General features: G+C 39.3%; 4 protein-coding genes across 7 annotated transcripts; 2 read left to right on the top strand and 2 right to left on the bottom strand.

Annotated features, from left to right (window-relative positions):
• Positions 1–403: 403 nt before the first annotated feature.
• clec11a (C-type lectin domain containing 11A) lies at positions 404–4786 on the top strand. The gene is made up of 5 exons (XM_039781510.1): positions 404–817; positions 1283–1397; positions 1650–1757; positions 2456–2539; positions 4079–4786. The coding sequence occupies exons 1-5, from the start codon at positions 725–727 to the stop codon at positions 4489–4491; spliced, it is 813 nt and encodes a 270-aa protein (XP_039637444.1). The 5' UTR covers positions 404–724; the 3' UTR covers positions 4492–4786.
• Positions 4787–7653: 2867 nt separating this feature from the next.
• selenol (selenoprotein L) lies at positions 7654–14510 on the bottom strand. 3 transcript variants are annotated; one of them, XM_039781506.1, is made up of 7 exons: positions 14266–14510; positions 14071–14124; positions 13185–13230; positions 12813–12940; positions 11661–11775; positions 9449–9622; positions 7654–8214 (listed from the first exon to the last, which is right to left on the bottom strand). In XM_039781506.1, the coding sequence occupies exons 1-7, from the start codon at positions 14397–14399 to the stop codon at positions 8086–8088; spliced, it is 780 nt and encodes a 259-aa protein (XP_039637440.1). In that variant the 5' UTR covers positions 14400–14510; the 3' UTR covers positions 7654–8085. The 3 variants fall into 3 exon arrangements, with proteins under 3 accessions (XP_039637440.1, XP_039637441.1, XP_039637442.1); XM_039781507.1 differs by having other exon boundaries at positions 9467–9622; XM_039781508.1 differs by having other exon boundaries at positions 9485–9622.
• Positions 14511–17499: 2989 nt separating this feature from the next.
• Positions 17500–42131, bottom strand: ttc13 (tetratricopeptide repeat domain 13). 2 transcript variants are annotated; one of them, XM_039781504.1, is made up of 23 exons: positions 41918–42131; positions 40105–40199; positions 38647–38722; positions 38468–38538; positions 38241–38306; positions 36393–36485; positions 34982–35098; positions 34793–34903; positions 32401–32483; positions 32117–32258; positions 31337–31511; positions 29594–29750; positions 28948–29078; positions 28722–28854; positions 26639–26731; positions 26291–26374; positions 26031–26115; positions 24611–24717; positions 23717–23852; positions 22733–22812; positions 21623–21701; positions 20221–20300; positions 17500–19800 (listed from the first exon to the last, which is right to left on the bottom strand). In XM_039781504.1, the coding sequence occupies exons 1-23, from the start codon at positions 42081–42083 to the stop codon at positions 19686–19688; spliced, it is 2475 nt and encodes an 824-aa protein (XP_039637438.1). In that variant the 5' UTR covers positions 42084–42131; the 3' UTR covers positions 17500–19685. The 2 variants fall into 2 exon arrangements, with proteins under 2 accessions (XP_039637438.1, XP_039637437.1); XM_039781503.1 differs by having other exon boundaries at positions 24611–24720; positions 41918–42130.
• Positions 42132–42858: 727 nt separating this feature from the next.
• Positions 42859–50486, top strand: arv1 (ARV1 homolog, fatty acid homeostasis modulator). Its single transcript, XM_039781505.1, has 5 exons — positions 42859–43037; positions 43267–43386; positions 43880–44033; positions 45104–45328; positions 49485–50486. Exons 1-5 carry the CDS (start codon positions 42942–42944, stop codon positions 49610–49612), a joined length of 723 nt encoding a protein of 240 aa, XP_039637439.1. The 5' UTR covers positions 42859–42941; the 3' UTR covers positions 49613–50486.
• Positions 50487–61047: the final 10561 nt, after the last annotated feature.

The following is a 61047-nucleotide window of genomic DNA, read 5'->3' as shown; positions in this document are numbered from 1 at the left end:
ATAGGCAGGCTCGGGGAACGCATATTAATGTTAAAAAAAAAAACTTTAAGTTGATAATTTAAAAATGGATAAACTGAATAAAAAAGCATTGTCACAATATTGAGAACAGGGCTGTTTTGAAGCTATTTGGTCATTTTGGACAGTGAGGAGATCCTCCTTTATGGGTCGATAAAAGTCCTCTCAGTCTTAGGCTAGGCTTAGGCTTTTTGGACAGTGAAATTATCCTTTGGCTAAAATAAAACCCTTTAACATGCCTTAAAAAGTGCATTACCTGTGATGTGTTCCGGCCTTTGCAAAACTGCTGTTCACACAAAGAGTGGAAATGGGAGGTGGGAGGTGGGAGCAAAACAAAGAGCTTTCCTGTTGTTTGGCGAGAGAGGAGAGGCATCCTGAACAAGGCAGAGAGAGAAGAGACAGCAGGCAGAGCACAGGGATGTGATTTTGAATTGTGTTTCTTTTTTAAATATCTGCAGCTTCCGTGTGTTTTCTCTCAGTCACATTTCTAATGGGAGATTCCTGTTGCTGCTCCTGCTTTACTGAGTCCTGGATCAAATCTCTGGGGGAAGTACAAGGGTCAGGAGGGAAAGAGGAGTGAAAGAGAGAGAGAGAGAGAGAGAGAGAGAGAGAGAGAGAGAGAGAGAGAGAGAGAGAGACAGACAGACAGAGAGAGACTCAGAGAGAGTTTTGCTGCTGAAGTAAAAGCAGAGTTATTAGGAAGCAGAAAATGGGACCGGCTGCCACCTCACTCGCTCTCTTGTGTTTATGTTCTCTGAGTGTGTGTGTTCCTACAGGGACGGCCGATGCTACACCAAACCAGGTCAGGACAGTTTGTGTGTTGGACTCTATTAACATTAAAACTAAAAACGATTAATGGAGATGTTGCTGTCACTGTTGCATTCCTGTTTCTTTGGGTAAAACACTGTATCCATTCCCAATGCTCTTAATGTACTGTACTGTACACATGTGTAGGAGGGAGTCAGGCTGAGCTAAATCGAGCCAAAAGATAACAAACATTAAGATCATTTTGCTAAATGTTATGCTTCGATTCGCTGAAACTTGTTTCTCCGGTTAGAACGTGGAGATTTTGAGATGAAACGAGACGGATCCAGATGTGCCCGGGGAGGTCATTTGCATCAGATAGCTTGTTTTTGATTGGTTGTGGGGAAGCTTGGTTTGGTTTCATATGTGAAAACAGCATCTTAGAAATGTTGACATTGTGATTTCTCTCTCTCTCTCTGTCTGTGTTTATGTGTGTGTGTGTGTGTGTGTGTGTCTGTCTCAGGCATCCCTGCCAGAGGTGAAGAAGGCGAGAGGGGACGTTCCTGATATTCTTCCAGAGCCTGAACCAGAGCCAACCAGCCCAGTGTCAGACTTTGAAAACTCATACAACTATGTCTGTGAGTCTCAGTTCAGGTTTACAGCCTCCTTTATACAAACACTGTGACATTAATGTGGGAAATATCTCAAATATCTTCATCATATTTTAGTCTAAATAGTAACTATTAGACTTATCACTGTACTTTAAATAATCGCAGTAATATTTTATATTTCATTAATGCAAGACAGCTGGATTCTCCTCCTCTTATGTTTTCTTTCCTGTTCTTCTCCTTTGTCTCCTCTATCATACCCTACTGTATTCTATTCCCCAGTGTCCAGACTAGCCAGTATGGACCAGGCGATCCACAAGCTGAATGTTGGTCACTACACCCTGGATGTTAAAGTCAGCCAGTTAATGGACCGTCTGACCAGGGTGGACGGTAAGACGATCACTTTCTCCCACAAATTTTCCACATTTCTCTTTTTTTTTTTACCTTTTCACCAATCCTTTTGTACACTTTTTTATATCCAGCATTTTTACTAAGTCAGTCAGTTGAATTGTGAAATGGATAAATCGAGGATAAATGTGAGAAATCGGCAGTGAGCTACTTCTAAATATACCTATTCTATGGTCCTGCAATAGAGGAAGCTGCAGTTTCAGGACCACATTTCTAAGACCTTAGTTCCCGAACGAAAGTAGCTAGCTAGCCATGAAGGGTTAAGGTTAAGGTTACATCTCGTTGCTTATGAGGTGAGTCACTTCTTCATATATGATGAAGACGTGACTCACATCTACCTAGGAATGCGCTCCTCAAACTGCAGCTTCCTCTATTGCAGAAAGATGCTACTTAAATGTGGTAAAATTTTTTATTGATATAGCACAGGATAAATGAAGCAAGATGAATTAAAACAAAACAAAGAATTAAAATGAAAGAAAGTGAATGGGATTAACTATATTTGGCGTCCTCCATAAAACATTAACATTTATTACCCATAATAAGCTGTAAGGGTGCAATCCCATTGAGAGTTTAATTTGTCGCTATACTCTTTAGCTTGAAAAAAAAAAAAATCAACAGAAAGATGTCCCGTACTGACTCTAATGTCTTGTTTTTGTTGTTCGCCATCACCAACATGGCAGCTAAAGTCGGGGAGCTGGAGGACAGCATCCAGGAGGTCTACCAGCACAGCAAGCACAACCGCAAGGAGATGGGAAGACTGGAAGGTATCAGAGTTACTTTAATGCCAACACGACACAGAATGAATGCTTATTTAGTTCAGGGTCTGCTGTTTAACACAAGCAACAGTTTGCAATAAACTTTGTCTGGTGATAATAGGTACATTTTGCGTTTATAGCTTGTTGTGCTGCCCCCAAGTGGCCAAAAAAAGATCTGTTTATGCAGGTTTTTTGTCTTTTTCGGTTCTCTAATTCTAACAGACATGTATAAAGTACTAGAGACCCATACTTGAGTAAAAGTACAGTTGCTCTACCAAAAAAGTGACTTGAGTAGAAGTTGAAGTGCTCTTTAAGCACAACACCTAACTTGTACTTAAGTAATGCAAGTAGTTTATTTTAAAATGTACTACTCAAGTACTGAAAGTAAAAGTACAAGTATTGTGTTATGTAGTTATTAAAGAAAGCAGTCAAAAGTTTGAATATATTGTTGGAGCTCAACTTTCAACTTTTTTACTCTTACTAGCAGCGTTGGGAGTAACGCACTACAAAGTAACGTGTTACTGTAATTCCACTACTTTTAGCGGTAACGAGCATGTAACTAAATATTTGTTTTTTATCAAGTAACGCAATTACAATTACTGAAATTGAAATTAGTTCGTTACTCGCGTTACTCTCTTTTGTGAAAAAAGACCGCTTGCAGACAAGAAGACAGATACGCCTATTTTAGCTGCTTCTGCTCTAACGTCGCAGGACGTTATGGTGGCGCAATGATACACCAATCGAACAAGTACAGGGATAACATAGAGCGAGGCGGTTGTTACAGCGAATACAACCCCGACAGGGTGATCAGGACCCCGACGGCTTTTTGCACAGCCGCTGCAGCTGACACACCTGTAACGTTAAACACGTTGCAATGTAAACTAACTAATTAGCGTTGTTGTCCCTACGGCTGTTACTGCGTAGCGATCATAGACTGTATATGAAGATGTAGCGATGGCGCACACCAGATTTTCATTTATTTTATTTCATTATTTCAGGACAATGCACATTTGATGAACATGTACAGCAGTACACGTAAAAGTGCCAGATTGTAGCCCAAAGGCTAATTTCCATCTGTAGTCCATTTGGCAGGTAGAAATTACAATAAAAGGACAACAGATTTACACTAGTAACATTTGCTATATAAAACAGGACGAAAGAAAAGAAAAACAGGACAAATCATTAGTAAATGTTAAAACAGAGACACAACATACATATGCTCTACTGAGCTAATACGGTACAGCATACAAGTAGAGTAGATCTTTACTTAATTAACGTACGTAACTAACGTAGCCGTAACTACACGCACTGTAACCTACACAGTTTCCGTAGAGTGAGGAATTCACAACAGTAACGAGTAACGATGCAGCACATAAAAAATGTATCGGAGTAAAAGTATTAAAGAGGAAGTAGGAGAAAAAAAATAATACTCCAGTGGGGTACAGCCTTTTAGTACTTAAGTACAGTAGTGAAGTAGTTCTACTTCGTTACAGTTCTGAATTCTAAACTTGGAATAAAGCATCCGTCTTGTTTTTCTCTTCTTCTAAGGTTGCCAGAAGGGCCACAGGATCGGATACAAATGTTATCTTGTGTACAACAGCTATGAGGACTACGCCGGAGCGTCCAGAAAGTGCCTGGAACGCGGCGGCCGCATTGCAATGCCGCGCGACCGTAAGGAGCAAGAGGCCCTCGCGGACTACGTCAAGTCATTCTTCCACCCGGGGAACTGGCCCGTATGGCTGGGCATCAACGACCTGCGATCTGAGGGCATGTACCTCTTCGACGACGGGACGCGGGTCTCGTACTTCCAGTGGCGCAAACACTTCCTGTCCAGCCAGCCGGACGGAGGGAGGCGGGAGAACTGTGTGGCGATGTCGTCAGACGATGGCGACTGGTGGGACCACTACTGCGATCGGACCATGAACTATCTGTGCGAGTTTGATGACAGGGTGGCACTTTAAAACAAACTCCTTATCCCACCTTACTACTACCTTAAACTTTGACCTCCAGTTATTGATCATTAGAAATTAGGGATGCACCGAATCCAGATTTTTGGGGTTCAGCCGAATACCAAATCCACTAGTTAAGACTCTGCCGAATCCGAAACCGAATCCTATACTCCCATCCTCAGTCCATTAACACAGTAAACACATTAATGAAATAAACACATCCACAGCAGTGAATTTTTCATTTTATTTTAACTGTAAAAAAATATGTTTTGGCTGCTGTCTGTAGATTCCTTCATGCACAACTCGTATTCTTTCTGATGTTTCATACCAAATGTTTTAACAGCGGCCATGTTGTGTGTTGTTTAGGGTCCTCGCCACCACGAGACAAATCGGCATTGCAGATTGAACATGTAGCTGGACTTGAATGGCCTTCTTTTGACTGAAAGTACTGCCAAACTACAACTTTTTCTGCTCACAAGTTCCATTTTCACTTCCTCACAGCCTACTGCATTGAACGGTCCACCTACGTAAACACCTTCCCGTAATCAACGGCGGCGCCATTACGTCGACCAGCGTAGCGTGCGTAGTGCAAGCGTAGGGTCCGGTTCGGTGGAAAAAAATTCTAAGGTTCGCCAGAAACCGAACCCCGTCAAAAAGCCCAATATTCGGCCAAATCCGAAGCCGAATCCTGGATTCGGGGCATCCCTATTAGAAATAAAAGTCAATTATATTTTCAAATAACTTATTGCCCTTTAAAAGACACTTTACACTTTGGTTGTATTCAGAGTCTTAAACTCTCCATATGAAACCTAATGTGTTTTAATATAAATGTCTGAAAGTATTATTTCATTTCTATATGCAATCAGTGTAGCAGGGTTGAAGTAGTGTCAGTAAGTCCCTCCAGAAAAACGTGATTTTGCAATCGCATAATTCAATGCATAATCAGCCAAAGTCCGCATATTTATGCGGGGGCCGCATTTTTTCAAATACGCCGCACTTTCGCCGCATACATTGCTGATTTCCGTGCAAAATATGCGGGGCTTGCATGATTTCATAATCCCCGTATTTTCGTTGCAAAAAAGTCACATATATCTTAACAGAAAGTTGCGTTTACTTCACACAAGAGCAACCATTTTCCCCTGTTGCCATGGGGACGTTATGAAGTGACGTAATTACGTGACGTGAACATCAATGAAAAGCGGGGTGTTGGGGAATCACTTTTTTTTCTCTTTTTCATCAAACCACAGTTTTTGCAAGTTCCCGCAATTTCATCGCATAAAATTGCATAAATATCCCGCATATTCCATCGCTTTTTTTAAGAAAACGTGCCGCATAATCAAGGATTTTTGCCCGCAACAATCACAAAAAAACTCCTAATTTTTCTGGAAGGACTGGTCAGTATGTAGGGTAAAAACATTTGCCATGAAAATATTTCACAGTATTAAGTACATTTTTAAGGTCAAACTTGCGCACAAATTAATGTATTGCTATTTAAGTTACTGACTTCATCGGATTATGTTGGTATTATCAATATTATATTATTCATGGAGCTGCGGTGATATGAATGTAAACCAGTTAGGAATCTGCTGTGATTTCACGCCTGGAATTCAAAATATTTGTTCAAAAAAAGGGAAAACATGAAAAGCTGGAGGCGCTTTCTTCAGAATCAGCACATACTGAACCTCTTGAAGATATATAATCAATGTGTGTTTGGGCTTAACAGGTATTAGGCATTGCTTCTCTGTTACTTCTGAGCTTTGGATATATTTGAACAAAGTCTGGTTAAACTGCTGATTCTTCAACATCTCTGGCCAAAACATTTTAGATCTTACTTCGGAGTCCTCCTTTCACCCCAAAAATGAACCATTTTCAGTAGGTAAATGTATCCTGAATCAGAGTCCGACCGTGGCTATGTAAAACAAGAGTTGTACATAAAAAGCGTAAATGTAAATGTTCAGTTTACCACATCATTTTCTGATCAGTCAAGAAATGTTCAGTAGGTAAAATGTGAAATGTTTAGCTACAGTGCCGATAACAAAATTATACTTTTTTGATACCTTACTCTTTCTACAGAACCCCTTTTTTATTTGACAAAAGAAACCAAAGTTCTTAAATGTTTAATATTGCCTTAAAACATGCAACAGTACAATAACTTTGTCTAAATACATTTTTGTTGTTGTTGGAAGATGTGGATTTAAATCGGGAACAATCTGATCAAATAATAAGAGAACAACCAGATATTCTACGACGGTTTTTGGAACTTAACATTTTCTGATACTCTGTGCTACGGACACATTTCAGGCAGTAACAAAAACACTTTTTTTATTTTTTATGTATGTATGAGTTGATTTGTAAGGGACGATGCAACTCACAGTAACATGATACAGATGTGTTGCATTTAGGATTCATAGCCAAGGCTAATTTCCAGTCTAAGGTTTGTTACATAGCCCTGCTCCTCAGAAATCTTTATCATCCTGAGTGACTTTAACACCAAGCTGCTCACAGTTCATATTTGCTTATATTATTCATAGATACGAACAGATCAGATTTGTAGCACAGCAGCAATTATATATTGTTTCTACTTTTCTAAAATCACAAAGTGCAATATTGTCTAAAATGTATTATGTTGTATATAAAAGATTAAATTAGAATCAAAGGATGCAGCTGCAGCTTTCATCTCTACCCTGACCAGTCACATGGAGGAAAACATGTTTCCTGAAGTAGGTAGTGGTAACGTCATGTTGCATGATTTCTGGGTAAAGTAGTAATTTGTCCCTTCCAAATGTTACCTCTCACTGCCACTTAGGGCAGCCAAAATCCAAAGCTGCTAAATGCATCTTTAAAGTAAAGCCTTAAAGGTGCCGTAGGTAGGATTGTGAAGATCCAGGGCTTAGCCAAAGAATTTGAACATCAACAACTTCTCAGTCCCTCCCCCCTTTCCGCTAAAGCCCAAAACGGTCTCCTAAGCCCCTCCCCCAACAAGGGAGAATGAATGCGTGTGCATGAGCAGTGATTGGCACCCAGTTAGACACCCCCCCTGGCCCTGATTGGTGCATCTGAACAGGGAGCGGTGGATTTTTGCAAATCGCACTACAGGCTGTAGGTGGTGCCAGAGGAGCCCGATTTCTATTTTTTTTTTATTACCTGCTTCATGTAGTTCTACTGAACATAGGGTCAATTTCAGCAAATATGACAGAAAGTTAGTTTTATAAGGCTTACCTACTGCACCTTTAAGAAATGCCGTACAGTCTGACATTACAGATTACAGTACAATTGCTTAAATCAGTTTCTAAAATCAGTTTTTTTTAAGTTAAATACCATTGGTATTATATAAAAGTAACTTTATATTGAATTACACTGTAATCCACTAATTTAAAAATGCTCTCATCACAACACTAACACAACAAAGGAGATCAGTTGTCCTTGCTTACAGTTCTGCATCAGTCACACCTCTTCATGGTGTCATGAGTGCGAGACGTGACGTCATAAACGTGAGTCAAAGAGCTGCTCTTCCTCTGCGGTGCCAGTGATGGGAAAAAAAATGTAACCACTTAAACCCCCTGAGTGTCTCCAATGTTCACATATCTTTTACAGCTTGTAGTTTCTTCACAGAGAGGAGCCTGAAGGGTCCACGGCCTGCAGGGCGGCCTTCACACTCGGCCTGTCCATTGGGTTTTTAGACGGGTGAGAAAGAAGGACCCTCCCCGTGTCATCCAGCAAAAAGTCACCTCCCATCTGAAAAAATGTAAACACATTAAATCGGTGTCATTCAATACTTTTTATATAAACATGAATCAAATGACTCAATCACATGCAAAGGGGAGTGCTTTCACAGAGAAATATTAACAGACAGTTAGGCAGCCTGAATATTTACTAAAGTCAAAGTACAGAATGGAATGTCTTGGATTTGTTTCAAGTATAAGGATCATATAGTCGTGACTAATTAAGACTGTTTGACTTCATTTAAGTAAATTACATTTACTTTTACTATAGTCTCGCTTTGCCAGACCCTCCTCCAAAGAGCGATGGAGGAAAGTCTGGCTACTTCACATAGCATTCGGGGATGGGAGGAAAACCTGGTTTATTGGCATTTCTATAAACCAATCAGAATCGTCTTGGGCGGTGCTAAGAACCGGAGAAAAGCAGCGGTGCGGCTGCAAAAAAGGCTCGGAAGGAACTTGTTTTGGTGGAACATGTGTACGTTTAAAAGTAGTTTTAGTCGTGCAACAGAAATCTCAGATTGGACAGATAGTCTAGCTAGCTGTCTGGATTTACCCTGCAGAGATCTGAGGAGCAGTTAACCATAGTCCTCATAAATCCACCGCAGTTTAAAATGCCAACACAAAGGACGCCCAAGGCAACGGATATCCGGCCTGAATGAGTGAAATCTGGCAGATTTTCCGGCGACAACGGAGCAACCCGGAAGTGGAACGTCGTGGATATAGACTACCTTTACTATCACGTCCATACTGCCATACTGTCTGGTATTGAGCCCAAAAGTATTAAAACAATTATTATATTACATTATATTTTAAACAAATTATGAAAATCTTCTTGTGTTTTAAACTGTAACCAAGAATTGTCTTTAGTTATTTATTTTGAGATTTAGTTGTTAACATTTGTAATATATAATAATGCTACTGATAACTGCGCTTACTTTAAGAACTTACTTTTTAAAAGTTTCTGCATTTGACCTCAGGGGTTTGCTTGTTGGTCAAATCAGAATCAGGCAGTTATAAACCAAAGTCTTTTCTCTCAATTTGGAAAGGCAGGATTACTGTGCACAGCACAGAGAAGGGGGTAACGAGGAGTTAATAAAGGAGTCCAGCAGCTAATTATTGCCCCAGAGTCCCAACACACGTAAATCCGGCCCTGAAGTTTGGCAGATATTTCCTCGGTTTACGTCACTGATTCAGGCCCTTACATTAGCACCTCATTGTCAAAGATTTGCTGTGTTGTCCATTTGTACCTGGTTGTCCATTTGTACCTGGTTGTCCATTTGTACCTGGTACATATCTTCCAGCAGGTGAGGGGGGACATCGGGGAAGTCTCTGTCCACAGCTCCGTACTCGGAGTACTTGAGCAGGCAGCCAAACCTCATCACTTTGGCGTAGGACGAGTCGAGGCCAAAACTCCTGTATACCTGCGGCAGAGACGACATCTGCTCTGTTAGAAAAGTGCATCCTTTTCTGCAGAAACACAGTTTGGCAGTTTTTTTTTTTTTTACAATCAAAAGCACAAGGAATAACAAAAACATCGGCTTTAGATTCAGCAATATGAAAAGTATTCTACACACACACACACACACACACACACACATCATGATTGATGATCACTTCTGTGGCATGTGGAAAATCTGCTTTCCATCTCACATCTGCTAACATCTGGTGGTTGATTTTTCAGAATGAATGTTTTGGAGGCGCTAGCTTACTGGGCTTTCAGGACACATCATCACTCATCTTGTTGGTGCCCAGTCACAGCCAATTCTAGTTTTATGCACCGGCCCACTGGCATTAAATATAAATATATAAACAGTATTATATAATGCAGACACAGATTTAATCTGCTGTAATCTGATTTATTTTATTTATAGAACAAGACAAATCCTACTTTTTTTTTTTTTATTTCCTTATCATGTTATTTAAATTAACTGGGTTTTAGTCAGTTGATTATTTTATTTTATTGGTTTATTTGACAGGGACCATGCATATTTATGAACACTGTTGTATAAAAAACACCATGTAAATATGCCAGAATTAGTAAAAATAAACTACTTTTCATCTGCAGTCCCTAGGCAGGTGACATATGACTAACATAGAGACAGCCAGCAGTCACACAAAAGACACACAAATGAAAGAAAATGAAATATGAAAATTCATTCCAAGCCTAAGTAGCTTCATGCTGATCTGTTGTATGGGTTAGTAGTTCCACATTTTTCTTTAACTGCAAGTACTTTATTGATATAAAAGTAAATGAGCAGTGACAGCAAGGCCGTGGAAACATGTTTGGACTAGAGTGCGGATCGGGCCACATTTTTATGTCCAAGCCCGACCCGAGCCCGACACAGTAAAAATCTTTTTCTCATACTAATGACACATTTACGTTTGTTTGTGTGGAAAGTAGGGCTTTGACTTTTGCCCAAAAATCATATTCGAAGTTCGTTTGTATATTAATATTAATATTCGAATATATTCGAATATTTATTAATATTTTGACCATTAAATGCCTTCATTTAAAAAAAAAAATTAAGTCAGACCCTGGATTAAACACAAACAGTGTGCTTTCGACAGGAAGTTCGGAGCTTTCACCGTAGCCTACGTAAGTGGTCTGATGTTTATACTCGTGTGCTGGTGTGTGCGTTGAGCCGTTGTGTGTGTGTGTGTGTGTGTGGGCGGTGTTGCCAACTTAGCGACTTTTTTTTCACAAAAGCGACTAGCGACAAATCTGGCGACTTTCTGTAGAAAAGACAGCGACTTTCTTTAAAATAAAAAAGAGTCGCCAGTATTTCTCTCCTGTGGCCGCCGAGAGACGTGCGTCGCCGCGACGTTTAGTTACATTTTGAAATGCGTGGAAAAAGCCTCGGAATCTGAACTGAAAACGTTTACAAGCAAACGCATTTACAAAAAATAATGCCCATAACAGGTTGGAATATTAAGGGCTGGCTAATATTCGTTCGAATATCATTATTTTTTTTAATATTCGAATTATATTCGAATAACGAAGTTCGGAGTCAAAGCCCTAGTGGAAAGCCCGCTTTTATTAAGCAACTGTAGGAAGGCATTCGGAAATGTCAACACATAAGAGCATCAGCGCACACGGGAAAACAAGCGCACGTTAACACAGGCGTGGAATACATACATAATAAGCTTTTTTAAATTTAAAATGTTCAATGCCTTATCACGCTGATGTGACCGAGCCCGACCCGAACCCGAACATCATTTCTAAGTCGAGTCCACGTGCTTAAAGGAATATTTCAACATTTTGGAAAACGCTTTCTTATGTGCTTTCTTGCAGAGAAAAGATCGATATCACTTTCATGTGTGTACGAAAGTATGAAGCTAAGCAGCCAGTTATCTGAGCTTATGAAGTCACTGCTCCTGGCCAAGAATTAGCCCGGCACATAACTCCTTGTTAAATCAAAGCTTGTTCCCCGCCCCCCCAAGAATGAATAATTGACTGACCTGACTGGCCTCCAGCTCGGCCACGTGGTCTCGTCACAGCAGTCATCTGAAATGTCTGATGAGGACCAGCAGCAGCTTCTGACCCTGACCCAGGAACTGACCCAGAGTCACGCTCCTTAAAACAACAATCACACAACACAACTTCATTCAATTGCATTCTTAAAAAGAGGCAACCTCGCTGGTGCTGAATAATGAAGCCAACGCGCAAGTGCCAAAAACTGCAGTTAATCGAATGGCCACTTGAGGCTGGTTTCAAAAGGGAGTCATTCCCCATAGACCCCAATGTTAAAATGACCAACTTTACAGCAGGATTAAAGGGATGGAGTAATTTCACCCTAGGGTCCTTTGCACCATGACCTCGAGCCAAACACCCCCCAAGAAGGTTTTTTCCCTTGATCGAACATTGGTCGAGTTAGCGCTATCAGCCCGAATGGCTTAGTGCAAGTGCTAATGGATCCAAAGGGGTATCTCGTAAATGAACCCACTAATAATGCCTGGAATGATACCATACTTCTACAGTAGTACAAATAAGTTCTGTACTCATAAAACGAGGCATTGGAAAGTTTGTAAGTTCACCAGGAGTTTATTTAAATGACGATGGCTTCTTTTCTCTGCTGCTACCGCTGCTAGCTAGCTAGCTAGCTCTCCAATTCTTCGATTCTCCTCCATTAGTTGTAGCTCCTTGTTTGTTTGGCTCGAGGTCATGGTGCAAAGGACCCTAGGGTGAAATTACCTCGAAACATCCCTTTAAACATGTTTACAGCCTGGTACAAAAAAACATTCTGGTCTCTATAGCTAAGTTCACCCTTCAAGACAACTGTGTGGGTGGTTCATTTTTTTATTACTCACCCGTTTGATATTCAGGCCTAAACTTATGCATAATTAACGGCGTTAGATTGACAGGTGGCTGCCGTCACAGGAGGCGAGCATAGACTGTAGGCTTCATTCACCCTGCCTCGGCTCCATCCACGCTCCACCTCCGCACCCATATTTGGATTAGCCGGGAGTAAGGCAGACGCTGCCAATATGGCAACAGCTGGAGCCACCCACTCTGAGCTTCATTTGGACTCTTCAGAAACCCATGGGTGACATCACGGATACTACGTCTATATTTCATACAGTCTATGGTTGGGACCGGCAGTGTGAACTCACTTTGCACTCCGTCCATCAGTGAACGCAGTATCAGGGCTCAGGCTGTCTGCTATCTGTCCTCCTGCCAGCTGTCCGTCTGTTGTCCGCAGACCTCTGTCCACGCTCTCCAGGAAGGAGTCCCACTCACTCTACACACACACACACACACACACACACACACACACACACACACACACACACACACACACACACACACACACACACACACACACAAAATAAATCATAGACTGGTTTGATTGATTATTATATGCAGTGTGTAAAATATATTTTTGAATCTGGTTGTTTACTGCTGAAGTCATAATATGCCAAATTTATAAACTAAATCAAAATGTGAAAAAAAGAAAAAAAGGTACACAAAGGACACATACAGACCTCCAGCTGCAGAAGTTCCTCCACCTGTTCTCTCACTGCTACATGGCTGGAAAAATTACAAGAGTTCTTTGATAAACACCAAGCTTTATTTATGAGATTATTAACAAAAAATGGATGCAAAGTGTGTGGAACAGCATTTAGACCATCATGGGACACAGACCCTGCGTTCCAATACCCATACTACCATACTATTTAGTATGCCAGAAAAAGATTTAGTATGTCCCAATACATAATATGTCAACTGCAGTATGCCAAAAGTACCAGGATGTGCTACTATATCCAATCTGATTTTGAACAGCATGCTTTTTTGGCTGTTCTGACCCGCAATCCTTTGCACAGCACATATGAGCAACACGGTCAAAGTTCAAGGCGCAATGTTATTTCCTTTTCGTATAGCACGAAGAAGGACGACATATTGCCGTATCGCTATTTTGTCAAACCCCTGATATCTGTGTTCTAATCTATTTTTTGTGTGCATTTTGTTTTGGTTTAATGTGTTTCCTCACTGTTTTGCCTCAATAAACTCCTTATGTTGTTTTACACAAACAAGAATGTGCCATCTTCCAAAGGGAGTGAGGACACGCCTGGAAATGATAAAAAAAACCTGTAGAAACCTTCAGTTAGTAACCCATAAACAACTCCTCAAACACAAACCACCTGTGCAAAAAATGTTTACGACTTTTTGCCCAATACTTATTATCTATTGCTCTTGCCAATAACCACCTTTATGGTACGTCAATTAACTGAGACTCAACACGTCTCAGTCACATTATCACAGCTGAACTATAAATTATAAGTACATTTTACCACTGTTATACCAATACGATATACATTTGTTCATTGTTACTATTATCATCATTTAATATGATTGCATACTCATACTCACTGATAAGACTTCTGCCAAAGGTCCTCAGCTTCACTCTTCTTCTTCACTCCGAGGCTGCTCAACAGCCACAAAACACACAATTACTTCACAGCATGAAAATATATATATTTTTTTTATTAAAACAGCTGACTGACTGAATTACACTTTAGCCAGTGACACTGCAAAATGATGCAGCAGGTGTTGAGAGCACCTCACCTTTTGTAGAAGTCTGTTCCCGCTGCCATCAGGCCGAGTAGAATGGTGATCTTATCTGGGACAAACATCTCCAGGGAGTCTGTGTGAGACAAAAAAGGGACATAGTTATTGGTCAGGACGACGATATGTGCCATGTCACTGCGTAGGCAATAAGCAAGACAGGGATTACATTACAACATTGGCAATATTAGACCCTGACATTTTTTTTTTAATCATTTTTGGTGCTTTAAGTGAGAGTTGCGAACTTGTCTGTTAGTGACAGAGGACAAACAATTACAAGTTCAAAGGGCTTGAAACAGGTTTAATATCCTGTGTCGCTGTCCCCGATGCTATGCACCTGTAACCCAGTCAAGGAAAGGTTTAACAGAAACATAGTGTTGGCCAATCAGAGGAGGTTGTGTCAGACTCCCGCCTTTGGCTGAATCTCTATGTGATCTGTCAGAGGGAGAGCAGGAGTACATTTGTAAAGTTTAATGTTGGTAGTCCCCAGAGAAGAAGTTGCTATTACTGTGACTTATAAAGTGTCAGGTTTAGTTCCATCATAGTGTTAATAGTGTCAAAAAAACATTAGTAACATAATGCAATTACTGATTTAGCAGGACTTGCTTTTGCAAGGCACTGTATCACATTCTCATTAGGGGCTGAGCCCCCCTAAAGGTCTGATCCTAGAATCGGCCCTGCATTACAACACCTACAATTTAGTGACTTGATCACACTGATGTGCTTCAACACCTCACAAGAAGCCTATCTGTTGTAGCCACCTTATGAAATATTCAAAACGAGACTTGTTAAATCATAATTAATTACATGTAACTGTGGGCGATCAAAATGATAACAAATGCAGCTGCATTTTAAAACGTATGTCATTCGATTAATTTAAACTAGACTTGAGGTTTTATCTTAACGTAATAAAAAAGTAACAGCGGACTTCAATTACATTTCATGCATTTTAATTCTGTTGTGCTTGTTGGGAACAATGCATATATAATAAAACTAATCTATACATCATACCAGAATTAATCGTATCTCTTCTTCAATTCGGCGTGCATATAACATAACTAGGAACACAAATTGGAGTAAAATCTTGCCTTTTGTTATTGGTTACCATGTTATTACTACAGCCCTCTCACGTTGTATTACGCACGTACATCATTATTAAAGAATACAATGAAATCCTACTTTGACTTCTGTCACTACTACTAAACACATCCTTCTCTGTCCTACCTTCTGCGTCCTGCTTGGCTGTCTGCAGGAGGATCATTCATGTATTCATGTTGCCTGACAAGCCAGACCCACTTCAAGATGTGTGGATGATGATCCTGGTTGCAACTTGCATTTACTGCCGCTAGGGTGCATCTGGATTTATAGGCTAGTATTTATTTATTTGTTTAACACAAAACCAATGTTTTTTTAATACCTTCATGCTGTCTTACCAGTATTAGTAAAACGTATGATTAAATATATTTACTAAATTGATGTCATGTAGCACACTTACTTCCATTATTAATGTGTTTATTTTACTTGCATATTTTTTTTATAGAAAATGGCATTTTTTTTTTGTAGATTTTCCTGGAATATTCAAGATTTCCCATAAAAAGAAGTACAGAGCCTGTTAAAATGGTCAACCAGTTTTATTGACTGCTGAACATTCACTCATTCAATTAAAGAAAATTCTCTCCTTCAAGTTTTACGCTTAAAAGGGCCCACCAAAGCACTTAATGACTGGGTCACCCAGTGCAAAGAAAAGAAAAGAAAATGACAACCAGTCAGCACAATCATTGATATGAAAAAGAAAAAGTGACACAAAGCAGATGGTCAGTAATGCAGGGGATATATTAGATATGACATTGAACAGATCAAATCTGGTCCTTCCTGTGTGGATCTAATTAAATGACAAAATTAGCATTTAATTAAGAACCACTGTAGCATTGAGAAGACTTTCAGTGAGGATACTTTAGCATTAAAAGGCCTCTAACTCATTAAAGTTACAATTAAAGAGAAAGAAAGGTTTCCAAAAGACTGAATACTTCCCTGCTGAGCTTGTTTCCTCCTTGTGCTTAAACCAACGTTGATGAGTCATTAAAAAAATACAGGCAGCAGTTGCATATTACACGCTATGGAGCCTCGATATTCACAGCATTGTTTCACAGGGTTGAAAACATCACACCCCATTTGTAATAACCAAATAATTTCCCTTGCAGTACTACCCAATTTTTATCTCGAATTATGAAAAACATAAAACAGCGGCAGTTTTATGTTTGTGTCTGTGCATGTTCAACTACCATAAAAAGTGTCTCTGTGCAAACTCTGTGCAGCCAGAATTCAATCTTGTTAACAGACTTGTAACTTTTTGAACTAATAAACTTTCACTACAGAGGATACCACAAAGAGAAAACCACATAAGTGATTCACTTTTTTTTTTTTTTTTTATTTACAGCCAATTAAATGTCTGAAACTTTCTGCGGTATCTGTGAGCTTGACAAGACAGAAATGTGGCAATGCAAAGTAAACTCGAATGTGCAGGGAACGGGGAAAATATATATATATATATATACAGACAGTGTTTGAGGAGTAAGACATTTGGAGGGATATGAGCTCCTTTCTCTCCAAAGTATTGCTCTTAAAAGGTCCTATGACATGGTGCTCTTTGGATGCTTTCATATAGGCCTTAGTGGTCCCCTAATACTGTATCTGAAGTCTCTTTTATATAGACCTTAGTGGTCCCCTAATGCTGTATCTGAAGTCTCTTTTATATAGACCTTAGTGGTCCCCTAATACTGTATCTGAAGTCTCTTTCCCGAAATTCAGCCTTGGTGTAGAATTACAGCCACTAGAGCCAGTCCCACAATCAGCTTTCCTTAGGATGTGCCATTTCTGTGTCTGTAGCTTTAAATGCTACTGAGGAGGAGAGAGGGGGGGCAAGGTGGAGGCTGGGGGTGTGGTCTTGACCAACTGCCACTTTGCTTGTTTGCAAGCCATGATGTCTCTCTCTCATGGGTGGGCCAAATTCTCTGGGCGGGCAAAGCAGAGAAAGGGGAGGTAACCTTGCTCCTTATGACCTCATAAGGAGAAGATTCCAGATCGGCCCATCTGAGCTTTCATTTTCTCAAAGGCAGAGCAGGATACCCAGGGCTCGGTTTACACCTATCACCATTTCTAGCCACTGGGGGGCCATAGGCAAGCTGGGGGAACTCATTTTAATGTTAAAAATCCTAATAAAGTGAAATGCCATGAGACCTTTAAGAGAAGCAACTTTAATCAATGAGGTCATAAGAAAAGCCAGAGATGTTAAAGACACCGATGACATCTAATGTAAGCTAAAGGAATGATAGCAAAGACGTTAACAGTATGTGGTGTCTATAAATAATCCTTTACAAGGCCCAACAGTCAGAGATGCCAGAGAACATCCAGGAGTTTTTTATTATTTATGTGACTCACATTTCAATGTTTACTTATTATAACTTAAAAAAACGGAAATGTACCGTTTCACAGCTTTTCGAATCACACTACTATAAAACAACCAGGCTGCTTTATCGCTTTATTCATTTTGGTATGAGACATGTAATTGAATGCAGCTTATTATGCTACATTTTAAAGTCTCTCTGCCACAGTAAATAGAAGAACACAACGCTAGGGCGGCAACTAATCATTTAAACTACAAATTATTTATGAAAAAAAGCTGCTTTTTAAGATGAATCTCTAAAATACGTTGCTCCTTTTTCCTCTTTTCGTAGACATACAAATATTAAGTTTGCATTGATGACGTGATGTTTTTTCCATTTTTTATTTTTTTTTGCTGTGTCAAGTTGTAAATGTAAAAGAAAGTATTAAAGAGAACGCAACAAAATACTTCAGAAAATATCAGGAAATGTTCCGAGAGATTTCGCAAGGTCCAAGTTCAAGATGTGTGTCCTCAAAACAGTCCAAAACCGAAACGTAATTTATAATGACATAAGAAAAACAGGACGTTGATATTTTTTTTTGCGTGATGAATAATAAATCTCTTTAGTTCTAATTGATTTCTGTATATCGACTATATCGATTTACTGACAACTCCATGAGGAACTTTATGTCACAAAAAGGAACAAGTAACGCTCTGAAAAGTCTCTAAAAAACCTCTGACTGTTGCTCTCACACTAGTTCAGCAGCCAACCCATCTTAGTACCAACCCTTTATTGGTCACGTTAAAGGAAAGCGGGCCTCTATACCCGATAAGAAAACAAAATAAAAAGAGACTGCTTCAAGTATCCCGAGTGGAATTCAATAGCCCTGAAGGTTTTTAGTTTTATATTGTTTTTATCCCAGAACTCCTTCTATGGAGTGTGTGTGGAAGTGGTTAAAAAAGAAAAGAAAAAAAGCTTTAAAGTGCCAATTACAAACTTGAACGTTCAATAAAAACGGTTTTGTCGTCTCTGACCGTGTGCTTTGGGTGTTTCAGCTTGAGGCCTATGAAGCAGAGAAAACGAGTGGGTGGACAGAATCACTTCTGAAACTGTGACAAGGACGTTCTCTGTCATCTTCTCCAAACAGCTGGAGTGTGGAAATGTTGGGACCAATTCTAGGTAGAACCAAGAAAAATCTGGATTTTTTTGTTGTTGTTATACCTGAACAAAAGTCGGATTCAATATTTAATTCATAAACATTCTATACTTTGAACAAATGTGTTCTGTGAGCTGAAAGTCTATTATAAAATAATGAAGCCTGGATGTTGATAGTTGACTGCTGCAGTTGAACATCACACTGAACTGGATCTATCATCGCTTACTAAGACTATTAAATGTACTTGCAGAGAGTTGATACACAGGTGTCCAGTTAACGGACACCAGCGTCCAAACTTTCACAAATTCAGAGTTAAAGCTACAGTGGGTAGAAAGCAAAATAATGCCAGAATTTGTAGAGTAAGACCTCTTCCTGCAGCGCTTCCTCTCTCTGTTGCACGGGCAATGCATGTCCATGAATGTCCATTTCTCTCAGACCACTTAAATTACAATATGCTAAAAAAATTATTATGGAATTTTTTCCCCCCAACAACGCCAAAAGTAAACGGCCTACCACAACTTTAAGAGTCGTGGGTGTGAAGGAGGATGACAGAGAACAGAGCAGGATTCGGAGAGGTAATTTGATACCAAAATAAAAATGAATTCCGCTAAATTAAATAATGGTCACGTTTTCACAGATGAAAAGCCTCCTTAAACTAATATTTTGAATTTGTAATATCACCTCAGTTCTAGCCAGGACCAAGAGGCCTGCTTCCCAAATGTGTCAAGTAACACTATGAACTTAAAATGTAGGCATGGAAGCTAAGATGCTTCTGGAGTTTTGGGTTGCAGAAGAAGACGGGCCTCTTTGTTCTTCCCGGTGTAGAAGCTCCATTATTAAGACTTAAAATAAACAGACTTCTCTCCCGTTTAGAAGTTGTGTTAGGACTTCTTTGGACAGTGTGAAGACGAGTCTGTGTTGAGAACCTCGATCATCGTTCTGGTGGACGGGAAGGTCTCCGCTACGGACGGAAGACTCTGGTACCAACTTGGTAAACTGTTGAGAAAGTAAAAATATATATATATAAAAGTCTCTGCCAAGAAAAGGAATAACACAAACAATGGTTGGTGGCGCGGTGGCTCAGTGGTTAGCACTGCTGAGTACCGGTCCGGGCCTTTCTGTGTGGAGTTTGCATGTTCTCCCTGTGTTCCATGGGGTTTCCTCCGGGTGCTCCGGTTTCCTCCCACCATAAAGACATGCTTGCTAGTTAACTCCTGACATTGCTCTTGACGTAGGAACTGGCATTACAACTGGAGTTGGTCCCTGGGCACCGGATTATGGCTGCCCACTGCTCCTAATCAGTTAGGATGGGTTAAACGCAGAGGATACATTCCTCGTATGTGGAAATGTACTTGGCAAATAAAAGGAAATGCTATATAATTAGATATTAAAACAAAGAACGGTGTGTCTTCTTACCTTTTGAGATTCATCCAGTGCTTTGCTGTTTTACTGAAGCTGTCTGGACTGGGTGTGGTCATGGACTCAAAATCCACCAGCTGAGACGATATTAAAACAAACACAAACACAGTTTAGAGGACACACACTGCGGATGCATGTCCAATGTAAGATATATTTGAAAACACGTTTTTTCGACCTCGCTTCCTACCAAGCAGGCATTTTGCACAGCTAAACATGGCTTTTGGAAACCAACTCATCAGAAGAATATTTATCTGAGGGTTTCTCTCTTGATTTGTAGTGCAGACTGGCACCATGACCGTCACTTTCCTTCCTAATTATCGCTTTTTCTTAAAAAGGACCAATGTGTGGGAATTTCTCCCATCTAGCGTTGAGATCACATATCTCAGCAATCAACTCTCTCGCGCCACGCAGTTCAAAGTACGTATTACAGCTGTGGTTGCCTTCATGCTTTTTTTCTGATGACGCCGGTCTCTTGCTCTTTTCAATATCCTTTTTTCTTTTTCTGGGCGAAGAAGAAGACTCCCGTTCCTGAAATTTGGATTTTGAGTACGTGTGGTCCTCCACGTTTCCTTCTTCAAACTAGCCGGGGCCGGGAAGCTACGATACCCATTAGCAGCATTAGCAGCACCTGGGAGTTTATCATGTGACAGCGAAAATGCGAAAGGCGGAGCAGTTTGTATGTCCCTTACTGGCTAACGTATTTCAAGATGGCGCATGAATATGGAGCGTCTACCCCAGTTCATGCGAATGCAAATGTAAAATTTCGGTTTGTGAACGGGCAACACAGATTTTGATAATGAACATCTAAACACGTTACACACTGGACTTTTAAGGCCTTTATGATTCATTAAAATGAAAAAAATTTAAATCTCTCTTTTAAAACAAGTCCTTCCTAGCAGAAATATGTCTGCAATGAAGCTCATCACATGAACAGTTTTGTTATTTGTACGTTCTCTCGTTTTATTTTATTCATTCGTTAAGATCCACAAATCACCAGACGTTATTTTAGTCAAGCAAACAGAAACGTGGACATTTATGAGGACACTGAACAAGCTTCCTGGCTGAAAAAGCTTTTCAGCTTTCTGACACCTGATCACATTTCTTCTTCCTGCCTCGTTTGTGGAACAATGTGTCTGCTTGGCAGGTTCAAACATGGGTGAGAATTTAAGCCAAGCTTTTTCTTCTAGAAGACTGGAATAAATGTGCGTCACTGATCCTCAGCTAGTCTTTTAGGTACTGTATTTATTTTTCCCTTAGACACAGTAACGCCCTTTTTTTGTGCCATGTTGAAAGTGTTTTTGTCAGACATGTTGTTACGCATAAGTCATAATGGAAATTTGACAGGGTCGGACCTAGTAAGAGGTGGCCGGTGCATGTCTGAAAGGTCGCTGATGTTTACCTTTCCTTTCGGGATCCTGCCGATGACCTCTTTCCCACTGGCCATCAGCGCCCCCATCACGACTGAGTAGGCCACCACACTGAGGAGAAGCAGGAAAACAAACACTCTTACACACGAGCGTCATAATTACAGTTAAAGGTGCAGTAGGTAAGACTTAAAAAAACTAACTTTCTGTCATATTTTCTGAAACTGACCCTATGTTCAGCAAGTAATTAAAAAAAAAAAAAAAAAATCCAGCTCCTCTGGCACCACCTACAGACTGTAGTGCGATTTGAAAAAAATCCACCGCTCCCTGTTCAGATGCTCCAATCACGGCTAGAGCGTGGGGTGTCTAACTGCGTGTCAATCACTGCTCAGGCACACGCATTCATTCTCCCTTGTGGGGGGAGGGGCTTAAAATACCGTTTGGGCTTCAGCAGAAAGGGGGGGGGGAGGGACTGAGAAGTTGTCGATGTTCAAATTCTTTGGCTAACTAAGCCCTGATCTTCACAATCGTACCTACGGCACCTTTAAAACCTGGGCTGCTCTGTAGCACGCTAAAAAGGTAGAACATGCTCTTCTTTGAGTACAAATCAAGCTCAAGCATGTAGAGTGCTAAAACCTACAGCCCAGCAGGTTTCGTCTAATAATTTTTTTGTTTTAGTTTCTGCAGGTTTCACAAAGTCAAATTTAAGACTTTTTAAGACCATTATGAATTAAATTTAATTTAAATTTAATTTAATTTATTTTTTAAGTATCGCTAAACTTGCACTTCCCCATAGCTGAAGAATAAAATCAGTTTTATGTCTGTGGTACAATCCAAAATAACACGAAAGCTGAATGGCTGCAATATAAGCTACATGTTGGTCTCATTTGTAGTCGTAATACCTGAACATTATATTTGGACTAGCGAAAGAAAGAACTACAACACCATGGAATTATAAAAAAAAAAAAAAAAAAAAAAAAGGAGCATTAAAAGGTAGCATTGCATTGATGTAGGAAAACTAAGACCTGTTTAAAACTATTTAAGATTTTAGAACACAATACTTGAATACTGAATTTAAATTTAAAATTTGATTTTTATTGATTTTATATTTTTTTATGACCCCCTTGGTAACCCTGAGAAATTACCTGGATCCTCTGGAGAGGGGCATGAGGTTGCAGAAGTAATAAACCAAGGAGAGGATCAGGTTACACACGGCGTCTGCATCCTGAAAGAACAAAAGTCATCGTAGAGTCAATTGTAAAGAAAATAAAATGTCCGGGAGCAAGAGTTTCCTTTCATTTTCTTCACTGTGTACGGTCTTCGTTTTCAGTCAATCACCACCACAGGGTGAAAGCAGAGAGGGCTACAGACGTAACAAAAAGTAGACATTCATATTGTTCCAGGTATCGGTTTCAGATCAGTCAATAACCTCGTTTAAGTTGTTACAACAATAGGGGCATCGTTGGTGTCATCACAGCTGTCAGTGTAGAAATCAAGTAACAACAACAGAAAGCTGAATTAGAGAAACTGAGCCATGAACAGACTTTTTTTTTTTTATTAAGTCAGAATGCTGACATTTCTAAAAGTCTGTTTTTCACTGTGTGAAAGTCATCTACTGCAACCAGCTGGAGAATACGTTCTGCCATAATCCTGTAAAGCGATGCATTTGTAAGTCCCCTCCCTAGAAAAGAAAACTAAAATCTGGGATAATCCAGCACAGGGAAAAAGGAGAGAATTTAAATTGCAAAATGCTGAGTGGGAACTGAGTAACGGCTGTGCTGACTGACGACGTGGAATGAGATGAAGTACTTAACACGTTTAAAGCCCAGTTCACTATTTTGCTGTTTGAGTTTCTAGTCATTTTTCCTCGGACCATCTCCTGCTGCAATGACCCACGCAGGCAGAATCATTTAAAGATCAATTACTCAAAATAAAAACACATGTCTGTGATAGATACAACTGCAACACAGGGTGCCACTCACAATTAGTTACCCTATTAATCAATGTATTGCTCATAACATGTCATTACATATTGCAACATCTTCAATAGGGGGGGTTACTAAAAAAATTAAAATTAAAATAAAAATAATCCTAAAAGGAAACACTGTAGCGGCAGAGTTGAATCTTACCCCTAGCTCAGTGGACAGCATTAACGCCTTTCCTTTGGCGGTGAGGTCTTTGTAGATGGACTCTATCTCTGACTGGTACTGCTGCGTCCGCTCTTCTGTCGTCTGAGTCTCCACTGAGAATAACATGTTGCCCACCCTAAAATACAGAACACAAGTTCACACATGGGAATTAGAAATGGGGGATCTATAAATTATTATGAATTAAATCACTTTAATCTCCTCCTCCTGTCACCGAACAAACTGGAAACTGCGATTGCCTGCTGTAGTAATGAGTTTTAAAATACCTGCAGACATTTACATATGAAAATGTTCTTTAACTCTGCTGTACCTTTTAGAAACTCCACGCACTTCATTTTATTATTTATCAATTTTCAAGAAAAAGAGAAAAGTTATTTTATCCTCACATTATTTTCAAATTGATTTTACTTGTAAATAATAACCCATCTTGGTGTTCGTCTCTGTTAAAAAAACTGATTGGCTGACAAAGGGCTGGGCAAAATATCGATGTTATATCGACATTGATATATGAAGCTAGATATCGTCTTAAATTTGGGATTTTGTTATATCGTGATATGACACAAGTGTTGTCATTTTCTGGTTTTAAAGGAAGTCATTTTCTGAACTTTCCAGCTTTTTGTTGTTGTTGCCTTTCAAACAGTCATCATATCCACGGTACTGATGATTATTTATCAAAACTCTCAATGTGTTGAGATTTTGTGAAAGCACCTATAGTCAACACTACAATATCGCCATCGATGTATTTTGTAAAAAAAAAAAAGAAATCTTGATATTTGATTTTTTCCAGTATCACCCAGCTCTAGGTTGGCGCCACAAATATACTGCAGAAAAAAAAAAAAAAAAAGGACAAAAAGGCAGAGCGTCATTTCATCGTACCTGTCTCCGGTGATGGTGATGGTAAAACCGTCGTACTCTTTTCCGAGATCCTTCATGCTCGGCACCTTGGAGTTGACCGTGAAGCCATCTCTGGTTTTACTATTGAACTGCTTCAGGAAATAAAAAACACAACCAACCAACCAACCAACCCGGGGTTTTCACTGCTGAACGGCTACAAGACAGACATCAAACATGAAAAAAATGGCAAGACGTTGTGCTGCTTCAGAGGTCTCTTATGAATTTCCCTCATCCAGCAAACCTAAACTAACATTTGGATGCTTTAAGGAGGGACTCAACACTAAATCCACCTTTTGAGTCAATAAATTATGTCTACGTACACTGCACTCTACCGTCAACTGATCACTGTTTATAGAGTTTAGTACTACACAGACTGTTTTTCACTTTTTCCAAAGAACATCCAGGAATTTTGTCCTCTAGACCAGAGATCTTCAACAGGAGGTCCGGGGCCCCTAGGGGGTCCTCAGAGTTACTGCAGGGGGGCCTCCCAATTATTGTTAATGTTTTGAAAGACTTTCCAAAAATAAAATGTCTCAACATTCAAATAACTTTATTTGTGCTGGAGGGGCAATTCAAAATCCATTACCTTAAATCCAACATATTATTAGCAAATATAAATCAGCCTATTACATTTAACATATATAACATACGTATAAATTGACCCATGATCTTGCACCACCCCCACTCAAGCAATGTGTGTCATTTCGCAGAGATAATGTAAGGGTCACCAGGGCTTCTGTAAGAGGTGACTGTTACACTCAATTTAGGAAGACTACATTTGGTCAATCAGCTTTTTCATTTACTGTAGTAGAAAAGTGGAACTTAATTCCACTTCACATTAGAGATTGTGCAAGTCTCAGCAGTTTTAAAATGTCCTTAAAGACTTGGCTGAAGGCAAATCAACTATGTGATCATTGACCTTTTTATAATATGGAATGTATATTTGTATTTTGGTTTATGTGTGAGTAATTCTTGTCACATGTTTGTTAAGTTTTTATCTGTTTTGATAGTATTGTCTGTATTGTCTATATTGTCTTTTTATCTCCCTTACCCAGGGACCACAGATGTAAATTAGCTGTATAGCTAACTCTGGTACAGGGCCTAAAATACAAATACATGAACTAGCTGAATGTCAAGCTTGAGAGTTAATTTTTTTGAAACAGCAGCTGACAAAACACTCTCAACCCAAGGTACACTTACTTATTTCCATGGCAACTATGCAATCTGCTGATGATGACCGTTTGTCACGATCGGAAATACGAAAGTGGACCTTGAGCGTGTGATATGTAAACTTTTCATTTTAACTTTATTTTTTTAATCCAGTTAATTTAGACATGCACACATCATCTTCATCTCTCCGTTTACATCCCTCTTGACTAATCTTCCCGCTTTTCGTCCTTACCTTCATTATAGGAAGCAGATCTTCTACTTTATTCACATTTTCAAGAGCCTGACGGACCTCTAACAGTCCTCGGGGGTTGTACGCCCTGAGGCACAAAACAGGAACTCGTTAGTTAAAGAAGCGGCAAGAAAACAGAAGAGTGAGGAAACTGATGAAGCATAAATATTAATTTATATGTTTGCATAATAAGACACTTCCTAAATACTCTCATGCATAAATGGAAAATATCATTGATTTCGTATTGTTTTGGTGATATTTACCCATGATACACCAGTATTCTGTCTTTAATGAAGTCGAGGATGTTGTCAAAATAGGCCAGGTATCTGATGTTGATAATCTGTCCCCTGAGTAATAAAAAGAAAGAAAAAAAGGATATCAAAAAAGCTGCTTTTGTATGAAGAAGAAATGCTTTCAGTGAGCTTGTCAGAGTCGAGGCTACAGTGTATTAAAAACCTGAAGAAACTGGGTCGGATTACAAAGAATTTAAATACATGTTTTCTCACTACAAAGTTGAGAAAACCCCCCAAAGCAAGGACACGTGGTAATTCAAGTCGCCCAGGAGGACTCATGAGAGCGTCTGACACCGTCTTCGGGGGCCGAGCGGTTACCTGATGAGATTGATGTGATTGTTGAAGCCTCGACTCAGACTCCTGGCGGGCATCTGGTCCAACCACAGAACTGGCTGGTCTGGATCCGCGATCCTACCAACACAGGAAAAGCCTGTTTAGTCTCTCAACACTGAAATCCAATCAGCTAAGGACCAACGACTTTTATTGGTGGAAACGTAATTTAAAGAACAGAGGAAAATTTTACTTTCTTCTGTGTCTGCATTTGCTTTGATACAGTGGCACTCATAACTTTATGAACCCATGTTACAGTTGACTAAAAAGAGGAATAAAAAAACTTGATCTTAATGCCTTAATTTAAAAAATGAGGAAAAATCTGTTTCTTTCTGAATGAATAATGTATCGTAAATAAATAAATGTTCTTCCTTAAAATCCAGGGGGCATAAGTAAGTACACCCCTATGTTAAATTCCCATAGAGGCAGGCAGATTTTTATTTATTTTCATGGATCCAGGATACTATGCATCCTGATAAAGTTCCCTTGGCCTTTGGAATTAAAATAGCCCCCCCACATCATCACATACCCTTCACCATACCTAGAGATTGGCATGGGGTACTTTCCATAAGATCATCTCTCAATGCAAATCAAACCAGCTATTAGGCTAACTGACATAAAACCATGCCAATCTCTAGGTATGGTGAAGGGTATGTGATGATGTGGGGGGGGCTATTTTAATTCCAAAAGGCCAAGGGAACTTTATCAGGATGCATGTTATCCTGCCGATACTATGCATCCTGATAAAGAGATGATAGAGAGATGATTTAATGGAAAGTACCCCATGCCAATCTATAGGTATTTTTTTAATTAAGGCATTAAGATCAATTTCCAAAAGATGACTTTTTTATTTTATTTATTCCTCTTTTTAGTCAACTTCAGCATGGGTTCATAAACTTATGAGTGCCACTGTAAATGTAATGCTATAAGCAAACCATGATGGGTAAACACACAAGTGTTACCAGTTTAGAGATTTTATTGACGTCTCAGCTCTCTTTGCTTTCGTTTAACTTTTCTGGTGACCACATAAGGACATAGCTGAATATGAGCTTCTAGACTTTTTCAAGACCATTTAAACATAAGAAAATGGTGGCTATCATGTATCAACATCTGTCTTCTTCCTTTAATTCCTGCGTGTTTTAGGGTTATTTCCTGGAGATGATTAGGATTCCAAAGTTGCTCCTGAGCTGCACTTAATTTCTCTTGGAATACGATACATTTTTTGCCGTTTGGGTTCTTGTTTTTCCTCATCTGGCAAACCTAAACTAACATTTGGATGCTTTAAAGAGGGACTCAACACTAAATCCACCTTTTGAGTCAATAAATTATGTCTACGTACACTGCACTCTACCGTCAACTGATCACTGTTTATAGAATTTAGTACTACGCAGACTGTCTTTTTCCAAAGAACATCCAGGAATTTTGTCCTCTAGACCAGAGATCTTCAACAGTGGGTCCGGGGCCCCCAGGGGGTCCTCAGCGTTACTGCAGGGGGGCCTCCCAATTATTGTTAATTGTTAATGTCTTAACATTCAATTGAATTCAAATAACTTTATTTGTGCTGGAGGGGCAATTCAAAATTCATGACCAACATATTATTAGCAAATATAAATCAGCCTATTACATTAAAACATGATTTATAAAATGATACCAACAACTAATATTTTAATAGCTTAGTATTCCATGCACTAAAAAAGGTATGTCTAAAGGCTTTAGGCCGCCCTACACGATATTGTAAGCTCAGTTTAATATGCAACTTAATTTTATACAATATATGCAGTAGGGGGGTCCCTGCTCCGTCTCTCTTTCAGTAAAAGGGTGTTTGTATTAAAAATCCTTGAAGACCCCGGCTCTAGACTCCCCAAAATATGGAAAAAATCCTTCACGTTGCCTTCGAATTACAGTACGTCACGTTCACCCCCCACCCCTGACATACTGTGTACTGTACTAGATTTGATCTAGATTGGAATTCATTTTTTGAATTCGTAAAATTCAATTAGAATTTGACTCAAGGTAAAAAGGGGTGTGTAGTTGCTCTTAAAAAAAAAAAAATTATAAAAAGGGTTCTCACCTCCTCCATTTAACAGCTATGTCGAACATGTCTCTCCACTGCATTTGCCTGGTCTTGCCGTTGACTCGCACTTTGGAGTTGCTCCATGTTCGATGCATGGCCTGCATCACCTCCAGGGTCGCTAAACCCATGGCTGAAAAAAGCACAAACAACTCTTGTTGTTTTTATTTTTGCTGTTGTTAATACTTAGTGTATCTGCATGAACTACAGCCTTCGCCAGTGGTACCTCTGTGTATTCTTCTGTTAGGTAAGAAACCAGGGGTGTCGTATTGCATTAGCGCCCCCAGGTGGTCGGCTGTGCAGATCAACTTCTGAACGTCACTGCTGTAGCTGTCAAAGTTCTGCGGCAGCACGTCCCTGCAAACCACAAACACAGGAAGACATAGGGGGATGTACTTCATCAAAGCTTTCATCAAGTGTGCGCTTTTTTTTCTGGACTGTACCGTGGCTGCCTGTCAACCTTCTGAAACGTCTCTGTAAAACAGAAGAAACTGTTTGCGGACGTTGGCATAAAAACATCTGCCTGCCCGAAGAACACTGCAGCTTTCATGCCTTACAGAAAATAGGGCAGGCGTTAGCTTTCAACCACAAAACACTTTGCCTCAGCTCTGTGGTCGTGAAAATTGCTACACACTGCAGCTCAGGAAATTAGGGTGGCGTTGGATACTGATATCAGAGATGACGGCACACCTGAGGTGAAATGCAGGACACAGATAAAACCAAGTAAATGTATGAATGTTATCTGTTAGTAGTTGAAACACCTTTGATTGGCTATAACATGCTCTATGAATAAAGGTTAATAAAGGACAAACAACGACGTATCATTACAGCTTGCAGGTGTGAATCAGCTGTAACAGTCCCATCAAACCTACTTTATATGTGGCTGCAGGCCGGGCTGCTCCTCATAGTCTTCTATTAGAAAAGGCAGGTTCTTGGCCCAGTGGTTTTTAAAGTTCCCTGGTAAGTCCTGGTCCACGTTGTACTCTGCTACTGGGATGTCAAGGTGGGAGTGCAGGTAGCGAGAGTACTCTGGTAGAAAAACAAGGTTTGGCAAAGCAGGAAGAGAGAATAAGATATTGTATAAAATTTATTTCTAGAATGCATTTATTATTATATAAGAAACTTTTAAAAAGTGCTTAAGTATATACAATAACTGACGCAATTTTTCTTTTGGGATATCTTTTTTACAAATGGACAAAATAATTACATAAAATTAAATTTGTCCACAATATGCTTGCTAAATCTTTTTTATCGTATAGCTTTTGACCATTTTTAGTACTGTGATTAACAGCATTTTTCTTTCTTCCCATCTACTGTGTGTATACTGTGTAACTGTTGATCTATAAAGTTGTATTGATTGAGGACTCTCAGAACAATTCTGCAGTATGTTGGTAGTATGTTAAACAAGCACTTGTAATATCATAAAAAGTCCTCCCTCTCTTAGTTTAAATTGATATTGATATGCATGCAAATATCACTAAGAAGCTATTTACATGTATCTTCTTCTTCAAGATCTTTAGCTAAGCCACACTGTTGCGGTCATTACGTATATGAAGTATAAATAGTTCATTTGGAACTGCAAACAAACCCATGCATCAAAAAGGCAATAAAAATTAAAAAGTGCCGTGGTACAAACTCCGGTGAAACTCTTTGGAAATAAACTTCTTTTCAAAACAAACTGTAATTTAAGTAGTTGTTATGAAAGCATTTTAATAGAGCAGGATGTTCTTGATAGTTTACTTGCACAGGATTCTAAACTGACAGTAAAAACAGAGCCTTTCAGTTAGGGCTGCACGTTATTACCTAAAATGAAAATCACGATTAAGTGCACATTTTACCTCGATAACGATAAATGAACGATAACTGATCACGTTGTTCTAAAATCATCTTTTCTGAAGCCAAAATGTTTGTTTTTTTGGCACAAGTTGGTCAGTTGACTCTGACTCAGTGTTTGAGTTATCCTCCATTAAGCTTTCCACGCAGCTGACTGGTCACGTGACTACACACGCGGTAGAATGTTTTTAAGGAGAAATCAAAATTATCGTCATGGGAAAAAAACTTCGATAACAGCTTCAGAATTTCCTACTTTCCTCCATTTCCTACTTTCAGCAGAAGAAAGCCGTGCAATAAAAACATTTGAACGTGTCTAGGGTTGAACGATAAATCGCTTTCAAATCAAAAATCGCAATTTGAAAAAGACTAGCTAATGGTGAAGACCGCGATTAATCGAATGTGAATAAGTTAGTTGAATATTTGGTGTAACATTTGATTTAACGTTTTTATTCCTCTTTTCATTATTATATTTACTGTTTTTTTTTCATAAGAAAAAATGCTGGAATAATGTTACATATCACAGATTGTTTACATAAATGTCCTGTTTTCAGTGGATCTTTCATTTATTTGTTATTACTTAATTGAACATGATCGTAGAAGGTGCAATATGCAGCTAAGAAAAAAATAAATAAATAAAAATAAAACGATCACAAATCGAATAGTAATCGCAATATCTGGCAGAAAAAAATCGCAATTTGATCCCCCCAAATCGTTCAGCCCTAAATGTGTCTAAAATGCTATCTTATATGTGTTTGTATGTGTGCGCATGCAGGAACACCCACCTCTGAGGTATTTGACTTTGAGGTATTCGGAGCTGGCCTTCTGTCCTAGCAGAGGGTCGTTCAACATGACTTTAGTCTGAGCTTTGATGCCCTCGTAGAACTGTCCAATCGCCACGTGGCTCAGCCCCTTCATGTACTGACACACCTCGTTGTAGGGCTCCAACTGAAGACACCTCTGGAGGACCAATAGGAGGAGAGCAATTCAAAAGGGGTCAAAAACAGAACGAGGGAAGAGGGGTTGGACGTGCAGTATACAGTATGTACACAGTTGAAGGTATTATACAGTATTAGTTAATGAACTTGTGGATGCCACAGCTGGTTTGCGTTACTCCCTAACACAGGGTGTAAAGGAAGTTTAAATCTCAGAGCTGTATTAGGGCAACAAATATACAAGATAGGACTGTAAGAAATGACACAGCCTAAGATAGGGCTGGGCAATATATCGCTATTATATCGACATCGATTTATGAGGCTAGATATGGTCTTACATTTTGTATATCGTAATATCGCGATATATAGGCTGCATTACAGTGAAGTGAGGTAATTTTCTGGACTTACTCACTGTTTTATAACTTGCTGTGGTATCCACATTATTGGTGATTATTTATCAAAACTCTCAGTGTAAATATTTGTGAAAGCACCAATAGTGAACCCTTCAATATCGCTGTATATCAATGTATTTGGTCAAAATGATATTTGATTTTCTCCATATCGCCTAGCTCTAGCCTAAGAGAGGAGGCGAGGACCAAGCCGTTTAATTCAACTATGGATTCCCCCCACCTTGAAGTTGCCTATGGCCTCCTGCAGCGAGCCGTGGTGGTACAGCATCATGCCTCGGAGCTGGAGAGACTGGATGTGGTTCTGGTTCAACATGAGGGCTTTCTGGAAGCTCTCCATCGCAGACTCAAAATCCCCCAGCTCTCTGGAAAGAGGAAGAAGAGATACCAAGAGAGCAAAAGTGCACATGTTGTTAGAGAGGCCGGAGGGAAAGGTAGGTACTCCAACTTCCGTAGGTTAAAAAAAAAAAAAGAAAGTTACCAGTGAATACCACAGATAGGCAGTACCTGTAGGCCTGTCCAAGGCTCTTATAGGCATCGATGAAATCAGACTTTAACTTCAGTGCCTCTTTGAATGTCTCAATGGCTTCCTGGTGACAGAAAACACAACAACCTTTCAGAGTGACAACACTAGAGATAACAGGAAATTGAAAAAGGGAAGATGTGGATACAGTGTGACTCAAACATGGCATACTACAAACTCCTTCTACATAGCAGTATCAAAGAACGTTTAGTGTAAATAAAATAACATTTCTTTATGTAATCCTTTGTTTTCATGCAATGAACAGGGAAGTGGGCAACAGACAAAGGGCATATTCACACTATTTTCCTTTCTCACAGAAAATACCTCACAGTCACAGTTAACTGATAGAAAGTTGTGCAATGTTGACTTTGTTTCCACGAGGATAAGCTGCAGCAGATTCCACCATCATCAAACCTAACTCAAGTCCAACTGTCACATTCAGAGAGCATCACACTGCTCTTAATCATGAGAGGAACAACTGTATCTAAGTATCAAATGTACGACGGGCTCTTTTTTTCAGAGGGTTGTCTCTGTAGGTGATGTACAGGGTTTCCCCCAGGACATTGGATAAGCAGAAGTAACAACCCAAAAAAAAATAAAAAAAAAAAATACATACACAAGTGTGACTGGATAAAACACAGCAACCAAATGAGCCGTGCAGACTAGCCTTGCAGCTGAAAACCTGCAGATTAAACAGCTGCAGACATTGCTCTGCTCTGCACTCCACTTAATCTGACATCAATATGTCAAAGTGTGAGAAACACGCTGAATGTGCTGTTGAACTAGGCCTAGACAGACTACTTATAACAGCACAGTTCAGAGTTAAGAAATATTTTATCTAGAGGTTTCATCTTTTGAAGGCAGAATCAGAGAGAATGTCCTCATGGTGCACAGAGCAATGGATTTTGATTTATTTGAGCTGCTGCAGTGACTAAAAAAAGTAGTTTTGATTTTTTAATCAAAGGATTTAATGCCCAGACAGAGATTAGCCGTCAACAATTTAGCTGGCAGGCCCAGCACTCAGGGAAACCTCTGTTCTTGTTCACTTGTGATCAGATGGATCGTATCTGAAAACTTAAAATCAACCCAGGCACTACTTGCAGCTGCTCAAACATGAATTAAAAAACAGAAGTTGCACTTGCACATACAATACGCATGTAACACCATGAGCTTCAGTCTGGTGCATGTCCTTGTTGATATTATATGTAAATCTATATCTCATTTAAACTTTTCCCTTGTCTTAATTATGCGTGCTGTAAACATAATATAATAAAGCCTTTTTTAATGCCCTATTCCACCACAAAACACACAGATTTTCTAAAAGAAGTGGATTGGTTTAAAGTTATTTTTACCCACATCTATATCCCTAAGCACCCAAAAGTTTTAGGTTATGTCATGTTTCTAGCAGCAAGAGGACACCGGCTACAGCAGATTAACAAAGGCCTCTTGTGATGTTGAAAGGTCACGAAGTAACAAAAGGAGATGGAAAGCACAAATAAAGTGCTGATTTTGCACTAGAGTCCCTTTTAGGAAGTCAAAGTAAAATATATATATATACAGTACAGGCCAAAAGTTTGGACACACCTTCTCATTCAATGTGTTTCTTTATTTTCATGACTATTTACATTGTAGATTCTCACTGAAGGCATCAAAACTATGAATGAACACATATGGAATTATGTACTTAACAAAAAAGTGTGAAATAACTGAAAACATGTCTTATATTTTAGATTCTTCAAAGTAGCCACCCTTTGCTTTTTGATAACTCTGCAAAACCCTTGGGTGTTCTCTCAATGAGCTTCATGAGGTAGTCACCTGAAATGGTTTTCACTTCACAGGTGTGCTTTGTCAGGGTTAATTAGTGGAATTTTTTCCCTTATTAATAAAAAAGCAAAGGGTGGCTACTTAGAAGAATCTAAAATATAAGACATGTTTCAGTTATTTCACACTTTTTTGTTAAGTACATAATTCCATATGTGTTCATTCATAGTTTTGATGCCTTCAGTGAGAATCTACAATGTAATACAGAGTATATATATATACATACTCTGTATTACATTGTAGATTACATTGTAGATTCTCTATATATATATATATATATATATATATATATATATATATATATATATATATATATATATAATGAGAATCTACAATGTAATACAGAATATATATAATATTTTCTGTATTACATTGTAGATTCTCATTCTCTCTCTCTCTATATATATATATATATATATATATATATATATATATATATATATATATATATATATATATATATATATATATATATATATATATATATATATATATATATATATCTCAGCTGGGAAAAAAGAGACAACAAGAATTAGGAGCTAGTGATCAACTTACCTTGAGCATGCCTCTGTGGAAGAAGGTCAGGCCTTTATACAGCATGGCGATAGGCTGATTCTTCTTCAGCTCTAAAGACTGCTGGAAGTCTTCCATAGCTGCCACATAGTCCTGGTGGGAAGGCAAAGAACAGGATCAGCATATGGAGGAGTGAAGGCATGCACGTGCAGTATCATTTGATAATCAAACCTCGGAAATGAAGAGCAGTGTTCCTCTGTGTCTGTAGAGCCGGGCTGAGGGCTGCAGCTGGATGGCTTTGGTCAGATCACCTAGAGCCTCACTGATACGACCCAGAGGAGACAGGATCTGAGGATGCATATGCAAAAAATGGATTATTACAGCTGAAAATAAGTTTGGGATACTTTTTTTTATTTTTATTACAGCTGGTTGATACTCACTGTGCAGGATTTCCTCCTAGAGAGGACTATAGACTATTGTCTTGCAGGAAAAGGTGGAGGGAGTAAATCTAAACATTACTGTTTAAAACAATAACAGGTAGGATCTTGAAGAATAGGATTTAAGGTCGACTCAAAAGTCTAATCAGATTATCGACTTGGCCTTTGGGTTTTACAAGTTGCCGAATTGTGCTGATGCTTTGTTCTTAATGGAGTTTAATTAAAAAAATTGAACTACGCTAAATGAAGTGACATTCAGTCTCAGTCAGGACAAAGACAGAGTTGTGTAACTGATTTTGTGCGACCTGCATGCAGATTGATTACACCAGAGATGTATTCAAGTGGCTTACGGCTCACAAAGAGGAAACAGCCCATAAAAAAAAAAAAAAAAAAAAGAGTGGAAACTGAGAGGTTTCAAACTCGCAGTGTGAAGTCTGCTGGTGAAGTATAAATCCACGTGTAAATATTACAGGCTAGTGCCGTACACAACTACAGAGTGTACGTTAATTCAACTTACACATTTATAACAATATGTGTGTTTTTCTGTTTCTTGTGCTCCTGTCACAGAGTTAAAATCAACACAGACGCGCTCGGTGGTGTTTTAAGCCCCCAACGTCGACTTCAAGGCACCTAACCCTAACCATAGTGCTTTCCAGGCAGCGCTGTCTGGAAGGCGGCATTGGGGGCTTAAAACACCAAACACCCACTGACGCCAATAACATTTCACAACTTCTACAGTTGCAGTCCTCAATTTTACAACTGCACTAATTTGCCGAATTGTAATTTAACATCTCAATCATCATCTTAAACTACGACTGCCTCGTTCTCCTTCTCCTTTCACATCTGAACACAATCTAGAAATACGGTGAACATACTGCATTTGTCCTTTTTTTGCCACACTACAACGTCTGACTGCATATCACGTGTCATCAAGAAGCCAGTGATGCTGCTTCGCTGATGAGACATCTACACATTGATCAGATATAGTGGTGACCAATGATCAGTTATAAACCGTATGGAAATCAGAATGGAAATGTAATCAGCTACGTGATATCTATTGTCGCCAAGAGCTGAAGTCTTTTAAGTGTGTAAAAAGCACTTGGAATCTTCTCTAAAAACATAACATGTCTCATACTTTTTGGAGGAGCGTCAGAGGCCAAACCCTAATAAAGAGTTACTCTCTATGTACAGAGTCGGGGCTTCACCTCTGCTCTCTGTTCGTAGACCTCTGGCCAGTTGGGCTCCAGGGTGATGACTCTGTTGAGCTCGTACAACGCCAAGTCAGCATTCTTTATGTCCTGGAATGGAGACACAGGAAGGGGAAGCAGTTACATTTTGTTGACGTAACCCTTAATATGTTAATATGTAGTGTACACAACTAGGAGCAGAGCCAAAAACAAGTAAAAACACAAAAAACTGCTGTACAGCCTTTTTTTTTGTCTCCTCTCTGGAGGGCACACATTGAATTTGCATTCATTGAATGACACACTGAGTCATTCTGTGTTTAGAAACTGCTGCTGTCACCAAAATTCAGCATGCAAAAAAAAAAGGGAAGAAAATGCATACAGATACAGACAACAACTCCCTATGCTTCCAAATTGCTTTAAATCAAGGGTCAAACATGAATAGTAGTATACCAATTAAACTTTTGAGCAGCAGACTCAACTCTTAATGCTAATAAAGGCAGTCGATCAATAATGAAAACATAGACAGCACTTTGTAACTTGTAATGTAAAGTATGAGTTATCTGCTGTGAATAATCTGAAGACCTTGCCTTCTACAGCACAGTGTTGTATGGTGTGCGTTTCTCATAAATAGTCAAGTAGCAACATTTTCTGCCATATTATTTTGGATAGAAACCTTTTATATATTTTAATGAGGGCAATAATGATAACTTAACTTTAGCCATAACTTCATTATTTGGTTTATGACATTGTAAATGCTCTTATGGACCTGAAGACACTTTAATGGCTGACAAGAAAAAGCTTCTCATGATTGACGTGGCACATTTTAATTGTTGCTAGGAAAAGCTGGGTACGGAATTCCAATACTTTTTAGGATCCGACCGCACTGCCTCCTTAGTATCGATTATCGAAAAATGCCTCGTCATTCAATACCCAATTTCAATTCCTAAGGAGTAAATCTCATCAGCGTACGTGAGCCAATTAGTATGCAGCATGCTTCTACCAAGATCTAACAATGCTGCCGATTGGCTGTCTAACGGTACACGTCGTAGAGACCGGCAGGAAAAACTCTACGTTACGCACAGAGACGGCTCATGTAGTAGGAGCTGAAAAAGAAATAAAGTTGTGCCGCACTGTTGTAATTTCTTCTTGTTAAAATGGATTTTATTAAAATGGATTTTATTAAAAAGGTGCTGTAAGTAGGATTGTGAAGATCCAGGACTTAGCCAAAAAAATTAAACATCAACAACTTCTCAGTCCCTCCCCCCTTTCTGCTAAAGCCCAAAATGGTCTCCTAAGCCCCTCCCCCCACAAGGGAGAATGAATGCGTGTGCATGAGCAGTGATTGACACAAAGTTAGACACCCCCCCCTGGCCCTGATTGGTGCATCTGAACAGGGAGCGGTGGATTTTTGCAAATTAAACTACAGGCTGTAGGTGGTGCCAGAGGAGCCAGACTTTTTTTTAAATGACCGGCTTCATGTAGTTCTACTGGAACATAGGGTCAGTTTCAGCAAATATGACAGAAAGTTAGTTTTATAAGGCTTACCTACTGCACCTTTAAATTGGTATTGAAAAAAGAATCGTTCAGGAACCGGTATCGAAGTCATGGTATTGGTATCGGTAGAGGTATTGAAAAAATACCCAGTCCTATTGGTGGGTGAGTAACCTTTCTTAGTATCTGACAAGGAGTTACAAGGTTCTTCACAGTGTGCACAGAAATTAGAGCACTGTAAAAAATACAACAAGAATCTCAGTGAATGGACAAACAGAGCGAAATAAAAGACAATATAAAAAGAATAGTAAAAGGAAAAAAATGGTGTGTTATTAAGGCAAAATATTACACCTGTATTCCATATCTTTCACTCACCTGTAGACTTTTCTTGCCATAAGCTATCCCTCTCCCATAGATGGCACTGACCAGCTCTGGGTCGCCCTATAATCAAACATACAACACGTTAGCATAACATTCGTGGCTTAAACACATAGAAAGAAAGTTGTGTTTCTAGGCTGAAGGGATGTAGAGTGAATGCAGAATGCTGCAATACTGAAAGATGTATTGAGTTTGAATATCTGCCTCTCCAGTTGCAAACACACCTGTAATAAGAGTGAGAAGTGCTTGATGGCTTCATCATAAAGACCGTTGCCTATCAGAACGTAGCCTATAGCTGCAATGACAGAACACACGATGATGAATAACTGGGAGAAAATGAAAGAACCATGTGCATCCGTTCAACAAAAAAAATAGGGTTTGTATTTAGAACATCATAACTTACCAAGTTCTTCGTTGGTGTTGTGGTTATCTACAGGGAAGGGGATTTTTTTCTGTTCTATAAACAACTTAGCCTGGTTCTGTGAGAGGTGGAAACAAGATAAAAAACAACAACACATATAGGTGAAAAGAGAGGCATACAGTACATCAAGAGGCAGCAGTGGCACGCAAAGCTAAGGAAAAAAAAAAGAAGAAAAAATGGTTTCCTGTGTGATGCCAGTTACTGGATAGAACAGAAACACATAAATATAACTCTTTGAGTCTCAGAGGTGGAAAAGATAGAAACTTGCATTGTTCCGTTTTTTCTTTTGAAAGTTTAAGAATCTTGTCACACTTTGCTAAAAACTATTTAACAAATGTGTAAAGCAGAAGAAAATGCTGCAAATTAAAATCTTTGTCAGGAACATTTTTGGTAAGATAAAACTGCGTTTTAACGAGCTTTCCAGCATCGCTCAAGGTTATACTGAGCCACAAAGCCCCAGAGAACACATTAAAAACCCTTTCAGATGTCAAGGCGGTTTACTTTGTAACAATAAATATTCCGGGTTTTGCATCTTTTCCTCCTTCTCACAGTGCTCCATTGTATTTACTGTGTATTCCAAAATGAAGAATGGCAGCATGACACACCATTACAGGATGCAAATTTGACAGCATGCAAATGCAAATGTTGCCGTGGCAGCATTGTGGGTTGCCAAAACAGCCGGAACAATACACCTGACAAGACAAATACTTGACTCATTTATTTCACCAGAATTGAAAGCCTTACATAACAAGTAACAGTAGCAAAATCTTCAAAAAATAACAAACTTGCTCACCGGCAATATGGCATATGTTCAAAAGCTAAGCCTGTTTCTCTAATCCCAATGAAGGCAGAATGTTTAGATGTGCACATTGCAGTTTTTTTTTTCACTTATCAGACTTTTGTAGGGATGAACCTGCAGCAGCAGTGATGTAAAGGTGTGTGATCGGTACAATCTGACACCACTGTGTGGTTACAAACAACCACACAGTTTGGTAATGAATTACTATGCTTATCAATCTCTTTGAAATCCACGCAGGAAGTTGTTTTCCTCCGAAATGAAGCAATTATCTGTGAGTCCTAACGATCTTTTTATTTTTGGCTCAAAGTGTCAGATTGTCAAAGCCAAGAATGGAGGAATGAGTATCAAACTGAAACATGAGCATAGTGTAATGTTTCGTCAATACATTAGAGTAAATGAATCAATACCAAACAATAGGATTTTTCACTTAATACAAAAATGAAAGACTGGAGAGCTTGTCACCAAGAAATTTAGCATGCAGTGTTGTGCTATTTAGATAAAAACAAACTGTTAAGACTAAAAACCACACCTTTTTTTTTTCTAAAGGAAATGGCTAAAGACCGCGGATCTGATTAATGTGTGCGTGTGTGTGTGTGTGTGTGTGTGTGTGTGTGTGTGTGTGTGTGTGTGTAAGATCTCACCAGGATCTTCTCTGCGTTAAGTGAGAAGACTGACTCGCAAGGCGGGTTGCTTCCCTCTTCACAGTCTGGGTCTTCCAACTGTAAAATGGAGGACTCTGAAAAGACAAATATTCTGAGCATTTATTATGGGAAACACCTCTTGTTCTTATTAAACGGTTTGCATAGACTAATATTATAGCGAATACTCTAAACAAGATAACATGGGAGCCATTGCTTGTCCTTGTCTAAGCACGGTGTGTTCCTGAGGGCCCTCCCAGACCAGATAGGGGAGAGGTCATCGACTCGGACAAGATAACAATTAACGTCATCTACTCTGTATCATGATTTATTACATTTATTATAAAAAGCAGCTGTGGAGAGCTTTTCGTTAGGTCATTGTCTGTACTATTCCGTAGTGCGGAGACTGCCTCCTTGTTATGCTCACAAGTAAAAATGAACTTTAATATATCTTCAGTGGTCTCTGTCTATAATTTGATAATGTAATTATTCTAACAAACACTCAGCACAATAGCCATGTATTTCAGACCATTACATGTACGTACGCGAATACGTTTTGGGTTTCAAATTTTCACAAACGCCCATCCTGCCAATCCATTAGTCTTTCAAAGTTATATTTAAACGGTCTTATATTTCAAAGAAGAAGTGTCTCAGATGTCACGCAGAGCTGACCCCACTCACAGCGGCATGCGTTTGTGTGTGGTTTGAATAACTCCACGTAGTTCTGCAGACCAAACGGCAAACTACCGATGAGTATTTAAATTATATAGATACAATGATGTTGTATAGAGACAATTTACTGGAAAGCACAAGCACTTTTTTTTGTTGTTGCAATTTTCACATTTCTGGTGGATTTTTCATGGCAACCATTGCGATCATAGTGAACACCATGTCTCTTTTAGAGTTTGTCAGAGTTAAGTTATAAGTGTGTGGTAATATGGTCTAAACTAAAGCATGGACAGGGACTTGTTTGTTAAGTCTCCATTGCATTACCACAAAAAGATAACATTACTTTTTCATCAGTTATGTAATTTGTATGTGGTGAAATGGATTAAAGCATGGACAGGGACTTATTTGTTAAGTATCCATTGCATTACCACAAAAGGATTACATAACTTCAATAGTGATAGAGCTAACCTGAGCCTGCTGGTTGCCTAGGAGGCAGGAAAAAACAATGATAAAGAGGTCAAAACTGCTATACTGCTTAAAAATATTTAAGAAATCCCTAATAATAGCTCTTTATTTCAGCACAGGTGCAATAAGCCTAGCAAGCATCAGTAATCTCACCCGAATGTTAACTTGTGCAACCAGTTCACCTGTCCTAAATCCTCGAACGGTGAGTCATAAAAGCTTAGATTTGATAAAAGAAATATAAAGCTGGGCGCATCAGTTAAAGGCAGAATCCGCCAGAAGCCATTACAAGCATGTTTCAGCTCTTTTAAATAATGTGACTTTGCTGTCGAGCACGGCAACACCCAAATAACGTATTTTTATTTTTTATTTTTATTAAATTTGGTGTCAAGACCTCTTGGGTTAAGCTAAAACATGCAGTTTGTGAGTTTTTCGTTTAGTTTCCTAACTGTTACGTACACATCAATACACTCTCACTTCTGCGTTACTACTCTCTTTCTTTCATCGTTGGCTCCAGATCCCATTTAACCTCTACGCCAGTAAGAGCCAGCGCTTATCTCAGTTATCTCTCCCGGGCTGTCACCGCTTGTTGTTATTAGCTTACAAACGGTTAAGCTAGTCCCACAGTGACAGTTGAAATCGGGGAGGACGTGGCAAAGTAACACCGAGAAAGAGAGACTTTTACCGCAGTCAGCCGCGTACTCTTCCCACTCGGACAGCGAGCTGCATCCCTGCTTGTGGAGCTCATTGTTGAACAAAGTGAGAGTAGAGAAATACTCGGAGGAGAAGGTCGCCCGGCACAGATACAGCAGCAAGAGCGCTACCACAACAGCCCGGCTGGCAGGGGCCATGTTGTGCTACATGTGTGTGACGCCAGAGAGCGGAAGCTGCTGCAGTTCGATCAAAAACCGAACCGAACGAACACGCCCCCCTCACGCGCGAGTCTGCGGGAGGCGAAAAGACCGCAGCCGGAAAGGACGATTAAACTACATTTCCCAGCATGGTCTGCGGCTGTCAAACCTGTTTCTCCACTGTCAAGCTAGACAGAACAAACACGAACTTGTTCCGTTATAGTTTTCGAATTAAAACCAAACTACCAAACTTTCAGTTTAAAAATTACCGTTAATTAGACACGGTGACAAAGAATATAAAACGGACCGGCGCCATGGTAGCTCAGCGCTGCTGTCTCACAGCAAGTAAGCACTGCTGAGTACTTGAACTCCTTTACTGTTAGGTAGCTTGATTTAAACACTGCACTACTTGGCTTTGGCATGTTCTCTCCGTGTTCGCGTGGGTTTCCTCCAGGTGCACCGGTTTCCTGGTAACTTCTGCCATCATCGCCCTTGATAGGCACTGGCACTACCATTCACTGGCATTACACTCTGGCTGCCCAGCAGCTCCAATTAGTCAGGATGAGTTAAATGCAGAACACACATATTCCTATTACTGTAAATGCACTTGACAGATAAAGGACTTAATTATATCAACACCAAGGAAAAAGCATTGTATGTGAAAACCTATTAGGTTTATTAGTCTCTCTTTGCCAGACCCTCCTACCAATAAACCGGTTTCTGAACCCTACAAAGAAATCTGCACTTTTATTTTGAAGGCAAAACTGTATGGAACTGTCTGGTTTCCGCTTTGATTGAATGTCAATGCTAGTTTTGTAGTTAGCTGTCTATGGTAGTTAGCAGTGTACAGGGAAAATAATGGGGAAATATGACTTTAGGTGTGTTGAATGTAACGAAAAAGCACCGGAGTTACACAGAGATTACACTAACGGGATCCTGAAGCTAACCATATGTGTGCGTTGACTATTGACCTCTTGCATTTTAATTGTTCGGTAACTGTTTATGATGAAGATGCTAGCTAACATGGTTTGCCTCAAATATGATACAGCTAACATAGAGCTGTTATTACTCCTTTCTAAAGCTAAGCTATACAGGGCTGACACATTATTTACTTTGTTTATTTACTGTGTGTGTGTGTGTTTTGTGTGTGTGTGTGTGTGTGTGTGTGTGTGTGTCTGTCCAGGAGTCGTGCCAAAAGCCAGTGGACAAGTACATTGAATATGACCCAGTTATCATCCTGATTGATGCCATTTTGTGCAAGACGCAGGCGTTCAGACACATTTTGTTCAATACAAGCTTGAATGTAAGTAACATCCAACTATTTGAACTCCCTTGCACATGTGCTCAAAACAATAATAGATGTAAACGTGGTATTATAACATAGCCTGTTCTGATGGACACATAAGTTATCAAAAGTGGTGTGATGCTCCACTTACAGGAGATTGCTTTCTTCATGCATGGTATTGTTCATATAATGATGCTGTCATAGTTAAGCACAACCTTAAACATACGTATACGGCAGGAAAATGCAACATACACATTAATGCAGCAGTAAGTAAAAGCATCCTTTATAATAGTAAATAACTGACAGGGAAACTTTACTGCACTTTTACTTTTGATAATTTAACTACATTTGGCTGATAGTGATGTTTTGAATGCTTGACTTTTACTTGTGGTGTAGTATTTCCACAGGGTGGTATTAGTACTTTTACTTAATGAAAGATCTGAATGCTATTGCCATCATTGTTGCTCAGGTATACTTCATGTGTGTGTTATCTTCCCCTCCACTTCTCCAGATCCACTGGAAGTTGTGTGTGTTCTGCCTGCTGTGTGAGGCTTACCTCCGGTGGTCTCTGCTCCATGGCTCCGAGCAGAGCAGCGACCCCGCTGACATCATCAGGTACACCAAGGAATGGGAGTTCTACAGCATGTTTGGATTGGCCGCCCTCGGTAAGATGATAAAACCAGTCCTCCATTATACATCTGTTAGAGCAATACTGTTTGTATCACTGCCGTAGCGTATGCCAGAGTGTTATAGAGCTGCGAGGATTAATCGATTTATCTGTTTGAGTTTAAAATTCCAGTTTCTTAAATGTAAATATTTTCTAGTTTCTTCACCCCTCTATGACAGTTAGGGCTGGGTACAGAATTCACTACTTTTTAGGCACTGACCAAATTGCGTCTAAAGTATCGAGTATTGAAAAATGCCTCGTCAGGCAATACCTAATTTCAATACTAAGGAGTAAATCTCGTCAGTGTTAGTCAGCCAATAAGCATGCAGCATGCTTCTACCGAGATCTAATAATGTCTGTGATTGGCTGTCTAAGGTTACACATAGCAGAGGCATTCAGGAAAAACTCTACGTTACGCACAAAGATGGGGTTCTCTTAGTAGGAGCTGAAAAATAAATAAAAAGATTTGTGCTGTAATGTTGTAATTTATTTTTGTTTTATAAAATTGGTATAGAAAAAATTGTTTAGGAACCAATATCAAAGTCACGGTATTGTATTGTTACTGGTGGGAATATTTTTGAATCGATACCCAGCCCTAATGACAATAAACTGAATATCTTTGAGTTCTGGACAAAACATAGACATTTGAAGACGTCATCTTGGGCTTTGGGAAACACTGATCGACATTTTTAACCACTTTCTGACATTTTACAGACCAAACAACTAATCGAATAATCGATAGATTAATCGACAATGAAAAAAATTGTTAGTTGCAGCCCTAGAGAGTTAACATGGAGCACCAGAGCCATCTATCTACTGGGAACACATAGATTGTTACAGTCAGTGCTGGAATGTAACAGAGTATTTACTCATGTACAGTATTTAAGTACAATTCTGAAGTACTTGTACTTTACTTGACTATTTCCATTTCTACAACTAATGTCGCTCTTTACAGACTGAATGTTGCTGATACTACAGTTTCATCAGTATCCGACGGCTTTTGTGCTGAAAAAGTAACTCCTCATTAAATACGTCTGTGTCTGACATGTCTGTCTGTTGTTGGTGTAGAGCTGTCAGCGTTCTGCGGCGGCGTGCTGTGTTTCCTCTGGGTGGTGGCGGGTGGTCTGCAGGGTGGGACCCCCGAGCTCAGCCTGCTCCTCAGAGCCCTGCTGCTCTCCTGCTACGGAAAGGTCCTCCTCATCCCTGCTGTCATCTGGGAGCACGACTACTCGCCGCTCTGTCTGGGCCTCATCAAACTGTTTGTGCTCACCTCAAACTCGCAGGCTATCAGAGGTAGGAGAACTGATCTGTTTGGAAGGTATTACCTCACTTAGTGTATAAAAGTAATTGTGTGCACATCCCACCTTCTGGCAGGTGCAGGACAAATGAAAGTACTTAAAACGAAAAAAATGTAATGTCCTGCTTTAAACTCCCATATTTAATATAAATGCAACATTTCGACCCTACTGGGTCTTCTTCAGGCAAAATGACCTCACTTAAGCCTGTAACAATTATTACATAATTGTCTAATTGTCAATTCTTTTAAATAATCACAGTTTTCTTTGTCTAACCGCGACAAATTGCTAACCTTACCTAAGGTCCTAAGGGGTATGACTGGTAAGTGGAGATTTTGTTTAGATATGCCAAATTCTAATTATATAAGTGATTATTGGTCGGACTATATATTTGTATTATTTTTTTTATTGCTAGTTGTTGGCACTTGACCCTAAACATGTTCAGAGCAACACAAATGACAACGGGGGGGATACAGTTAGAATTATTTTTTTATGATAATCATAATATAATCATAATTGTTTCTGAGACAATTAATTGTGCAGCAACATTTTGAATTGTTACAGCTCTAACCTCACTTACCTCTGGTGTTATCGAGCCAGGCAGGTAGTTTTGGTTTTACTTGCCCAGGTTTTTAGATACACACTTCTGAGATTTATGCCTGTTACCCAATACAGTGGAAGTGAATGGAACTTAGTTTGTGCAGCTCACAGCGTTGGAAAAAATGTATTTAAAGTCAGCAGCAACATCTGTTTCCAATAACAATGGCCCCTTTTCTCTGGATAATCTACATACTCACTGTGAGTGGATGTCTCTGGAACGACTTTCTACTGAGAAAATAGTCCCTATGAAAACATGCTCTCGGCTTGGCTCTAGAGGTGTCAGTCGGCCATAAAATTTTGAGCAGATATTCATGTTTCCCGCATGATGAAACCGTACTGACTTTGGTGATCTCTTGACTTTGTCTCTTCCACCAAACTGAGGTTTTTATTTTTTTATTTTATTGAAATACTTTAAAAGTTATTGGGCATTTTGCCATGAAATGTGATGCAGACATTCATGAATAAAAAAAACTCCCCCCAGCCACCCATCATCTGGTCAAAATGTCTGTTAATCCTATCAAGAGACTTTTATAATTAGAATAATCCAATTTAAGATTCCCAATCGCTTTAATTGGACCCCCTCCAGACTGTCCAGGCTTAAACTCAGGGACAACGCTGACTGTTGAAAGTGACGCAGCTCTGAAGGGACTCTTATTAACTACTTGCTCGTAAATTTGATCATAGTGCATATTAATGTAGGAATATACATTTGATTTGTGTGTATTTTTTGTATATAGTAGTTATTTGATTTGTTGACCAAAATGTGACAATGTTTATATAAAAAAAAATCAATATAATACTAATGTAATCTTGTTTAAACATGAAGATACAAATCTAGCAGCTATGGGAGCTTTTAAAAGAGTAATAATTTTGGATTAAGATTGATATGTTGTACCAATATTCAATATATTAAACTTAATGTATATTAGAGCTTCTCCATAAATGGTTTTCTCATTACTGTGGATCATTTAAAACAGCTTGGACATTAAAACTGTAATGAAGAAAAGTCACATGAAAATATCATCTTTTAGGCAGATTGTACACACTGTGGAATAAAATGCTCCCACATCAGATTGCAATGATTTCTAATATTGAGTGACCAATGAGGCTCATATTTGTTTAAAAATGCCGACATCTGTAAAAAAAGAAACACATTATCACTATAGTAGATTAATCTAATGCACCCAATACTGACCCAATACTATACCATCAACTTGAGAGAAATTAGGAGTAACCTTTTGATTTGAAGGTGTATAGGTTGGCCCCATGTGAGACATTAGGTTAAAACACCAGACCCCCCCTGCTGCCCCCCCCCCCGACACTGAAAATAAACACATTACATAACAGAATGGTTTTAGTCCATTTTTCTTATGTTGTGTAATTATTTCTTCAGCAGCAGCTCTGGAAACATAAATCTGATCATTGTATTTGGCAGCTCGCCTGTGAGCAGCAAACAATGGGATGTTGTTGAGTCATTTCTGGTCTGCTGCTCTGATGAGGAAATTCTGTACATCATATTCATAAAGAACAAACAACAAATGTGTCTGATGCCAAGTCCAACCACATAACCACACATTACTGCTTTCTTTGGAGTCCGTTTGATGTCATACTGCCACTTGTTTCTACTGTACATACCAGTTGGAAGGACATCGCTTGGTGTTAGGGAAAACTCAGGAGCAGCTTAACTTTGGATACGGGAAGAAGGTTCGGAAGACTTTGATGACTTACACAGCAGCATTTAATGAATTGTCGATAGATGAGATTTCGGATAAGGCAGTACAGTTCAACCATGATGTAGTGTCACATGATGTAGTCCCAACTCTGAGGCACTCTGTATTTTTTTCAAAGAGGCATTTATGATGTTGGCAAAGGCAAGTTTGGGTTATGCCAAAATATTTAATGGCACCATAACATAAATCTTTCTTCTTTTGCAAATACCTCAGTCCAAGCTATCTCTCTCTGGGGAATAGCCTATCTGTTGATGTATGTGTTTGTCGTTGTGTGTTTGTAAGGTTTGTGTGGGGCCCTTTAGCCTGTTTCTGTTGACCTTCCAAGGAGACGGTCCCGAAACACAACACTTCCTTATCATGCAGCTGCTTCGACTCCCTCAACTTCTAGAGACAGTCATGAATTCATACTTGAACGTAATAGAGAATGGCCGAATAGAACTTCTCGGCCCCTAACCCGTGACCTGGGAGTGGCCTTTATGTGGCCCAAGTTTTCCCCTTGTTTCGTCTTACTGGAATTTCAGACTGATCTCATAAAGTGGCGTATGTATGACACGCCAATTCGTATGCCGTTTTTGCGTGTTATCAAGACGCATAATCGCTTTTTATATACTACTACCATAGCGAGTAGTATGAAAGGACTAAAGCCTTTCCCAATGTTCTTTTCCTAAACCCAACCTTTTTTTTTCTCACGATAGTACGGTACGTTCTCCGATAAGACGTGTATGTTTACATCCGCTGTATCGAGCGTAGACATACACGTGGATAGCCCAAAATGCGTACAGATAACACGCCATTTGGCTTTAGGAAAGTGGCGTGTATGTTTACGCAAAGTCATGATGCCATGTTGGGAATTTGGTATTTCCAACTGGTATTTCTGGAAATTGCACCACACTTGGTGATGGTTTGTTAGGTTAAAAACTGGACTTCACACAAGATACTGTATGTTGAGACTTTTTTGGATTACACATTCTCTGCATGACTTCAGATTTATTTATTTTTTTAGGCCTTTATTTCATAGGACAACTTAGACATGAAAAGGGGACAGGGAGGGGGAATGACATGCAGCAAAGGGCCGCAGGTTGGAATTGAACCCACGGCCGCTGCAGCAAGGACTGAGCCTCTGTACAGGTGAGCTACCCAGGCCCCCCAAGATGTACATAAATTAACAGTTTTAACTGTTGCCCTCGTTGTCGTGGTTTCAGAGTGCCAGTTATGAGGACCAAGAGAAGGTTCTTCGTTACTGCTGCCATTCTCATGTTAAATGGTAGATAGTATCTATAGGAGCCATGTATATTATGTTTGTTTATGGTTTATAGTTTTCACCTATTGCGTAACGTAGGACTTCATGGGGGTTGGTCTCCCAATCAGTCTATTTATACACCTGGACACCTGCATGGCGGAGGCTAGAGAGGGGGTGAGCTGGGGTTTTTGCATTTTCTGTTGACCGCAAGTTTTTCCACGTTTACGTTTATCTTTTTGCAGTATTTTTCAGGCAACTGGATTTTGTTTATTAATGGTTTTTTTTCCGACTTTCAAATGAACAATAAATCCTCGAAAGCATATCTCGGAGTGGATCTAGATAATTCAAACGGCGCGTCATACAGGTGATTGTTCCCTGACTCAGCCTCTCGGCGGCTTATGGAGATTACAAAGAAGTCGCTACAGTATCAAACTGTTGTCTGTAGACCGCAAATTCGCACAGATTGTCAATGAATCCTTGCTGCAAACCAATTTCCCTGTAAGGAACAATAAATATACTTTGACTTTGACATGAAAACAAAAAGTGTGTATTCATAATTTTCCTTACTTCTCTCTCCCCTCCAGTGATCCTGAACAGCAGTAGACGTTTTTCATTGATGGCCGTGTGTTTAGGCCTGCTGTCAGAGACCTGCGTGGCTCAGGCCTGTAGAAAGCTTCCATGGAGCATCCAGGACATGTTGACATTTGAATGACAAATGTCAGTTATCTCCGGGATAAACAAGCGATCGTGGATGCCGACCTGTGCCAGAAAGAGGCAGGTTTTAATGAACCCTCTACACATGGGAATGGAGAAGGAGAAGGACATGTTTTGAAGTGTTTATGCTGCTCAAAGCCAGTTGTCAAACGGAGACACAAAGCAGCAGAAGAGACATTGTTATTATTTTTTTCTGCACTCTTTATAGAGAAAAAGATCCATCTTCATTTTGGAGGGATGTCAAGGAGGTGGCGTTGGCCCTCCTGTTTTTCATTTTAGTTTTAAAGTGGACAATAAGCTCAAGATTCAAGTGAGATTTTGATTTGGATACTTTATTGAGACAGACAGACATACAGAGAGGAGCTAACGCATGGGAACGTCTCCTGATCTAAACCACTGTTTCTCAGAGCCACTCTACAATTGACACAAACACAGACCCTGAGGTTGTAATTTCACAACAACTACTGCTCTGTTTGGACAGGACCCAGGCAACACTCTTCACATTCTTTGGCTCATTGGTGAAATGCTTACCCTTCACGCACCACACACACACACACACACACACACACACACACACACACACACACACACACACACACACACACACACACACACACACACACACACACACACAAAAACAGTATAGAAACACTCACACACATACAGAAATACACACAGGGTAAAATGAGAATAAGTTGATAAATAAAGCAGACAGAATTGACATCCTTATATGTGTCAGTGTGTTAGAAGAAGGGCAACTCATGTTAAAGCTCGAGTTTGCCCAGGTTTGGATTTTTGCTGTCAGTAACCAATATTTTGTTTTGGGGCTGCAACTAAGTTTTTTAAAAATAAATTCTAAATAGTGAAACATTGTTTTCTAATTGCTTGTTTTGTCTGACCATCAGTCCCAAACCCTAAAATATGTAATTTAATATGAAACAATTATACGAAACGCATAAAAGCAGAAATCCTCACATCTGAGAAGTTGGAACCAGATAATACTTGGCATTTTTGCTTGATAATTGACGTAATGTGCAGTAGGTTAGCCTTATAAAACTAACTTTCTGTCATATTTGCTGAAACTGACCCTACATTCCAGTAGAACTACATGAAGCAAGTAATTAAAAAAAAAAGTCTGGTTCCTCTGGCACCACCTACAGCCTGTAGAGTGATTTGCAAAACTCCACCGCTCCCTGTTCAGATGCACCAATCAGGGCCAGGGGGGGTGTCTAACTGCGTGTCAATCACTGCTCCTGCACACGCATCCATTCTCCCTTGTGGGGGGAGTGGCTTAGGAGACAGTTTGGGGCTTTAGCAGAAAGGGGGGAGGGACTGAAAAGTTGTCGATGTTCAAATTTTTTGTCTAGGTCCGGGATCTTCGCAGTCCTACCTACGGCACCTTTAAAATTATTATTTGAATATCAAAACTGTTGCAGATTAATTTTCTGGCAGTCAACTAATCAATGAATCCACAATGAATCGTTCATTAGACATTTTTAAATCTGACGATTCTCATGACAAACCCATTATGAATTAGCAAAATAATTTCTAGTGTACGTTTTCCTCCTGTATTCTTTACTTTTGTCATCATTTGGCACTCCAACTCACCACAGGAACTAATGACATTCTTAAGTCAGGATCAGCCATTTATTTGTTGCAGGTCTTGCAGAACTTTTAGTAAAATCCACCAAACACCAAACTGCAGCAGGTATCTCGCCAGACATCTGATTTTAAATCATTAATGTGAAACCAGCAAACTAGCAGCAGTGGGTAAACGTCCCAAAACCACCGCTGTAACTGGAATGCATTTGTAAACGGAGCAACGGTCAATCAGTAAAGCAAACGTCCAAAGCAGACCGAGTGTCTGTGGAATGAGGGCAGTTTATCCACTGCACTGTATACCTACAGTATAGTAAAGGAACAGCCGAAACCGGGAGTCTTTGCAGGAGCCGTGTGATTGTTATGAACGGCTGCGAAGCCGGACACGTGACGAGAGGCCAGGCTGAATCCTTCCTGAACAAAACCATCTGCTGGCAGAAGACTCGCCCCACGAGATTTAAACATATTCTCTCAAAGATCACAGATAATGTGATGGACATTCAGTGTTTTTAGGGCTATAGTTTCAAGGCTACACCTTGGTATATTTACCATTAACAAATATCTGTTCTATCCCGTATCACTGCAAATGTTTTTATTTCTTACAATTGTGTCTTGTCCTTCATGTCCCTGTTTTTGTTGTATTTTAAAAAAATCTTTATCAAAGAGATAGGACGAGACATTACTCATCCGCTTTTACTATAAAGTCTGATTGGTTGTTTTTTTGTAAAGTGGCACTTTAAATACTATAAATTGACAAAAAAAAATACACTGTAAAAGCCAGTTAGTTCATATATCTGAATCTAAATCCGAAATAACCCTTTAAAACTCTAAACTCAGAAAATAACACAAACTAACCGATCGACGCAGCGGTACATCAGCATCTCCCGTGTTTTGCGAGGTAAAAGGATTGTTTTTGTCAAAGGAGTCTGGTGGTTTTGAAGAGAGCACAGATTGATATAATGGCTTAAATTCCCCCGTCGGAAAGGGCTGTCTGATGGCAAGATAAAGCGGTGAAAATATTATAAATATAGCGTACTTATAAACCGATATTGATTTGTTCAGGTGGCTAAAGTCCACCTGCTGGGCACGTGTCGACCACCATCTATAGGTTGAAGTGCCCATATTATGACAAAATCACTTTTTCTGGGATTTGGGGTGTTATTTTGTGTCTCTGGTGCTTCCATACACATACAAACTTGGAAAAAAAACATCCATGCTGTTTTGAGTGAGATACGGGTTTCTGAATGTCTTCTGTCTTCAGTCTCCGGGTGAGCTGTTCAAAACCTGCAGGGCTTTCTACGTCAGTAGCCGAGACGAGGTGGCTAACCGTAGCATGCTAGCTCGTTCTCAAAGGCAAAACACTGCTACAACACACACTAGTTCACCATAAACTACAAAAGAACTACTTCCATGTCCCTGTTCTGCAGGTATTCCACGCAAAGTTGGAAGTGCGCCCTCATTTAGAAGAAGGCTCCCGGTTAATCCTGCCTTGTAGTAACTGAAGTTGTAGAAACAAACAGCTAGCTGATGTGATCCTTACCTAGCTACTGCGCATGTGCGCCTCCCAACAAAGATGGGATAGAAGTGCAATGTCTCACTCTGTAGCTAAAACAGAGACCTGAATACACAGGGTGAAAAGAGGAGCTGCAGCAATGTGCAGTACAACATAAATATGGTGTTTTTTGAAAATTAAACCATGTAAACCTATTCTGGTACAACCTCAAAATAAAATTATGAACCTGAAATGAGCCTAATATGGGCACTTAAACACTGACTACCTCATGAAACCCCAGTTTAAAAAACTATCCCTTTAAGATGGTAGTCTATGTTTGGCTCCATTAAATTAAATACTGTACCTTTTCAAATGACCTGAAGGTGTCATTTTATTCATGGAGGAAAAGTTTTGTCGTGGCCTTCAGAATATGTGTGTTGCACAAAAGTCCTATGTAAAAAAAATTAAGATTCATGTCAGAAAATATCCTAAATATTCTGTCATATGCAATTGAAATTTTAATTTGTCTTGCCAATTTTCCAAAAGAAATAATGTTAAAATATATGTGCCTTTCTGTCATAGACAAGCCCTGAAGTTTGGCAGGGACTTATACTTCTGTGATAGAAGAGTTGCAGAGAAACACACTGAAGATGAACGCTGCAGTATGTGCTCGGAACTGTGATATATAAAAGTATGTCTAGCTAAAATAAAATATTTGTGATTTAACATCGTAGATGTGTACGTGATTTGCTTTTGTGCATGTGTGAGTGTATTGCGTCTGCACATGCCACATGTTATTACAGGCCTGTGAATAGTTGAGGAGACAGCACACGATTGAGGAATGTTTTGTTAGGTGTCCTCACCCTGGGCGGATCTGTGCTCCAGTCTCCGTGGAGAGCAACCCAGTCTGGATCCTTTTAAGCTTTAAATGTGTGTGTAAGCTTTTAAATGTCACAATCAGCTTGAGCGAAACATCTTATTCTGCAGGAGATGAACCGGTGTTGTCACAGATCCTCCCAGCAGAATGACGGCAGAAAGAGCAGTCCAGTTCGGAACTCAGTTGTACAATTTGTGCTCTGTGTCTTTTCGTTTTAATTCAAAATGTCATTAACCTATGTGTATTAGTTCTAACGTTAAAAAACACTGTGCAAAATGCAGAATTTGTCAATTAAATCAAAGCTTACGGCAGACTTTCCTGAGGTCTATTAGGCACGGATACCCAATTTGAATTTGTCTTGCCTACCTGTTTTTTCTTCAGATCTTCTTTTTATAATTAAATTGACGCACAAAAATGGAATTAAGCTTGAAATGAACACATGTTGTGTTTGTATAACTCGTTGACACAGGGTTTGAAGTCTTTTGTGAACAAACCCCTGATGGAGTTTCTAAAAGTGGAATCTGGAAAGTGCCGGTCAATTACCGTGGCATGCAGTGGTTTAATCTGACTAATCAGATTACGGTAACAGCAGTCACCTCACAGCCACTTAACAGTCTGGACCAGTGAGGAAGCCAAGGAGCTGAAGCTCGAGGGTAAATCCAACCTCGAGTCAATTTACCCTCCTGGTACAAAATCCTTTATTTTACTTACTACTATAATTACAGACCGAAGCTCATAGGCGATGTAACTTTTCATCCAATTATTCATTATCTATTCACAAAAAGAAAGAAGGTGGTCAATATGCAGCATAATCTGATCTGAAAGGTGAAATATAATAGTACAGTATTAGTAATAGTAAATAGTAAGAGTATAAAGTAGATTTTAAAGCTTTAGTGCGTAACTTTTTGATATTAATGAACGTCCGTTACATTCAAGCCATTGCCAAATGAGTTGCTACAAAGCTTATTAAGACTATCAGCTGCACACAACTCTCTCTGGATTTCTCAGTATGGCTATGTTCAGAAGATTGTGGCGTCCGGCGACTTGTGCGCGCAGAAACTCTAGTGAAGATAATTACCTCTTCTGAAGAGTCCATCATGTTTTTTTTAATCCTCCTTGGATTTTGTCCTCCTTGGCTACTAGCAACTGCGTGGAGGACGGGTGGGGATGAAGCGCGTTCACGGAAGGCTTGTATCATGTGGACGCACAACAGAATTGTTGTCATTACTTAGAGTTCCTCATGGGGGCGACAGAAACTACGCACTATAGCTTTAAAGTGATGGTTCGGAGTAATTTCACCCTAGGGTCCTTTGCACCATGACCTCGAGCCAAACACCCCCCCAGAAGCTTTTTTCACCTGGGTCGAACATTGGGAGAGTTAGCGTAGAGTAGCGTTATCAGCTGAATAGCTTAGTGCAGGGGCTAATGGACCCACGTTTGTATCTCGTAAATGACCCCACTAATAATGCCCGAAATGATACCAAACGTCTACACTAGTACATATAGGTTATGTACTCATAAAACGATGGATTGGAAAGTTTGTAAGTACACCAGAAGTTTATGAACACTTGCCTTTGCCTTTCGTCTTCTGCTCTCTGTTGCTGCTACCTGCAGTTAGACGAGTGCTTAGGGCTGTCTACAAATTACTACACCGAAAAGAGATGCAACAAAAATATTTATTAATTTAATGATTAAATAAGGTAATGTCTCCAAACTTACCTCAATTATTACTTGTCTCCTGCTAGTTATACTACAGCACTTACTTTAAAAAAAAGTTAAATTAAAAATATTTTTGTTGCATCTCTTTCGGTTGTTGTATGTTACGGCGCCTAAGCACTCGTCTTTCAGCAGCAACAACAACAACAGAGAGCAGAAGCCAGCAGGCAAGTGTTATTTACATAAACTCTGGTGTACCTACAAACTTTACAATCCATCGTTTTATGAGTCATAACCTATAAGTACTAGCGTGAACGTTGGTATCATTCGGACATATAGGGTCATTACGCAAGATACAAACGTGGTCCATTAGCCCCTGCGCATTCAGCTTATAACAGCTACACTAACTCTCCCAATGTTCGGCTGAAAAAGCTTCTGAGGGAGGTTGGCTCGAGGCATCATGGAGCTAAAGGACTAAATTACCAGCTCATCACTTAAGGGAGGCTTTAGAGAAAAGTATATATGCTCTCCGAAGATATTTTTTTTACAAGAATTGTCAACAAAAATCAGCAATTGGCAACTGAAAATATCACCACCAGTGTGTTTTGTAGAAGCACATTTTTCATGCATGTGTTATTGTGATAGACAAGCCTTCACACAGCCCGGCTCTTATGTGGCAATCTGTCCCATCCCGGAGAGAGAGAGAGAGAGAGAGAGAGAGAGAGAGAGAGAGAGAGTGATGTGCACCTTGGATTTGCTCTCTCAATCAAGATTATGTTAATCTGCTCTAATCTCCCACGCTCAGACAAGGCAGCACGAGACCAGGGCACAGAGCAGAGACAGAGAGAAAGACTACATGTGCTTCAGATGATGCACACTGCACAACTGTCAGTATAGAGGGCCTTTATACAAAGAATATACCAGAGCCCTTTTATAGAGCTTTTAAATACTTGTTTTCTGATATACTCGGCTATATTTAGTCATTTCACTTGACGTAAAACCGTAGTATCTTGAATTTGAATGGAAAGCTTTAATGTCTATTGTCCTAAACTGACAAGGGAAGTGGAGGGACGCACAATATTTTGCATTAAAATGCTTAAATTTAAACACAAATTAATATAGTTTGTAAAAAAAATGAAATAATAATCAATCAAAGATATATTTGCTGGTATTGCAAAGCCAGAAACTATAACAAACAGAACATTAAAAAACTTTAAAAAGCATTAACATCAGAGTCTAATAGAGAGAAAGAAAATTACAAAGCACTACAATATTGCCATTATTACAATTAAAAGAGTTACTTGAGTAAAACAAATGGTATAAGAAGCAATGTGTACGTTAGTATAAAAGTATATTCATCAGGCATGCAAATTAATCTATATTATACAACAAGGATTATCATTAACGTGTAAGCAGCATTTTTGCATTGGAGCTAATTTGACCTATTCGATATACTTTTAAGTGGTTTAATTTACTGTATAACAATGCCTCATATTGCGTATGCTCTTCATATGGTTTTAATCTTAATCTGCAAAGTAATCAGTAACTATAGCCGTCAGATACCTGAAGTGGAGTCGACCTTTACACCACTGGTTTATTACAACAAGCTGTGAGAATGCTCAGTGAAAAACCGAGTTGACTGCCCTTATAATCCTGTTAGTGAGAACTAAACTGATTGATCACGTTTTAAGAAACGCCTTTCTGACTATTACTGCCTGACTCTGAGATTTCAAAGGACACAATTCACACAACAGCAATGATCTCAACAGAAAACACGCAGCACATGTGGAGTTGAAACAGTTGTTGCGTGACCCATTTCTTCTGTCTCACAGGGAGGTTTGTAGGAATTTAAATAGATTCTCGGCGTACGAAAACATAAACAGTGTTATCATCATCAGTAATTCATCTGAAGCTCCCAGCACGAGGAGCTGGCTACAGTACTTCAAAGCCATCACATCCTGCTGCAGTAATGATCAATTAAACCAGAACTGCTTCAGCACGACAGCTAGCCGAGACCAAAATGCAGATGGGTGCATTTAAATGCAGGTCAGAGTGAGATGCATTCAGGAGAAAAAAAATAAGTAGGGCAGCAGAGAGAGGAAAAAGTTTGGTCTGAGAGAGCTGTGAGTTTCACTGGTGTTGATAAGATCCTTTACTTAAGTAAAAGTACCAATACCACACTGTAAACTCTGTTACAAGTAAAAGTCCTGCATTGAAAATGTTACTTAAGTAAAAGTACGTAAGTATCACCAGGGACATGTATTTTAAGTATTAAAAGTAAAAGTACTCAATACAGAAAGATCCTCATATTTCAGAAACTGGAAACGATCCAAACAGTTCTGTGTTTTATGATCATTACAGCTGGACTTGTAGGCTGTTATATTGTTGAGTAGTTTAATTTATAATAAATCATCCTATTTTATAAACTAAATGTGTCCTCACTAAGACCAAGAAAGTGGATCACATCACTCCAGTTCTGAAGTCTTTACACTGGCTTCCAGTGCCTCAAAGAAGTGATTTCAAAATACTACGGTTTAGGTCCAAAATACATTTCTGATCTGCTGCTACACTATGACCCACCCAGACCTCTCAGGTGGTCTGGGACAGGTCTGCTATCTGTCCCCAGAGTCAGAACTAAACAGGGAGAGGCAGCGTTCAGTTTTTATGATCCACATATCTGGAACAAACTCCCAGAAACTTTCTTTTTTGATGTTGCCTTTCTTTATATAATTGTTCATTTCTCATACTGAAGTTGCATTGTTGAAACTGTATGAAAATCTATGTAAGCATGTAAAGAGAAATTAAAAAGTAAGACCGGTGGGTCCATCCCGTTCTGGGAACGGCAAGGATTGCGGGTGGATTACGTGTATAGAGCAACAGCTTCTACATTGTCCCATACTAGCACCATAAAATCTCGTATTTTATCTGCTTTTATATTTTTAACTGTTTTTAACTGCTCTGTAATGTTTAATTTCTTATACTGCACTGTATCTTGTAGTCTTGTATTTTAATTGTTTTTTATGTAAAGCACTTTGAATTGCCCTGTTGCTGAAATGTGCTATACAAATAAAGCTGCTTTGCCTTGCCTTGCCTTGCCTTTAGCGTGCAAAAATCTTAATCTGCTAAGTAACTAGTAGACCTAACTAAAGCTGTCAGACAAATGTAGTGGAGTAAAAAGTACAATATTTCTCTCTGAAATGTAGGGGAGTAGAAGTAGAAAAAGGCATGAAAAGAAAAGTACCTCAAATTTGCACTTAAGTACAGTACTTGAGTAAATGTACTTAGTTACATTCCACCACCGGTGTTGATAGGGATTTGGGGAATGAAGGTGATAGCTGATATTTTATTATTTGTTATTCATTTGTAGCCATGTTAGCGGCATAGAACTATTAGATGGACGGAGGGATTTTGGGAATGAAGATGATAGTTGATTTTTTATTTTTTTTTTATAATTGTAGCCATGTTAGCAGCAAGACTAAATGGATACGGGCGGAAATAACTCAACAACTATTGGATGGATTGCCATGGGATTTTGAAGCTCATTCCTGGTCCACAGATGATGAATGCAGACTTTGACGATGCTCTTTCTACCAAGACTTACACATTGGTTCAGTTTCATGTAGAAAGCTTAAAAAAAAGCTCACGCCAAACCTGAAAAGTATGGAATCACTTTATTAAATTCATACAAGTCGAACAACTATGATAGCATGGAGACTAATTGTCCAAAGAAACAGTAGTATGGTCATTCATAGATCAAAGAACAGGAGTAAAGAAGGATGGTAACAACAACACAGGCGTTATCACTTCTGCTTAACCCTTGTGTTGTCCTCAGGTCAAATTCGACCCGTTTTCAACTAAAATGCCCCAAAATAACTTGGATGCATGGGTGTATGTTGTATGCAACCCATACAACATTCCTCGCAGGTAAAATGAATGATTACCTCCATTGAATTTTGGTTGTTTTATTCATTTTCATAGCATTTGAAAAAAAAATATGTTAAAATGGTTTTAAAACAGCATCCTGACTAAATGTAGACATAAACCAGTCTGTGATTCACTCAAAATCCTCTGATCTTAACTATTAGTCAAAAATAATTCCTAATATCTGCTCCTAAAATTTGGTATAATATCTTTTAAATTGGGTTTATTGACCATTAATAAAAAAAAAAAAAAAGAAAGTTGAAAAGAGGGACAAAAACTTTTGGAAAAAGCGCCAAAAAAAGTTCATTTTCAATTTTGTTCCCGGAAGGAAAAAACGTTCATAGCCGACGGGAAGACAACATAAAGGTTTAGCAACACAAAATACAATAACACCTTTTTCAACTATAGTGATTTAATGAAGGATTATGATGAATGATATACAGTATAAATATGAAGTCAGACATTTCACTTTTCTGGTCTCCGATTCAGACAAATTTAACGGCTGCAGACAAGCACTTAGAAGTACAGTACTACAAGTAATTAGAAAAGATGTATAATAACCTTGATATTCAGTTACGTCAACGCTAATAATCGGCTGTAAACATTATGTTACATTTAATACCTCTAAGGCTTTCTTGTGTTTTTCTTGGCGGATTAAATGCTACAATTCAACTGATGAAACCCAGGTCTCCACACGGGTTAGCTAAATGAGAATAGTTGTGGGTTTTAGTGAAAATCTCGTGATTTTATGCATTTGTTTGGGCTTTTTTCAGGGGGCCAAGCAAACATTAGAATCAAAACGTTTATGGGTGACTGAAACATGGCCATCTGACAGCTCATCTCGATATAAATAAGCTTATTTCATGAATAAATCTCTCCTCTGACACTCCCACTAAATATCATCAATCTCTGATCAAGTTATGTATAAGTCCACATCCTAACTACATTTCCCAGAGTGCTTAGTAACGACCACTAAAGCAGGGGTGTGAGGTGAACACTGAGGCGTGACTGTGAATTACAGTAACACCCCTCACTTTAGTCAAAACACATGACGTCTTTGTGGTTGCATTGCATTCTGGTCTATTGAGGCCACTTTAAGTAGAAAAAAATGCATCTCTTCTAACAAGTGATGTCTTCATGTGATTGTTCAAAGTTGGTGCAAAATGGCGGCTTTAGAAAGAAGCGCTTGTTGTCTGATTAGGAGACTCGCACCAAGACATTGACGTAGAAATAAAGCCATCGTAGTTGCTGTTTAAGTTTGTGGGCGAGACATCACATCGTGTACATTTACAATCGTGTTCAAACGTTTTAAGGTTTTTTTGTAGTCCCTCCAAGGTAAAGACACGTTGATAATTTCCTATCAGAAGCCATCAACAAAAACATTATGCCACAAGTTTACCCTGAGATGACATCACCACATTACACATCCAATGATCACAAGAAAAGTGGGGGGGGAGGGGGGGGTCGTATAATTAGGAAATTACATAATACACAACTGCTAACAGTACAATGTTGGGTAGAATTTGCTGGTGTTCAATTTAAAGCACCTTTTTTTTTACTCTCATGTGCCGGATTGAGTTGCAGTGCAGTTAATGTACAAGGAGCACCGTGTGCCTGTGTAATAAAGACCAACTCAAAAAGGATCCGGTAGTTGTACTTTTAGGGTAGATTTAGCACAGAACAAGCTCCAAGTAAAGCTCCAAACCTCTAAACCAATTTTAATCAGCTCTTTCTGGGATTTGTATTGATGGAATACAAATCCAGTAGGAGACTTAGAAGGTTGCAAAAGTCATCTAGTTTCAAATTCTACACGTAGCAGCTTTGAGAACCTAGTGCACGCCAAGCGAGTCAAATAATGAAAACTGTTTATGGTTTATTCTCATCCCAA

Source organism: Perca fluviatilis, chromosome 18, assembly GCF_010015445.1.
Source record: "Perca fluviatilis chromosome 18, GENO_Pfluv_1.0, whole genome shotgun sequence".
Classification (NCBI taxonomy): Eukaryota; Metazoa; Chordata; class Actinopteri; order Perciformes; family Percidae; genus Perca; species Perca fluviatilis.
This window is presented reverse-complemented; position numbering and strand designations above follow the sequence as displayed.

Bases quoted from the DNA above. Each gene is read 5' to 3' on its own strand.
- arv1 (XM_039781505.1), top strand. From the start codon at position 42,942: ATGGGGAAATATGACTTTAGGTGTGTTGAATGTAACGAAAAAGCACCG. The intron at 43,038-43,266 runs GTGCGTTGACTA...GTGTCTGTCCAG, and splicing joins TCCTGAAGCTAACCATATGT to GAGTCGTGCCAAAAGCCAGT. The intron at 44,034-45,103 runs GTAAGATGATAA...TTGTTGGTGTAG, and splicing joins GTTTGGATTGGCCGCCCTCG to AGCTGTCAGCGTTCTGCGGC.
- clec11a (XM_039781510.1), top strand. From the start codon at position 725: ATGGGACCGGCTGCCACCTCACTCGCTCTCTTGTGTTTATGTTCTCTG. The intron at 1,398-1,649 runs GTGAGTCTCAGT...TCTATTCCCCAG, and splicing joins AAACTCATACAACTATGTCT to TGTCCAGACTAGCCAGTATG. The intron at 2,540-4,078 runs GTATCAGAGTTA...TCTTCTTCTAAG, and splicing joins GGAGATGGGAAGACTGGAAG to GTTGCCAGAAGGGCCACAGG.
- ttc13 (XM_039781503.1), bottom strand. From the start codon at position 42,083: ATGGCCCCTGCCAGCCGGGCTGTTGTGGTAGCGCTCTTGCTGCTGTAT. The intron at 38,723-40,104 runs GTGAGATCTTAC...CACCTCTCACAG, and splicing joins TTAACGCAGAGAAGATCCTG to AACCAGGCTAAGTTGTTTAT. The intron at 26,375-26,638 runs GTAACCGCTCGG...TTTATTACTCAG, and splicing joins AATCACATCAATCTCATCAG to GGGACAGATTATCAACATCA.